A 72,089-nucleotide genomic window follows, 5' to 3' on the forward strand; every position below is an offset into this window, starting at 1 on the left:
TGCTGAAGTTTTGCGTGATTGCCTTTGCTACTTCAGCCCCGTGTGCTGAAGTTATGCGAAAAAGCGGGTACGCTTGCATTTTTTTTGCAAAGCGGACACAAATTAAAATGTGACACAAAAAGCGAGTATAAATGCAAATGCCCCTGGTCCCTCTACGCATATCATTTGTTTTATTCCTCTATTTGGGCCTAGTTTCAAGAAACATGTTATATAAATTGTCAAAGAAGATAATAGTGTAAATGATAATGCTTGGTACAATCAGACCTCTTTATAATAACATCTCTATATAACAGTCATTCACTATAAAACCAATTTTTTTTTTCTAATGTGATGTTATAATATATGCCCTCTATAACAGCACTTCACTATAGCAGTCAAAAAGTATCGGAACAAACGAGGCTGTTATAGAGAAGTTTGACTGCATATTATTGTAATATGAACTGCATTTCTCACAAACATATTATACAATGCTTCTCATATTATGTGTAGATGTATTTCTAGGTAATATGAACTGCATTTCTCTTGATCAAATTATACAATTCTTCTCAACTTTCCTGACTAATTTACAAATGTGGTCGAGTAATTCCAATTATGAGATAAAGAAGATACATTTGAAGAAGTACACTTCATAAAATCAAAGGTTTTGTGATGTTCTGGTAGTTTTTCTCGTCGGCCGCCACACCCCACTAGCAGTTCTGATAGTCTTTGGAGGGTCCTTGAGAGATGTTGTAAGCTGAACTTCCAGTTTTGAAGGGTCCAAAGACAGCATTTCTCGGATAAAATCATCTAAATCAAAGCCGCTTCCTGTATCTATGCTATTGTCCTTGATGTTAGCCGAGGAGGAACTGCCTGATTCTTCTGTGCTGATGTTAGCCGAGGATGAGGAGGAACCGGCTGATTCTTCTGTGCTGATGTTAGCCGAGGAGGAGCCGGTTGATTCTTCCTGGCTGATGTTAGTCGAGGAGGAGCCGGTTGATTCTTCTGAGCTCCCATCAGTGTCGTCTGCAGCAATAGTATTAGAAGACTCCTTTACCTTGTAATAAGAGTTCTGATCCAAATTCAAGAGCCTCTTTATGCTATCAATCGCCGGATCAATGACATCTAAGAAACCCATAATCCATGACTCATCGTCGACAACTTCAGTACGCTGTTACACAGGGAAAAAAAGATCATATCTCAGTCTTCACTGAACTTATCTAGCTTCATTGGTTCTTGTTATGACTCTATTTCTGAAGCTTAAACACCATTTACTACTTCTAAGATAGGTGATCAACGCCACAACCATTGTCAAAGCGTAAACATAGATATCTATTGGTTGGATTAAGCAGAAATAATGAATATTGAGAACACTGCTAAAAATATGCTCGTTGAAGGAAATCGCTTGTATTAATGGGGAATACTCATTTACCTGCTGAAAGTAGAGGTTACGAATTTCCTCTGCACGCACGGAGTTGCCTTGATCTTCCTCCAAATTTGCCCATGTCATCCATGTTATATAGCTCTGAGAGTTTATGTTCAGAGAAGATCTAAACAATCTTCGAGCAGCTGATAGATTTCCGGCTCTTTGCTCCAAAACACCCCAAGCCTACAAAGCATATCAAATTAATAAACAACTCTCAGTACATTTCCTACGGGAAACATAATCTCCACAGTTTAAGATATACGCCAGAACTATGAGTTTTAGGAAAAGCAAACTAGAAACTTACTCTATCAATTTGAGATTAACATTACCTGAAGACAGCGCGCAGCACTTTCGGTTGTTGAATTGATCGACAGAGCTCTCTGGTATAGTTCCCTAGCAGTGGAAATGTTACCTTCTTTCCACTCCATCCAACCCCAAGCCTAAATCAGTACCAAGTTTAGTAAGCATTTGATGAAAACATTCATGTTCAGGACAATGGATAATTGTGGAGGAAGTAAACTTCTCCTGAACGTAGAAAAGGGGGAAAATAAAATATGAATTTGGACTCATTGGAAAGGGGGAAAAGCAAAGAAAAAAAAGGTAGATGTTCCACCTTACTTTGCTTTGAGTACTCACTCCAGGAAACTCCCTTTATTTTCCGATACTACTGTCTGTTAAAAATGCATAGGATAGGTATTGAATTGTTCATTATTCCTTTTTCTTGGTTGTCAAAGTTACAAGTTTACTATCTTAGACTGTTGCCTGAAAACAAATGGAAAAGCTCTGCCGGCTTCATCAATTGTTGTCATCTCTTATAGTCTTTCATCTTCTATTTACCATGTTAAGCGTTTGTTTTCTTTTAGTAAGGCTTTCATTTGCCGAAGGTTGTAAAGGAGGTCAGTCGATTATTCGGTTGAAAATTGAGAACATACAAAAAGAAACAAAACCAGGATACTTCTAACTTCTGTAGAAAAAGTTTAATATTTAAAAGAAAAGTCTTACAATCCAAACTGGTTGATGCCTTGGATCCATTTCAGATGCCCTCCGGAATAAAACTCGTGCGAGGTTGGCACTGGAGTGCTTGTATTCTATCAAAGCAAGTGACTGGAGAAGAACAGGATCTCTAGGATTTACCATATGCCCAATTGTCAGAAGTTTCCTTCCTTGGTCAATGTTTTCAAGATTAGCTTCAAAAACTCCCCACACGTGCCACGCAAACCGATTTTTTGGACTGGCCTGAACTGCTTTCTGCTTTGTCAGGAGTATAAAAAATACAAGAAAAATAAATAAAGTTGAAACTAAAGTAACAATGGCATCAAATAAATAGGAAATGCTCAATGATGATAGCAAAGGATTAACTTCAGAAAATACAAACCTCGAATAGCTGCCTAGCAGCACGATTATTCTCTAACTGAGCCTCTAGTTGAGCCCATGCCTGCACAAGAGAGTACAGAACCACTATAAGGAATCCACCAAAGACATGTGTACAGACCATTGAAAAAGAGCAAAGGCGGATTAAAGTTTTTGGATAACTCTTACCAGCCAACTAGCACAACTTTTTCGGTTACACTTTGTCGCCTGTTTGAACAAGTAGCGGGCTCTTTCATATCGTTTTGCTTTAGCTTCAAGGAGTGCAAGAGTTTGGTATATGTACTCGTTACCTCCACAAAACTTGAGGCCTTTGCCAAGAAGATTTCTTGCCTTTTTTATATTCCCTTGCTTCAGCTCTAAAACTGCCCAACCATGCCAGGCTGCAATATGCTTCTTGTCAGCAACTGTGGCAGCATCGAATAGTTCTCTAGCTCTCCGTATATTACCCATCCTATTTTCCAGAATAGCCCAGCACTAGTCCAAAGGAGTAAGTTTGGTGAACTTCTGATACAAAAGATAAGTTGCAAGAAGACATGTAGTAGGTCATATTGTTTTCAATGAAGGCACATCATTTGCAAACGGATAATCTGACCTTGAATCCTCTTAATAATTAATTCTTTTTTTTCCACCCTAACAGACTCAAGGACCAATTCACTGATCCATGTTAAGACTTAAGAGACAGTCAAGGATTACTGATGAAAATTCTCTTCTTCGATATTTGAAATTTTGAACTTTATTAAGAGAAGCATTATGAAACGACCTTAGACATGATCAGTGGCGGATCCAGAATTTTAACTAAGGGGCATCAAAATATAAATAAGCATGCAAAGAAATCAAGGGGAGTCAACATATAGTATATATATATAAAAAATAAAAAATTTAACCTATCTATGCAGTGTAATTTTTGACGAAGGGGTGTCAATTGACTCCCCTTGCTAATGAGTGGCTCCGCTAGGGGGCATGATTTTGCCTTTTGCAAGGTGAATAATTGCAAGACATTGTAATGTTTGTATATGAATCAGCTGTTCCACATGCCCAAATTTATTTAATGTACAAAGTTAAAGGTCACTAAGAAACTGAACAAAATATACTATAAATGATCTTTACTCCATCAAGGATGATGACATATGTTTAGGTTGCAAATCATTAGTACTAAATCTGCTATCAAACACAAGTGGAAACTATGTGCTTAAACAACATATTCGACGGACTTGAAAATCAAATTATGCATTACAGTATGCTAGTAGAGAAACTTTTAACTTACAACAGATTCCTATTCAAGCTCAAGATTAACGTATAATATGGAAGTATAGGAGAAGACTAAATACAATGATAACACTGTTATAACACTAACCTGCCAAATGTAAGGATTTTCTCCTTGTGTTGCCTGGCATCCTTTTTCGTAAACAGTTCTGGCTTCGTTTAATTTTGATTGCTTACTCAAAATCTTTCCCAAAGCAACATATGGTCTCCCATCTTCTGGCCAGACATCAATACACTCCATGCATAAAAGATCCAGAAATCAGTAACATTATTAACAAATAATGAAGTGTCCTCACGATATCAAGAGAAAAGAACAAGGAATGGTTTTTTTTTTTTTTTGGATCAACGAATGCTACCTGTTGCAAAATTTTCTCTGCATCTGCATACTGATACTTTCGAGCCAAAATCTTTGCCCGATACAGTGCTAAGTCTAAATTGACTTTAAGTGGCTTCTCTCCAGAACCAGATTCCAGCCTATTTGGCTCAAAAATTGGCATCTTCTTTGCAAATTTCCTAAGTCCATCATCAAGTGGAAATGACGAGGAAGATGGTTGCTCTTCCAAGAGATAACTTCTGTCTTGGGAATTCTCAAAGTTACGCATCTCTTCCCCTTTTTCATCACCAACTTCCCCGTTAGGGTCCTTCACTGGCCTACGAACCACAAGTAACTCTTCCAAGGACTTCTTTGTAGTTCTGATCTCATCAGCAACTTCATCAGCGTAACGTCTATCTTGGCGATCAAACTTAGAAGAAGATCTTGATGTTTCTGGATTTTCTTCAAGAAGTGGTGATGAAGAAGATGACTCATGGGAACAAAAGGGATGTAAAAGAGGAGGTGAAGGTGATGGTTGGGATGTTCTGAAGGGGACGGAAAAATGAAATTTTGACGGATTGTGGTTCTGAGTATGATAGAAGAGAGTGAAATTAGAACTCGAAGAAGAAGTAAAAGAAAATTGACTCATTGCTTTTCCTTTACCTACACTTGTACTAGTACAACTGTTGTATACTTGATGGAAGACAATGGTGACTGGTGAGGCTGAAAAGAAAGGGCAAGTTTGTGTCTAAAGAGTCAATTTTATCCTATAATTAGTAAGAATAAATATTACATTGGTTTATATGTTCACCAGAGATGAAAGAATAAGCTGATCAACTTCACGGCTTGTGAGAAAATTGATGTGAAATAGCTCAAACTTATTGATAGTTCGACAGATTCTAAGAAGCAAGGTTTATTTGAAGATGTTCAAAATGCCCTTTCTCATAATAGATTATCCCAGTCAGGCATGCATTTATCTGTATCAATCCAAGAGCATCCTGTTAATTTGAAATGAATACAAGACAAGAGAAGATGGGGAGAAATATTTTTCTTCATCCCTATGACATACTGCCTTTTCAAAACAGCGAAGAATGTTTAACTTACTCCTATACATAGAAAATCAATTCACTAAACGATTTGAGAAACCAAACACATTACATAAGACACATTTAATCTATGATGGGATTTTTTTTTTCACCCATTAAACTTTGTACACAAACTAAATTCACCTTAAAAGTTTACCTTAACAGCACTATGTAACACAGTACCTAACTCAAATTAGCTTCTTAGTCTAGTGCCAACTCAGCCTACTATGCTAAAAGAATGCAAAGCGACTAAAAGGAAAAAAAGATGATCCACACCTTAAACCTTTGAGAAAGTCAGACAAATCTAAGTACTTTGATATATTCAAATGATGCAGAAGATTTATCAAGAGCTTATCATTAAATCTCTCAAACTAGTTAAACTAACCTAGATAACCTTCGGATGAGGGTATTGAAAAGACGGCGGACCATTATTCGCCATGGCTCTGATACCACGTTGTTGGTAATAAAAATAATAATCCCGCCTAGGAATAATATCCACGGTAAATAACAATAACACAAGAGAGTAACAAGGACACCAAATATTTTAACGGGATAAAATATAATACCCCAGCGGAGCAATATTAGCACTATAATATTACAACTTAGTAGTGTCAAGAGACTACTACAACTTTGAAAGAAATAACTCTTTATTTTAAACACTCCACTACAATATTACTCTCACTCACTATTTATCTCACAGACTACAATCTGTGGATTACTCTCTCTAACTCTCTGTTGCTTCTCTCGATTTGGTGTATAGAAATGGAAGGATTGAGCTCCTATTTATAGGAGAACTTGCCAAACTTTCAGCCAATCAAAATGCTTGATTCATTGCAAGTTGCCAACGTCCAAGCTTGGTTTTGGTTTCAGCCTTTGTTGCAACTTGATTCTTGTTTCAGCCGTTATTGATGGCAACTTGTTGTTATCTTCTTCCTTTTTTTAATTGATTTTTGTTTTTTTAGATTGGCCCCACAAATCTCTCCCTTAATTTTGATTTTTCTTCTTCATTCCAAGTCTTGATCTCAAACTTTGAAAATCTTCAAATTTGAGAGGTTTGGTAAAAATATCCGCAACTTGATCATGAGATTTCACATACTTGAGTTCGACTTCCTTTTTGGCAATGCATTCTCTGATGAAGTGATACCTTGTATCAATATGCTTGCTTCGATCATGATATACTGGATTCTTCGCGAGTGTCTGTGCAGATTTGTTGTCAATACAAATCTCTGTAGCTTCAATTTGTGGCAAATTGAGCTCTTTCAATAATCTTCTTAGCCAAATAGCATGACATGTAGAAGATGTTGCTGCTATATATTCAGCTTCACAAGTCGAGAGAGTAACAATTAATTGTTTCTTTGAACTCCAAGAAATAACAGAATTACCCAAGAAAAACACAAAACCAGTTGTGCTTTTTCTATCATCAATATCTCCCGCATAATCACTATCACAATATCCTATAAGGTTGAAATCACTAGAAGAGGAATAAAATAACCCAAAGTCAATCGTACCTTTTAGGTAACGAAGAATTCTTCTAGCGACCTTCAAGTGAATGGAGCTAGGAGCTTCCATGAAGCGGCTTACTACTCCAACTGCAAAGAGTATATCTGGCTTGGTACAAGTCAAGTACCTCAAACTTCCCACAAGACTTTTGAAAATTGTGGGATCCACTTTTTCTCCTTCATCAAACTTGGACAATTTTGTCCCACTCTCCATCGGTGTATTCACGGGGTTGCAATCGAGCATGTTGAACTTCTTCAATATTTCTTTTGTATAGTTTTCTTGAGAGATAAAAATTTCATCCTCCATCTGCTTCACTTCTAGGCCCAGGTAGTATGGCATGAGCCCTACGTGTGTCATCTCAAACTCAATGGACATATCTTTCTTAAAAGCTTCAAACAAACTTGGGTTATTGCCCGTGAAAATAAGACCATCAACATAAAGACAAACAAGCAAGATATCTCCATTAGTATGAACTTTAAGGTAAAAAGCATATTCATGGAGACAACGAGTAAACCCATTGTCTTGAAAATATTTGTCGATGCAACTATTCCATGCTCGTGGGGCTTGCTTTAATCCATATAAAGCTTTCTTCAACCGCAACACTTTATCTTCATGGTTTTTGACCACGAAGCCCAATGGTTGTTCAACATAGACTTCTTCTTCAAGATAGCCATTCAAGAAGGCTGACTTGACGTCTAATTGATGGAACTTCCACTTCATTTGCGCCGCCAAAGAGATTAGCCGGCAACAGGTGCATAGACTTCTTCATAGTCAATGCCTTGCCTTTGCTTGTAGCCTTTAGCCACAAGTCGTGCCTTGTATCTCTCCACATCTCCATCAGCATTCTTCTTTGTCTTGTATACCCATTTCACTCCAATTGCTCGATGACCCTTGGAAAGAGTTGTTAACTCCCAAGTGTTGTTCTTCCTCTTCCATGGCTTGTCTCCACTTTTTGTTTGTAACAGCTTCATCAAAGTTCATTGGTTCACTGTCAGTAAAGAGACAACATAAAAAATCAAAATTAGTAACTTCTTTTGTGTCCTCATAGAGCTCTTGAATACTCCTTGTCCTTTGCGACTGTTCATTTGAACTTTCTTGAGAAGAGGGAGATGCAACATTGGTTGGAGAAGGAGGTGGAGTTGTATCCTGCACAGGTTCCACGGTCTCTGGTTCTTCTTCATTACCAAAGTATGGAAGAAAATCATATGAAGTTTCTTCCTGAGCTTCCGAGTTCCATGCCAATTCTTCATCAAATTCAACATCGCGACTTACCACCACCTTGCTGCTGGTTGGGCAGTATAACTTGTAGCCTTTTGAACTCGTATCATAACCAACAAACACATGCTTGACACTTCGATCGTCAAGCTTCGCTCTCCCTTGATGTGGCACATGAGCATAGGCTATGCTTCCAAAGGTTTTCAAGTGCTTGACACTTGGCTTTCTTCCACTCCATGCTTCTTGAGGGGTTTGATCTTTAACATTCCTTGTTGGAGACCTGTTGTTCAAATAAACTGCACAAGAAACAGCTTCGGCCCAAAATTCCTTGGGCATACTTTTAGCTTTCAACATACATCTAGCCATATTAAGAATCGTTCGATTCTCTCTCAGCAACTCTATTTTATTGGGGTGAATAAGGTACCGTTAGAGGGCGACGAATTCCATGAGACTGACAGAAGTCATTAAAATCTTTTGAAGTGAATTCGCTTCCTCTATCGGACCTTAAAGCATTAATTTCATAGCCACTTTCTTTCTCTACAAGTACTTTGAAATTTTTAAAAGCAGCAAAAGCTTTAGATTTTTGGCTCAAGAAATAAACCCAGGTCTTTCTACTAAAGTCATCAATGAAAAGTAGAAAGTATTTACTTTTACCAAAAGAAGGTGGATTGATTGGTCCACACACATCAGTGTGAACAAGCTGGAGCGGCTTGGTTGATCTTGACATGGCCTCCTTTGGAAAACTCCTCCTTGCATGTTTTCCAAGAAGACAAGCTTCACACAATTGATTGGGATGGTTGATTGATGGTATCTCATGCACCATGTTCTTTTCTCCCATTGATTTGAGTGCTTCAAAATTCAAGTGCCCAAATCGCATGTACCAACACCATGATTCATCTTGCACATTAGCCTTCAAACACTTTGCATCAATTGTTTTAAGATTCATAGAAAATAATCTATTCTTTGTCATATGCACTTTAGCAATTAGAATTCCACTTGAATCTCTAAGCCAAAGATGCATATTTTTCATGTGGATGTCATATTCCTTTTCAAGAAGTTGACCCAAACTCAAAATATTACTTTTTAATTTTGGCACATAATAAACATCTTGAATTAGCTTGTGACTACCATCTTTACACGAGATCAGAATCGTACCTATCCATTCGATTTGAATCTTTGAGGTATCTCCAAAGGACACATTACCTCTTACCGTTTTATTGATCTCCACAAACTTTTCCTTGCATCCACACATATGATTGCTTGCTCCATTGTCCAAATACCATGAGTTGCAATCATCCATGTCTTCTTACTTGAGTGTCATTAACAATGTTGAGTCAACTTCTTCTTTCTTGTCGTCAACAAGGTTAGCTTTTTCTTCAACATTGTTACGACATTCCCAAGAGTAATGGCCAACTTTATGACAATTATAACACTCAATTTTTGATTTGTCATACCTTTGTCCATTATTTTCTTTGTAGTAGCCACGTCCTCTTCCTCCTCTTTGTCTACGACCACGACCTCTGAATGTTTGGTGGATTTTAGCTTCATTATTGAAGTTGTTACCGTTACTTCTTCCTTTTCCATGACCGCCGCAGCCTCGTCCTCGTCTATTTCCTCGGTAGCTCTTTTCACCTCCATAATCCTTGAAGGATGCCTGCGTTTCAAGAAGTTACTCCAATGGCGCTTCTTGTCTCCATTTGATCTTTTCTTCGTGGGCCTAGTCTAAATCTTTAGACTCCTTAATAGCACACACCACAAAATCAAATTTAGGTGTTAAAGTGCGAATGATCTTTTCTACCATACGGACATCTTCTATGTCCTCCCCGTATCTTCTCACTTGATTTACAACAGCCTTCACTTTTGAACAATAATCTGAAATGCATTCGGATTCTTTCATTTTTAAAACTTCAAAATCAGCCCTTAGAGTTTGAAGTTTTACCTCCCTCACCTTGTCAACTCCTTGAAGAGAATTTTGTAAAATCTCTCAAGCTTCCTTTGAGGTGGTAGCATCTGCCACCTTCTCAAACATGGCATCATTCAAACATTGGTGGATGAGCGTGAGGGCTTGTTGATCCTTCTTCCTTGTCTTTGCCAAGACATCTTTTTCATTTTGAGGCAGAGCTTCCTCATTATCGGTTTTGCATACCCTCTATCTACGATTTCTCATACATCTTGAGAGCCAAGAATGGCTTTCATACGTAGACATCATTTCTCATAATTATCTTTTGTGAGACGAGGGTATTGAAAAGACGGCGGACCATTATTCGCCATGGCTCTGATACCACGTTGTTGGTAATAAAAATAATAATCCCGCCTAGGAATAATATCCACGGTAAATAACAATAACACAAGAGAGTAACAAGAATACCAAATATTTTAACAGGATAAAATATAATACCCCAGCGGAGCAATATTAGCACTATAATATTACAACTTAGTAGTGTCAAGAGACTACTACAACTTCGAAAGAAATAACACTCTTTATTTCAAACACCTCACTACAATATTACTCTCACTCACTATTTATCTCACAGACTACAATCTGTGGATTACTCTATCTAACCCTCTGTTGCTTCTCTCGATTTGGTGTACATAAATGGAAGGATTGAGCTCCTATTTATAGGAGAACTTGCCAAACTTTCAGCCAATCAAAATGCTTGATTCATCGCAAGTTGCCAACATCCAAGCTTGGTTTTGGTTTCAGCCTTTGTTGCAACTTGATTCTTGTTTCAGCCGTTACTGCAACAAGTTGCCATTGCAACTTGTTGTTATCTTCTTCCTTTTTTTTAATTGCTTTTTGTTTTTTTTTAGATTGGCCCCACAAAGTGCATCCTTGCAAACTACTACTCCCTCCGTTCCAACATTTTTTTTAGTCCATTCATCAAAGAATGGCAGTTTCTAAATATGAAAATTACTTAACTTAAACTTCATATTTTACCGTTAATAAAAGTTTTTATAGTCACACAAATGTTACGAAATATTTAGCACTACATATTTCAAAAGTCTTACAACCATACAAATATAATGTCATGTTTATGTATAACTACAGATAGGAAGCTGCGGAGGTCGAGTATTAGGGTTGTAGGTTAGGAGATAGTTGAGCCTATTTCTACTTCATACCAATGTGAGGCTAGTGTGATCGGATTTTTGTCTTAGACTGCTAGTGGTTAATGTTGTGTTCTCACTACTCTTCCATTTTTCATAGTGTCGGGTCTATTTAGTGGTTATTGCTTTTGTTTTTCATCTATTTTCTGGTTCTTATGATGTTGTTATTATTCCTGTGATTTCTGTTGATGACACTGATATATTGTCTCCTTTCGTCTTCTTGAGTTTCAGAAACAACCTCTCTATTCCCTCGGGGTAGGGGTAAGTCTACGTACACACTACCCTCCCCATACACCATTAGTGGAATTTTACTGGGCCATTGTTGTTGTTGTTTATATATAATTACAAGTTTCAAAAGGTCTTTTTTTTTTTTCTTAAATGAGGCGCTTATTCAAATTTTGCCACATAAATTGGTACGGAGGAAATAGTAAATTTTTAAGCTCTAAAAAAGAAGCGTACGTAGTCTGCAAGAACATATGATCTACCAGTATTTGGGAAACGGAAATGAAGTAAAATGTGAAACTTACTATTGAAGGTAAAAATGCACTGATTGCCCACCAAATATGAGAATTCTTGTTTCTTGAATGCCACCTGCGTAAACTGAGAGATGGGGTTGGTGTGTTTGGGTGAATATGCAAAGATAGAAGACGAAGAAGAAGTTATGTTAGTAAAAGGGTGAATGGAAGTATAGAAAGTGTTTGCAGTAAGTGCAGGCAAAGTGACAGGAGTGGATGAGATTGTTGATGACTTGGAGATTGCATTTGGCTTTACTCTTTTAACTGAATGGCTGTGGTTTGTGGACGTGTATGCACCTTCTTCAGCCCCTTGTCATTTCTGCTTCTTCTTTTTCTATTTTTATTATTTTCCTTTTATGTTAACAGTAATAGTTATTTGAACACTGTTACTTTTGGATTTTTGCACCACTATCAACGTAGTTTAATTTGTGACTGTAGATAATTATTTTTTTTATCAAATTCATTAATTATCATTTTTACCAAATTAATTTTTACCTATAATTATGTTATAAGTGCTTTATTGTATAAATATTTTTTTCATAATGTATTATTGTCGGTGCATAAAATTAGCAAGAATTAAGCAACTTTCTGGATAAACAACTTTTTTGTTGAAGGTACATGTATGTAGATATATAAGTTGCACATTCTGAATTTGCTATGGAATCCATAGCTCGTCTTTATCATTGGGTTCCCAATTATAAGTTTATACATATTTAATGAATGTCTTAATAAAATATAATATCTAAGCAAAAGTGGCTGGGTTTGGCTGAACCCACACTTAGTAAGCTCGCTCCGCCCCTGAGCTTAAGGGCATAAAAGACGAATTTAAGATTTTAAATCAGTAGTTGCAGAATATCCACTGCACCAACTCTCCTCTGTGATATCGGTAGCACTATCCAGTATAAATATATCCTTTGCATGGCCGGCTCCAACCTTGCATGGAGTGAAATTCAAAATTAGTCAGATTTACAACTGGTCGTTCAAAAATAGCCCAGTTTCAAAAGTAATCAAAATTTAGCCACTTTTCATGTAAAGATAAATCTAAGCGAAAATACTATTCAAAACCCGAAAAATACGCCAGTATATTATGCTTGAGTTCCAGCATAAGTATACTTGAACTCCAACATATTATACTGGAGTTCCAAGATAAGTATGTTGGAACTCCAGCATAATAAGATGGAGTTCCAGCATAAGTACACTAGAACTCGAGCATAATATTACTGGAGTTCCAACAAGTATACCGGTCCAGTATAATATACTGGAGTTTGGAGCACCGGTGCTTCAGTCTCCAGTATATTATACTGGAGCTAGCAAAGTATATCGGTCCAGCATAATATGTTGGAGTTCATATACAGGTGCACCAAACTTCAGTATATTATGCTGGACTGGTCTTTATTGCAGCAAAATAGTTGTTATTTTTTATTGACTTGGTAAACGCTGACTATTTTTGAATGACCAGTCCAAAAACTGGTTATACCCGTGCTATTTTTATGTAAGGCTTGTGCCTTAGGCTCTCAAATTTGGGGGGGGGGGGGCATATTTTAAAAAATAATAGGTTCATAGGTATTTAAAAAATAATATTTAGTATTTTTAATACAAAACTAGAGTTTTTAATATAAAAGAAAGAAAGCCTTTTAGATATATAAATAAAATAATAATTTGACTTACTTAAAAATGTGTAGATAAATAGTTTTCATAACTTTTAGTTTTTCATTTTTTATTCCGACATTAAAAAAATTGCTCTCTTTTCCTTAATTTGTCTAAGTCAATCTTTCTTTTTTTCGAATCTCTTCATATTTCAGAAAATCCTACATATTTTTTGTATTTCTCTTTGATATTCTTACTCATTTCTTTCTCCGAGATTTCATTACTCACCTTCTTTCTCCAAGATTTCACTAGTTCAAGTGTTCAGCAATACTTTTAAGCTTTCAATAGTTCTATACTTTTATTGCTTTGTAAAATCTTATCTAAGAAGATCATATCTCAAGAAAGATTAAATAAATTGGCTATATTATTAATCGAGCAAGAATTATTAGAGAAAATCGATTATAAAAAAAATTATTAACAACTTTATATCTCAAAAAGTTAGAAGAATAGACTTCAAATAAAAACATATTTTATAACTTTCTTTTAAAAATTTAGGCCTCATATTAAACCTTGACTTTAGGCCCCATATGTACTTGAGCCGCCCCTGATCCTTTGGAAAGATATTTTCACTATATATATATAGTCTTCTATGCCTACACGAAGAGATGATCTATTGTGTTTTTATAGCAATGTTACATACCATAAATTACCATTAGACCAAAACATTTGATCTCTGGGGAAAAAAAGAGTTAGCTCACAGTTGGACAATGGATTCTTATGAATTTCCTCTGCAACAAAAAGCAATGGCGAGATTTAAACCAGAAGGACCTGAGGAAAGACTGAAGTAAAAGTAGTAAAATGAATGTTAGACCAAAAGGCTTGCATATGCATATTTCAAAAGCTACAAGAAAACAATTCACAAGTTCTCAAACAAACAAGTGAATGAACATTTTATTCATACAAATGCTTATTAGTACAACATTTTCCTCGCGCAGATCTCAGCGCTGAAGCTAATTCAGTACATTGTACAAAATATACCCTTCTCTACGATAGAATCAAAATATACCCTTCTCTACGATAGAATCAAAATATACTGATCACGCGTTGTTTAAGTGGTGTTGACCTGTAAATTTATGCCTGTTTCTTTTTCTCCTTCACATAAAAGTAGTTCCTCTGAAAGTAAATAATTGCCAATACCAAATGCCAGAAGCTTATCTCAGGCCATAGCGCCCGAGGTGAATATAGAAGACAATGTGCGCTCTGCCACAAAAGAAAGTTGCTCAAGCGAGTTCCTCCAGAAGTACGGATTATAACATCAGGATCAGCAACACCAGCCATGTACATATGCCTGTCAATATCCGCTACTCCAATAAGTTGCTCAAGCGCGTAATTTCCAGTATTACTTGCATCTTGTTCTCTGATCTCGTCCTGTTTTTCTTCACAAGATTCTTGAACAGCACGTGCTATCTCGTCTGTTGAAGTGTAGGCAACACAAACAGATAATACAGCCTTTGAGTTTCCTGCTGTCTTTGCCATTGCCATCTCAACTGATGATCTAACCGGTTCACTCAAAAGCTTTAGGTTTCCTCGAAAATAAATCCTAATACCAAGGCGGTTCACTATACTCTCCTCTGCAATCAATTCGTCGATCTTCTCTTGCATCAACTCCATAAGGGATTGAACTTCTTCAGGGCGTCGTTTAAAGTTATCAATGCTGAAGGCATATACAGTAATCTGTTTCATCCCTAGCTCGTAACAGTATCTTAGCACGTTTATTAGAACGGAAAATCCAGCACGATAGCCATCCTTTTCGAGCAAATTCTTCTTCTTAGCATATCTTCGGTTTCCATCCATAATGAATGCAATATGACTTGGAACAGGACCTATCGAAAGCACAGAAAATATACATTTGCGAATCAAGCTGCTAAAATTGTCAAATAATCCTGCTTTTTTATGGTTCTCTCTTACCATATCCATGCTCGAAACTTGTTCGAGCTGGATCCAGAAGCAAGATCAACCTAATGAAAGCAACAGAGAATTCAGCTCAACTAATAGAAGATGATAAAGTGAAAATTAGAGCAACACTTAAACGACGATCAAGTGTCATGCGCATGCAGAAGCTAGTAAAGCAACACTTAAACGACGATAAATCAGACAGCAGAAGAGAAATATAACAAAAGACACGCAAACATTTAACGTGGTTCGGCCAATTGACCCACGTCCATGACGGAGATGAACAATCCACTATAAAAAGAGAATACAAAATATCGAGAGAACAACTTCACAAAGAGACAAACACAAGTTGCACACTAAAACTTGCCCCGAAAAGTTCTCCACCTAAGCAAGACTGTCAAATCCCTAATGATCCTTAATTTGTAAAAGTCAAAATATTTTCCTCCAAGAAAAAGAACTAGCCAAATATGGAAGAATTATATTTTCCTTTTAGTAAAAGGAAAAAAAAAATTATGGTAAATATGTTGTCCTTCCTTCAACAAATAAGAAAACCAAATATAGTAAGAAAATCAGGACAAACACCTAACACATATATGCACTTCTTGTAAATAACAAATCCAAACTCAACATAAAGAAGTTAATGCTACTATAATTATTCCAAGAAAAGTAGTCCTTGAAATACAAGAATGAGTTATCGTTACCTACCTTTAGTGTGCATTAACAGTACGTTCTTTACTGCACCAATGGCTCAGTACACCAAGAATGTACACATAAACTATATTTATAGATAAACTATATTTATAGACACAGAAAATTAAGAATAGGCCAATGAGATGACATCATGGTTGTTTGTGGCCATTTTCTCCGAAATTTCTATATTGGTTATGAGAAGCATTGGACTATTTTAAAGTTTGGTTTTGGTATGGGCAAAACATATTTTTCCATGTTACTAATCACTCCGTCCTGATTTTATTTACGTAGTTACTCCCTTCTATGTCAACTTACATGATGCAAGAAAGAAATACTTTTGAATATAGACTTAGATATGTTATAATAATTTTGAGCGAAAAATTTATAAATGGCCAGTTTTACGCCTGGTCAATTAAATTTAGCCACAAAATCAAAGGTCAACGAGATTTAGCCGCGAAGTTAGCACGGTAACAATTTGTTGACTAAAATACCCCTACTCTGTTTTTTTAAATTTACGCGACTTGACCTCATATTCTTCTTTAGCACAATCTTGCGGCATCAATCTGCAAATCCAAGTAAGCTCTCTCAATTATTTGTCTGATTGTTTGAATTTAACTAATTTGAATTTCTTCTACAATCACAAATTGAATTGTGATAATCTATGATTCTTCTCTTTGTAATTCAAACCAGAAAATTCAAAGTACCAGTAAAAAATTTTGATTCTTCGAATTTTCTGGTTTATTTTTAATGCTTTAATCTGTGTTAATGTCTAATTTTCTCAATGCGTTAATATGTGTTTATTTGTATTATATACCTTCTTTTCTGTAATTTAGATCGTAACTAATAAAATCTACATTGTTCAAAATCACAAAAAATAATATAAAATCTCGCAAAACATAACGCCAGTATAATTTGCTGGACCTTTCTAAATTAATATCTAAAGTTGAGATACTTCCAGCTTATTATACTGGAAAAATCTCATAAAATGGTTTTATAGTGCTTGATTCCAAATGAACAAAACCAAGTATAATATGCCGGAACTTTTTGTATTAATCTGCAAAATTCAAAAAGCTACAATGTATTACACTGGAAGTATCTTTCATCCAAACTACTATAAAAAATTGTAAATAAAATGGTATAGAACAAAACACCAGTATAGAATATTGGACGTTTGTTAATTTAATATGTAAAACTTAGACATTTCTAGTATATTCTACTGGAAGTATGTGTGACTGCAGTAACCCCATCATAATAAGCTGGAATTTACTTTATTAATATGAATATACCAAATAATTCCAACTTATTATACTGGAGTTATATTTTTAAACAGTATTACTTCTAAATATCTTATTATTTGGGTTCATTAATGAATGGAAGTTACTCTAATAAACTATCCCTCACTTTTAATATTAGTAACTAGTATGAACCTAGCGAAGTGGAGGATACATGGACTAAAAGCTAACATCATTTCAAGGAAAATAATAATTACTAGTAGGGAGTAATATTCAAGAAGCAATAGATTAACATTAAAACGTGTAAATGCAAATGTAAATACAATGCGGATAAGAGGTATTCTACGTGTTAAGACTTCTTGGTAACTGATGTGCCAAAAAACTAAACTATATTATAATATTCATCTAGTATAACATACTGGAAGACAAACATTCACATGACAGACTTCTATTATAATATACTGGATAAAATTTTACTAAATTTAATAAACAAAAAATATAATCAAAACCCACACATTAGACGTCTACTATTCATACACAGCAGACGTCCCGCAAAAATACTGGAATTAAACAACGATTACAACATAAAACTAATAACATAGTTACAAAATTACCAGAAATAAGACAAACTAATGAACAGAGAAAAAACCGTAAAAGTTAAAATACAACAAATATTTAAAACCTAACGGTTCAAAATTAAACCTAAAGAACCATTAATAACAACGAAAATTCAAACACATTATCGTAAAAAACAAAACTCACCCATAATTTTGAAGAAAATTGGACCTAACCCAGACAAGATTCGAAGAAAAGTGCTCTCTCAAGAAGCGAAATCCGTACAACTGCCGTAAAACAAAGAGAAGGCCGATAAAAAGTAACTAAACAGTATGTTAAAAGGGTCAAGAACAATTATGTCATTTACTAATATATTTTAAGTTAAAATGACTAGAAATCAATTACAGATAGCTGGCTATTTAAAAGTGACTACGCCATACAATTTTATCCTAAAATACAGTGATTTCTGAAAATTTATCTTGCAAAATACTTCTCGGGTGGCCCAAGATAGGGACGATAAAGAAAGGCCCAGTGTTTGGAACTCAAAGGTAAATATTCTATTGTGGAGCGGACAGGACGGGGACACAACCTCAATATTCACGTCGCCGCCGTCGCTTCTCCGGTCTAGGTTTCCGATCATGAGCTCGTCCTCCGATCAACTTCCGCCACTTACACTTCGCACTGTTTCTATATCATACTCCGAACTCAGGGACAGAAACGCTGATTTATCGGCAAAAATAGAACAAGGTTTTGGGCCAAATGGTTTTGGAATTCTCTCCATATCAGAGGTTCCAGGTTATTCATTATGGCGTAAGAATCTCCTCCAACTTGGGCCCAGGTTAGCCAACCTTCCCGAAGATGTGAAAATGGAACTTGAAGACCCTAATAGTAGGTATAATTTTGGATGGAGTCATGGAAAAGAAAAACTCGAATCAGGAAAATTAGATCTTTTAAAAGGATCTTTCTATGCAAATCCAATACTAGATGTACCTACAACAGAGCAATCCTTAATTGAACGGTATCCATCATATTGCGGGTCAAATATTTGGCCTCGTAAGGTTTTGCCCGAATTGGAAACAGCATTTAAAACCCTTGGAAAGTTGATACTTGATGTAGGATTGCTCTTAGCTTATCATTGTGATCGCTATGCAATGCTAGAGGGTACTGAAGGCGGACTTGAACGTACACTAGTTCGCTCTAGATGTCATAAAGGTCGTTTTCTTTACTATTTTCCAGCGCAGCATGGGCAACGGACTGCTGATGCCCATGATTCCATGTCATCATGGTGCGGATGGCATACAGATCATGGTTCACTTACAGGTCTTACACGTGGCATGTTTTCGAGAAATGGTGTAGGAGTAGTTTGCCCTGATAGTGCTGCTGGCCTTTACATAAGAACGCGAACAGGTGAAATAGTTAAAGTGGAGTATGGGGAGGATGAAATAGCATACCAAATAGGTGAAACAACTGAGATCCTCTCAAGTGGTCGGCTTTGTGCGACACCACATTGTGTTCGGGCACCAGAGGGTGAGGGTGATGCTGCAGCTGGTGTTGATCGTACAACGTTTGCATTATTTATGCAACCTGATTGGGACCAAAAGCTTAATTTTCCAGAGGAGTTGCATATTCATCAGGAATTGATTCAATCCAATCGATCTCTTACTTTTGGAGAATACACTGAGAAGCTCCTTGACAAGTACTACCACCTCAAGATGTAAAAATAGTTGTTATGAGAGTAGATTTGAAAAGCTCCTTCACTCTGATCTAGTCTAGGATAGATACATCGAGCAATATGCACTATGCAGACACTTGCTTATAATTGCGAAGGTGATCTTCTGAACTGGGGTTTCGACATTCTGATAAAGACAGGAGAAAAAAGGTCAATGTAGTACAAGTTCTTGTCCTCCTTACAATAGCTAGTTGATTAGGTCTTGGTAAATCATTCTTTCAACACCTTCATGTACTCGAAAGAACCATATTTTGATGTATATGTGGAACAGTAGCAATTGGTTTACCAAAACTAAAACTCTGTTCTTGAGCTTCTATCAATTCTAGAAAACCTTTTTTATTCCAAATGTTTTCATAAAGCATTTGAAAGCAGACACCCTCATAAAATGAATTGCAACTGCCTTTCTCGGACAACAACTCTGCTAAAGTTACCATTTACATGCAGAGGGGAAGGCAATTCTTCAGAAGTTCACTGGCAAAAATAGGTCTTTCCGCTCTTGGTACACGATCGACTAAGCAAATTCCATGTGTAGAAAATTGAATACAAAGCAAGCAGTGTTGTAATCTATACAATGCATTTTTACAAAGGCCTTACAGAATGCAGATTAGATTTCTTATAAATTCAAATAATGAAATCAACTGGTAAACATGCTGCTGGTAAAGGTGGTAACAATCTTTTGCAATCTAACCAAAACAGACTAGTTCAAGGGAAAGAAGTCTAATACTAATAAGAAATCATGATACACTGGTATATGAACTTAAAGAGAGCAAATCAACCGTGCACCTTTGGTAGAGGTGGAATCCAGGATTTGAACTTTATTGGTTTGGGTTTCACATTCTACCACATCCCATCTATTCTACTAGACAAATACAAATCTATTATTTGTAACTAATCCAGTTATTTTTTTTTAAAAATACATCTATAGGGCCTAAACCAAAGTTACTAGGATGAGATAAACCCATAGCTTATTCACTAGATCGCCCCTGATCTTTGAAAGTCACTGGCATTACATTAGACTTTACTTCCCTAGGCAAGATTACTGGGAAGAGACAGATGAGATTCGAAGCTTTTCACTCACAAATTAGTTGGGATTGACTATATGGATCTTTTGTATACTCTCTCTACAGAGGTACAGGAAGATAGCATTTTCCGTAAGTCACTTTGAACATCATGCAACGGCAGCAAGTATAGGCTCTTCTAATTCTTCAGATAAGGAAGAATCTGACATGGCCTGCTCCTCATCAGCAGTCAAATGACCAACATTCGGGACATAGCCAGAGAGCTTCATCAGTTTAGTTAGTGTATTCAATATCAGATATATCTCTTTTTTCTGCATATGTCTCCTATCTTTTACCATGAAAATATGAACCTGGCTTTCTATTGCAATCCAACTGCAACCAGGCTGTTTAACAACGCCACGCTCTCTCATAAGTTTTCGGACCATTTTGACATCTTGCCATTTCCCCTGTTCAGCATACATGTTTGATAGAAGAACATAGGGGCCAGAATTTGTAGGATCAATCTCCAGAAGCTTCTCAGCCACATACTTTCCCAACTCAATTTCCCTGTGAATTTTACATGCAGCGAGCAAAGACCCCCATACCACACTATCAGGAGACATTGGCATGGATTCAATCAAATCCTTTGCCTCTGCTAAGCAACCAGCCCTGCCAAGTAAATCGACCATGCATGTGTAGTGGTCCTTCAACGGTGACAACCCATGCTCTGTGCTCATGGAATAGAAATGTTGACGCCCCTCCTCAACCAATCCTGCATGACTACATGCACAAAGAACCCCAATCATAGTCACATGGTCTGGCTTCTCTCCGTATACCAGCATAACCTTGAAAGTTTCAAGAGCTTCAATAGCATGCCCATTTTGTGCATATCCAACTATTACAGCATTCCACGAAACCCAGTCTCTGTCCAGCATTTTTGTGAATACACAGCTACCATCTTCAACTGATCCACATTTCATATACATGTCTATGAGAGCATTTCCCACAAAAACATCAGACTCAGGTCCATTCTGAAAACGAAATCCGTGCTTCAAAATATGTGCATGAGCCTGCCTACCAAGCTTCAGGTCAGCTAAATTTGCACATGCATTGAGGAGATTCCCAAATGTATAATGAGTTGGCCAAACAGACTCTCCTTTTAGCATAAGAAACAGATTTAATGCCTCCTCATTGTCCCCGTTCTGTGTGTATCCAGCAATAAGAGCATTCCAAGACACAACATTCCTTTCAATCATCCCCGAAAACATGGCTCTTGCAGTCTTCACACTTGCAACTCTCGCATAACCACTTACTAAACAGGTGTGTGACACCACGCTTCTGACTGGCATCTTATCGAAAATCCACCTAGCTTCATCAATTCGCCCAAACTTTGAATACATATCAACCAATGCATTGCATATAATAAGATCATCCCTAAGCTTATTCGACTTCACAATCCGGGCATGAATTTCCTTACCTTCTCTTATTGCACCCAAACTCGCACAAGCACTTACTACACTTGCCAAAGTCTTCTCATCCGGTTTATACCCAAAGTCCATCATCCTAGCAAATATCTCAAGTGCATTGCTTGCTGGCCCATTTTGCTCATAACAAGAAATTAAACTATTCCACGACACCACATTACACTCACTCATCTCATTAAACACCTTTGTTGCACAATCCACATTGCCCGTTTTCGCATACATATCAATAAGCGTAGAACCCGTGTAAACATTGTTTGAATACTTGGATTTAGCAACCGAGGCATGAATCTGAGTTCCCATTTTCAAGTCCCTTAAACCTGCACAAGTACTTAAACCACTACCATAAGCATACTCATTCAAAACAAAATCTTCTTTGTGCATTCTCGCAAAATACACTATCGACGAATCAAACAATTCACATTGAGCAAAGCTTGACACCATCAAGTTCCAAGAGCATTGATCAGGCTCAGGCATTAAGTAAAAGAGTTCCTCGGCCTCAACAAGCAATCTTGATGCTGTATAAGCATTTATCATAGAGTTCCAAGTGAAGGTATTCTTTTGGGGCATTTTATCAAACACCTTCTTGGCATACTCGAATTCACCGCATTTCCCATAAGCGTCAATTAGCTTGTTGTTGATGAAAACCTCTGAACTGAAATGGGTCTTGAGAATTTGGCCATGGACAGCGCGTACGACATGTTGGGACTTGGAATTGATGCAAGAGTCTAGAATCTCTGCGAACGGTGTAGAGTTTGGGAGCGAAAAGAGGTTGCAAGTAACGAGATTTTGAAATAAAAATGTCTTCTTTGCCATTTGGCATAGGATTCAAGGAAGATTGAGTGATGGGCATATTGCTCAGAAGAACATCAGATATTCCAACACAATGAACGTTGTTCCGAATAGTTTATGCACAGATTTCAGTGTTGTCTCGGTTAACTGGAAAAAATTTGGTTGGAGCTTTCCCTTTTTAACGAGTTTTAGCCTTTAGGCCATCAAATTCAAATTAATCCATCCAATACTTTTTGCTTAGGCTAAGTAGTAGAGGAAGTTTTTACTAAGGACACCTATTTAAATTTTGTTGGCATTAATAAAATTTTAGTATTTGTAGGCTTTCGTCAGAAGTAGAACTACTGTCTTCTCCTCCTCCTCCTCTTCCTCCTTTTTTCTTTCTTTGTTTATTTCTTTCAATAAATTATGAGCATACAATTAAAATTTAAAAATAATACTCGAATTGAGCGGGTTAATGTTCAATTGAACCTATAATTTCTATCACGAATGATTTGGTTTGTTTTGGTCGGAGAAAGTTATAAAACACCATTGTTTGATTTTTTGAGCTTGGAAAAAACTTGTTAAAGAAGAAAAAATTGGTCTATTGAATTTTGAAAGTTAGGTTAAATATAACTATTGAAAATTGTTAGCATTGGTATTAGAAAAATAGTATATCAAATTTGAAGTCACTGATAGTTGATTTGGATCAATTTTGAAGCAAACATGTGTTGTAAATTTCTATCTTGTTAGCCCCCGAGCCTGACCTCAAACAGGGGACGTTCATGGTTTGAGATTCAAATTCGGGTCGAATCTAAGGATCATGGTCGGGGGTCAGGATCGGGGTTCGACGTCGAGGTTGGGGTTGAGAGTCGGGGAATTGGGCTCCGAGAATGGGATTGGGGTCTAAGGTCTGGGGTCAGGGTTTAGGGTCAAGGCTCGGAGGTCGGGGGTTAGGGAACATGGTCTGAAGTTTGTTACTTCCACTTCGAGGTCATAGTATTTGCCCAGATTATATCTAAATGCTCTTAAGATTTTTTTTTTTTTACTGACCAAACACCAAAAAATAAGTATAAAAAAAAATACTTACTCTTTAGGAAAAATATTTCATAATACACACACCCTAGGCATTTGAAAATTTATTGGTAGAATCATTTGAGATTATAGCTATGGTTTTACTCTTTTATTAGGCAAGTATAGGCTTTACGTTACTTTCTTTGCTAAGTTTGCTCTGATTATTTTGCGATTATTACTTATCAATCGAGTTATTTAACAAACTCAATCATAACTTAGTGAAGTATTTTTTTTATAAAGAGAACTCATGGATAATCTCTATCTATCTATCTATCTATCTATCTATATATATATATATATATATTAAAGCAAGAAAGTTATCATATATAATTGACATTATAGTTAAGCCAAGTGGCAAGCTAGTAAATGTCAATAGTATATGGTAACTTTATTCTATATTTGACTATTTTAGTTAAATACTATATATATACAGAATTTGAATTAAAAGATAATTTTGAATTTATAGATAAAGTTCTAAATTTCGAATTTAAATTAAAAATAAAATTTATCTTTTTTTATCATGTTATCATAGTTAATTCGGTTAATGATCATATGCAATCATGTTAGGAACTTTAGTTATTTTTTCTTATTTTTTAAATACTACTTCGCCTCTAGCAAAAAAAAAAACTACTCCATATAACTATAAAACTCTTTCACATTTATAATCCTATAAGTATAGTTCTTTGAAACACTGTAGCTAGATTTGAATAAAACGAAATTCTTTTAAAATAAATGTAATATATAGGGTACACGTCTATGTTTATCTAAATAACAAAAAAGAGTTTACAAAATCAAATAAAAGTTTACTTACATATATAATAAAGTAAACATACATGCTGGAGAAAGAAACATCACAAAATCAGTCAATATTAAAAAAAATATTTCTTTTTTCTTCGTGAAGAATATTTGTTTGAAGAGTCAATTTGCATAAATGGACATCAAACAAATAACAACACTTTGGCTATACAGTCGCTATCAATAATTTCAATTTAGCACATCCAAAGAATTGGGTCTCAGCTGAAACCCCTTCATTTAGCTGTAGTCAAGCCAATATTGCAAAGGTATAATATTTTTTTCATTGAAAAATATTAGTTTTGAATCATTAGATTATGTGAAAGGTTTTTTTTTTTCAAACTCAACAAGAGAGAAATTGGTTTCTAATTGATAGTTTCTATAGCGACTTTTAAGTGTAACAAAGAGTATATATAAAGAAAAAATTAGTATGACATGAAATATTTTTTTTAAAATGTAAACAAATTATTTCGAAAAAACTCTTTACTTTTTTTTAATTCAAAGATAATAAAAAGATAACATATTTTTTAACATTAATAGAGAGTTTTAAAATTATATTAGAAGTTATATCATGGATAAACTAAAAAAATCGAAATTTTATAGAATATTTACATAATATTCGGCCATATTTATTGTTTACTTTTTATAGCTAATATAAATAGATGATATATCGACAACACACGATTATACACATATTATATATAGATTATATATAAATTACACATCATTTAATTTTTTAATTTAAGTGATCGGGTGAGCACCTATTTAGGCTGATTAGATAAAGCCAAAAGCAAAATATGAAATAATTTCAACCAAAGACTAAAAATATAATTAAAGTTCATATGTGGACAATTTTTATTAAAACTCATCCTTTTATAGTGAAATAAATTATTTTTTTGTAACAAAATAAATAATGACATAAAAAATAAGATAAAAGAAAATAAATATTTAAAAAAATGTTAGAAAGATCTAAAAACGAGAAATGAAAGATGACAACAAATTTCTTCTTATGTTTCATCTTTGTTGAGTATAAAAAATTTGAAAGTTAATCTCATCGATTTCAAATAATTTTTTTCACCTCAAATACATATATTATAAGATAATATCTTAGAATATTTTTTTAATTTACATTATGTGTCGTTTTTAAAAAATCACTATTACTAACAAACTGATATGATATTCGAATTTGAATTGGAATGCAATTTGAGTAGTTTGCGTTGAGGTTAAGCCAAGTATGGTCTCGAAAAATAAACTACTTGACAATTTTAAGACAATATATGCAATGTTTTCTAATAATAATCAACTAAGTTTGATATTTAATGACACAAAGAATAAAACTTTTTGTATATATAGGGTATTAAAAAATCAAATTCTGGGGCTAGAGATATCGATAAACTTAAAGTGGAGTCATACTGAAATAAATCCGGCCAAAGAATCATTTAAATTTTTAGATAGCCGATTAAAGTGAATTTTAAATTAAGGATAATATCTTCACTTGCATCATTATAAAGATAATCATTATTATAATATATATAAAGTTTTAGAAATTAAAATTTTAAAATAGTTTTAGAAATTAAAATTTCAAAATAGAAATATTTTTTGAAAGATAAACTCAGACCAAATAAGAGTTCAAGTCGTAGTATAAGAGTCACATCGTAATCAAAGAATCGTTCATATCGTGTCAACCTTTGTGCTTTGCCATAAATATGAGCTATTATTTCACTTTGTGGCTATTTTTAGGTTCCAATGACACCTATGAGAATAGTGTAAAAATAAAGTTATCACTCGAGAAATGAGAAAATGTTAATTTTTTTCATGTAGTGTTTCTTAATTAATATCTGACGATTAACTATACTTATTTAGAAGGTTTAAATGTTAAGGTTATTTACATATAATTCAAATAACTCAGATATTTAACATGGTTAATGTCAAATATTAAAATGGAGTAAAAATATTCACTAGCTAAAGAATTGTTTTTATTTTTAGATAGCCAACTAAAATGAGTTTTGAATTAAGAACAATATTTTCAATTACATTATTATAAAAATAATTATTATTGAAAAATAATATTTTAGAAACTGAAATTTTAAGAAAGAAATATCTTTTAAGAGATATCAACACACCAAATAAGAGTTCAAGTAGTAGTAAAAGAGTTAAGTCTTATCCAAGGAGTCATTCATTGTCTCAATATTTGATTATTTTGCCATAGATATGAGTTATTATTTTGCTTCCTGGCTATTTTTAGGATTCAATGACACCGACAAGAATGGTATCAAAAAAGAAAAATAGAAGAAATGGTTACTTTTTGTCATGTAGTTAATATCCAATGATTATCTATATTTACTAAAAAAGTGTAAATTTTAAGATTATTTACTTACAATCCAAATAACTTAAATATTTGATATGATTAATGTTCGCGCATTCGCGCGGGTACTAATACTAGTATATATTAAAGCAAGAAAGTTACCATATATAATTGCATTGTGGTTAAGCTAAGTGACAAGCTAATAAATGCAAATAGTATATGGTAACTTTATTCTCTCTCTCTCTCTCTCTCTCTCTCTCTCTCTCTCTATATATATATATATATATATATATATATATATATATATATAACTGAATTTGAATTAAAAAATAATTTTGAATTTATAGATAAAGTTTTTAAATTTGAATTAAAATAAAAAAGAATTTTTTTTGGTTAAGTTATCATACTTAATTTGGTTAATGATCATATTCAATCATGCTAGGAACTTTTATTATCTTTTCTGATTATTTAAATACTATTGCGCCTGTGGTAAAAAAAAAAACTATTCCATATAACTATAAAGCTCTTTCACATTTAAAACCCTATAATTAAGTTCTTTAATACAATATATCTAGATTTGAATAAATCGAATTTCTTTTAAAATAAATGTAACATATAGGGTACACGTCTATGGTTATCTAGATAACAAAAAAGAGCTTAAAAATCAAATAAAAGTTTACTTACATATATAATGAAGTAAACCTACATGCTCGAGAAAGAAACATCACAAAAATCAGTCAATATTCAAAAAATTTATTTTTTTCCTTTTTGAAAAAATATTTGTTTGAAGAGTCAATTGGTATAAATGGACATCAAATAAATAACAAAATTTTGCCTATATATTTGCTATCATTAATTTTAATTTAGCACCTACTAGGAATTGATGGGTATAAGCTGAAACCTCTTTATTTAGCTGCAGTCAAGCCAGCATTGCAAGGGTTTAATATTTTTTTGTTGAAGAATATCAGTTTCGAATCACTAGATTATGTGAAAAATTATTTTTCTCGAATTCAACAAGAGGGACATTGGTTTCTAATTGATAGTTTCTATAGCAATTTTCAAGTGTAACAAAAAATATATTTAAAAAAAACTGGTATGACATGAATTTTTTTTAAAAAAAATGTAAACAAATTATTTCAAAATGGGATTATTTTTTAATATAATGTAATTTTAAAAATAAATGGATAAGATATTTTTGAATTTTGTAGAGTTTTTAAATTATTATAATAGAAGTCATATCATGGATAAAATCAAGAAATCGAAATCTTATAGAATATTTACATAAATATCTGGCCAGATTTATTGTTTACTTTTTATAGTTAATATCCATAGATGATATATTGGCAACACACGATTATACATATATTATATATGAATTATATATAAATTACAAAATTTTCAATTTTTTAATTTAAGTGGTAAGGCGAGCACTTATTTAGGTTGATTAGATAAAGTTCTAAAATTTAAATTTAAATTAAATCTATATATATATATATATATTAAAGCAAGAAAGTTACCATATATAATTGACATTATGGTTAAGCCAAGTGGCAAGCTAATAAATGTCAATAGTATATGGTGACTTTATTCTATATTTGACTATTTTAGTTAAATACAAATATATATATTTGAATTATTTGAATTAAAAGATAATTTTGAATTTATATATAAAGTTCTAAAATTCGAATTTAAATTAAAAATAAAATTTATCTTTTTTTATCATGTTATCATATGCAATCATGTTAGGAAATTTTTGTTATTTTTTCTAATTATTTAAATATTACTTCGCCTCTAGCAAAAAAAAACTACTCCATATAACTATAAAACTCTTTCACATTTAAAATCCTATAAGTAGAGTTCATCTCGGTGTTTTAAGACCTTGAAAAAAAAGCGCTATCAATAATTCCTCGACTTGCGCGCGCAGTCCGTAGAATTTTCCGGAAGGTTTTTGTATGAAAAATAGATTAAATTATGAATTAGAGCTTTAAAACTCAACTGAGTTGACTTCGGTCAACATTTTAAGCAAACAAACCCGGATCCAAGTTTTGAACATTCCGGTAGTTTCCTATCGTGATTTGGGACTTGGTCATATGCCCGAAATCGAATTCGGAGGTCCCTAGATCAAATTATCGCCATTTAACGGAATCTAGAAATCTAAGGCTAAAGATTTCTTAAGTTTAACCGGAGATTTGACTTTTGAGCAAACGACCCTAGAATGGAATTTTGATGATTCAAATAGTTTCGTAAGGTGATTTTGGACTTAGGAGCATGTTCGGATTTGGATTTGGAAGTCCGTAGGACAATTCAGCGCATTTTGGCGAAAGTTGGAAAATAGAAGATTTTTGAAAAAGTTTGACCGAGAGTTGACTTTTTGATATCGGGGTCGGAATCTAGTTATGAAATTTTTTATAGCTTCGTTATGTAATTTATGACTTGTTTGCAAAATTTGAAGTCAACCGGACTTGATTTGATAGGTTTTTGCATCGAATATAGAAGTTAGATGAATTGAAAACTCATAATTCGATTCATGGCGCGATTCGAAATTTTAGTGTTGTTTAGCGTGGTTTAAATCCTCGACTAAGTTCGTATTATATTCTGGGATATGTTGCCATATTTGGTTAGAGTCCCGAGGGGCTCGGGTGAGTTTCGGAGTGGTTTCAGACCATTTTTAGGCCAATTTAACTTGCTGGATTTTGATAGCAAGGTTCGAAAATTCTGATGCGAGGAGCATAATTTGGAAGCTTATATCTAGAAATCTATAAGGAATCTGAAAATGTACAAAACATAAAAGTTGTAGCCCTTACATTCTAGTTTCCTGAAACTTTAACCATTAAGCATTTGCATATTTATACAGAAAGTTATGATCGATTAAATAAGGGCTGGTAAAGCTGTTTTGAAATTTCCCAGAAATTTCTGATGCGAGGAGGCTACTGTGGAAGCTTATAACTCGAAATATATAGGGAATCCAAAAATATGCAAAACATACAGGTTGTAGCCCTTGGATTATAGTTTCCATAAAGTTAAACCATTCATCATTCGGACATTTGTACAGAAAGTTATGATCGATTAAATATGGCTGGTAAAGCTATTTCTAGTGGACCTTTAGTGACGAAAATGGACTTTTAGTGACGGATGGGCAGAAACTTAAGGACCAAAAATGCTCATTTTTTTCATTTTTGTTTTGGAATTTTTGGAGCTCGGTTCTTGGGCTATTTTGAGGTGTTCTTCACGATTTCAACTCAAGTAAGTGTCCTATACTCGAAAGTGTTTATATTACATAAATCCATGGTTATTTTTATCGTTTAATTCGGATTTAAATGGAAGAAAATCTAGATTTGGAGGTCGAGTTGTTATCGGAATTTGATAAAATTTATATGGGTGAACTCGTGGTTGAATGGGTTATCGGATTTTGTGAGTTTTGTCGGGTTCCGAGACGTGGGCCCCACGAGCGAATTTTTAGTACAATTTCGGATTTTTAATGGAAAATGTAGAATTTCATATGGAATTAATTCCTATAATTTTTATTGACTGAATCGAATTATTTATGACTAGATTTGAGAATTTCGGGCACGAATTCGCAAGGCAAAGGCTTGTTGGAATTTTGAATTGGTTGCAAAGCGAGGTAAGTGTTTGGTCTAACCTTAGCTTGAGGGATTAGGAGTTGTGTCCTATTTGTTATGTGTTATTTTTTGAGTACGACGTATAGGCATGGTGACGAGTATTTATACGTTGGTGTCAAACATGCCCGTGAGTCTTATACTTTGATTAATGTGACTCCGTTTAGTATTGTATATGCTCTATATGATAATTTCTATTGAGGAATATGACTTGTGGAAGTATTATTGTTAATTGAACATGGTAGAGTGTTGGCTCAAGTTGAGAATTTAATTGTTGAACATTGTAGAGCATTGGCTCAAGTTGAGAATTGAATTGTTGAACATTGTAGAGCATTGGCTCAAGTTGAGAATTGAATTTTTGAACATTGTAGAGCATTGACTCAAGTTGTGAATAGAATTGGGAAGTAAACGTGAAAGAAGAAAGGAGAGAGAGAATCATGATATTGTCTCCCTTGCTGGGATATTATTGCTTTGATGTTGTTTCCTTGCTGGGATTTGATTGTTGCACTATTGTTCCCTTACCGTGATTTTATTGTGATTTCATTTATTTCTTTGCCCTTACTTCTTGTGATTGTTGTTTGGGTGAGGAAGAGTGTTAAAGCACGAAGGGTGATGCCGTGTATAATTTTGTGAGGAAGAGTGTAAAGCACGAAGGGTGATGCCGTGTATGATTTTGTGAGGAAGAGTGTAAAGCACGAAGGGTGATGCCGTGCCGCACGATGTACAATTCCATGCTGATTATATTGATTTTATGGTGAGGAAGAGTGTAAAGCACGAAGGGTGATGCCATGCAGTTTATATTGATTCTTATGGCGAGGACGAGAGTAAAAGCACGAAGGGTGATGTCGTGCACTTGTCCTTGATTTTTCCTGATTCTAATTGAGTTATGTTGTCCTGTACGTTTATTTACTGATTTTTCGTTATTACTTGATTTTATTTCAATGTTATAGATTCCCTTACCCTATTTGCCTTGTGTTTGTTGCTTAGGTGAGGAAGAGTGTAAAGCACGAAGGGTGATACCGTGTATTGTTTTGGTGAGAGAGTGTTAAAGCACGAAGGGTGATGCCGTGTATTGTTTTGGTGAGAGAGTGTTAAAGCACGAAGGGTGATGCCGTGCACTTTCTGTTTGCTGTGTTTACTTGTTATTAACAATTCAAGTGTATTAACTGTTTAGATCTCTTTACTGTTGTGCTCCTTTGTGTTGGGATCCATAGTGTTTATAATACCTCGCCTTATTTTTTTTTTAATATGTTCAATACTTCAAATTTCAAGAATTGTTACATTTTTAACTCAATTGATTTCTCAACTAAAGTTTCCTTAAACCGTTTGAGGTTGTACTTTACTTAAAAAGGAATTTCTACTATGTTTTAATTTATTAGTTTCTTGTATTAAAGGTAATGATTCCTTCGATATTGTACTTTAATTGAAAATGGTATTTTCTTTATCAAATGATTTCTAAAAATAACTTCATCTTTTCTTGTTGATTTCCTAATTGGGTTGGAAGTTGTACTCTACTTTATGTTAAGTAAATGAGGCTACTTGAACATTCTTAATTGTATTGGGTTATGGAACCTATGAGCTGAGTAACATGAGAATATCGTTGTGCAATGTGAGACAGAAATATGTGGGCACAAGGTGCCGGGGAAAATATTATGGTTTTATTTAATGACACGTGAGTTGTCCGTGCGGTTGTGACATAAATAGGCCGACAAGGCCATACAAGTATGTGTATATATTACTGTCACGACCCAAAATCCCAACCCGGTCGTGATGGCGCCTCTCGTGAGGACAAGGCCAGCCAATCAACAAAACAGTACATCTCTTTATAATTACTTAGCAGGAATAAGTCTAAATCATGAGCAATATAATCTTAAATGCGAAATAAACGTGATAGAACAAGGAAAACCATCCCAACTCAGCCCGAAATCGGGGTGTCATGAGTCATGAGCTATTACAGAGTTTACTAATATTTTACAAAGTCTGGAATTATCATAAATAACAAAGATAAGGGAGAAAACGGGGCTGCGGACGTCAACAACTACCTCGTTACTCCTAGTCACCGCCTGGTCTGGAAAGAATCAGCGCTCAGGAGCAAACTCAGCTCTGCCTGTATCTGCACACATGGTGCAGAGAGTAATGTGATTACTCTGATAATAAAAATAAATAACGACTGAAAACATGAAATCTCATAACGACACAATATAGCGCTATCTCAAGCAGTAAAATCAGTTATACAGTAAAACAGTGAGTATCAGATAATTCTTCTTTTAAAACAGTGAAGCCAATTAATTTCCACAGTAAGGATAAATAAAAGGCTTGCCCCTTGGGCTCAATATATAAATCTCAGTATAGTATCAGCCCCTCGGGCTCACTCCCAACTCACTAGCACACAACATCAGCCCTTCGGGCTCACTCCCAACTCATCACACACAAGCAACGGCCTCTCGGGCCCACTCCCAACTCACCTGGGTACCCTGCGCTCACTATGGGTTTGTACAGACTCCGCAGGGGCTCCTACAGCCCAAGCGCAATATCAATAGGCCTGAAAGCCTTCACACATCACACACGAGGCCTGAAAGCCTTCACACATCACACACGAGGCCTGAAAGCCTCCTCATATAACACTCGAGGCCTGAAAGCCTCCTCATATAACACTCAAGGCCTGAAAGCCTCCTCATATAACACTCGAGGCCTGAAAGCCTCCTCATATAACACTCGAGGCCTGAAAGCCTCCTCACATCACTCAACATATCCTCACGTATGGACCTCGGCCTCAATCAGTCCAGAAAATAATCATAAGCCTCTTGGGCACCAGTAAAACACTTGTGCTCAGCTCAACAGCATTATAAATATCATTAAATCTCGAGTTGAGTATAAATGTAGTTGAGTTCACAAAATAATATAATTCAATTGGACCGAGTTCAAATAATATTTTAATTCGTGAGGAAAATAGTGATGTAAATTCACAAAAGATTACGCGGTAAAATCTTTATCAATTACGCGGTAAAAATATCAACTGGGATGGACCAAGTCACAATCCCCAATAGTAAATGACCTCGCGCTCGTCATACAACGCGTGTCTCATCTCAACATAGCAGTATGTTGTGCAATCCGGGGTTTCAAACCCTCAGTGCATCATTTAAAATCATTACTCACCTCTAGCTCGCTATGCCCTTGCCTCTCTAATTGGCCTCCTCGTGTGACGAATCTGCCAAAAATCACACAAACATCGATGAAGTTCGATTTCTAAAAGACGGGGTTTTAACCATACATATCTGAAATTCGCCCCTTAATGATACTATAATGATCTCATACAGTTATGTAACTTCAATCTACAATACAACACTCAATAGGGCCAATATTAGTACTAGATCCCATAAATTATGTCATTTAGGCATATTATCAAACATCTTGTAGGCATAAATATTTACACCTCTTTAACTATAGCATTGGTTCCTCCAACTATCACCATTAACCAACAATTCATCACACTATTATTCTTTAACAATTTATACTCCTAACATCACATGTGTGATCAACCATTCACATCCAAACCAACAAAAATTCCATCAAATAAACACCTTTAAATCCCTACCATGTTCATGTATTTAAATTGGGAATTTATGGCTTCCAACCACCATACAATAAGTTGTAATACTTGATTCATACTCATATTTCCATAATATATCCATATATGTGAGTCTAAGATGTAAGATTTACCTTTTGGAAGAAATCTTGCAAAACCCTTCTTTGAGTTCTTGAAGGAATTTCAAGATCAATCCATGTTAATATAAGTGTTTAGGAGTAGTAATCAACTCAAAGTACTCCAAAAATCTTACCTTGGATCATAGAAATGAAGAGTGGGACGAAATCCCCTTGAGAGAGCAAGCCCTTGCTCCACAAATGGCTTGGGAACTCTCTATTCCCAGTCTTGGGGTATTTAGGGGCCTGCTACTAGCGCGGCCGCGCATCTGGGCGCGCTAGTTTGCCCAGTGTTCTGTCTTGGGCGCGCATATTTTAGCGCGGGCGCGCTAGTGACACATGCCCAGTAAAATGGTCATAACTTTCTGTATACACCTCCAAATGACAAACGGTGTGTTGCGTTGGAAACTAGACTCAAAGGGATTTAATTTGATAGGTTGTGGGTCACACAAATCCTTATATAACGGAAGATATGAGCATCCAAAGTGAGGTCTTACGTGCACTCATTTACAACTTTCGTCTGTTATGAAAATTTTCCAACTTCGAAAGTTTCCGATGCCGAAACCTATCAAATCACGTCCAATTGACTTCAAATTTTGCACACAAGCCCAAAATGACATAACGAAGCTACAGAAATTCTCGGAATTCCATTCCGACCGTCGGATCAAAATTTCACCTATCAACCGGAAATCGCCAAAATACTAACTTCGCCAAAATGAGCTAATTTCTTCACCGGACCTCCAAAATTAATTCCGATTGCACTCCTAGGCCTTAAATCATCCCCCAAAACTAGCCGAATCATCGGAATTAAATTCCGATCCCTCTTACTCACAAGTCAACGTCCGGTTGAATTTTCCAAACTAATTCTTCCTTAAAGAGACTAATTGTCCCATTTCATACCAAACTCGATTCGAATTGACTCAAATTCACCAAGTACGTATATTGAAACATGAATAAGCATTTAACGGGGAATACAGGACGAAAATACAGGAAACGACGATTCGGGTTGTTACATTCTCCCCAACTAAAACAAACACTCGTCCTCGAGCGAGTTAAGAAACATACCTGGAGTTTCAAATAGGTGAGGGTACCTGCTCCGCATCTCCTGCTCGGTCTCCCAAGTATCCTCCTCCACAGGCCGACCTCTCCACTGTACTTTCACTGATGCTATATCTTTTGATCTCAATTTTCGAACCTGTCGACTCAAAATAGCCACTTGCTCCATATTATAAGTCAAATTTTCATCTAACTGTACTGTACTGAAATCTAAAATATGAGACGGGTCCCCAATGTACTTCCAGAGCATGGACATATGGAAATACCGGATGAATACTCGATAATCTTGGCGGCAAAGCAAGCTCGTAAGCCACCTCTCCAATACTCCTAAGTACCTCAAATGGTCTAATAAACTGCGGACTCAACTTCCCTTTCTTTCCGAACCTCATAACACCCTTCATCAGCAAAACCTTCAGCAAAACCTTCTCGCCCTCCATAAATGACACATCTCGGACCTTCCGGTCCGCATAACTCTTCTGACGCGACTGAGCTGTGCGATGTCTTTCCTGAATCACCTTTACCTTTTCTAAGGCATCCTGGACCAAATCTATCCCCAACAACCTAGCCTCACCAGGCTCAAACCAACCCACACTGGAGTTCTACACCGCCTCCTATATAAGGCCTCATACAGTGCCATCTGAATACTGGACTGATAGCTGTTGTTGTAGGCAAACTCTGCAAGTGGTAAAAATTCAACCCAAGAACCTCCAAAATCAATCACGCAGGCAACATATCCTTCAATATCTGAATAGTATGCTCGGACTGTCCGTCCGTCTGAGGATGAAATGCTGAACTCAACTCCACCTGAGTGCCCAACTCGTGCTGAAAAGTCCTCCAAAACTGAGAAGTGAACTGAGTACCTCTATCCGAAATAATAGTAACTGGAACACCATGCAACCGCACAATCTCCTGAATAAAGATCCTAGCCAGCCGCTCCGCAGAATATGTGGTACACACCGGAATGAAATGCGCTGACTTGGTCCGCCTATCCACAACGACCCAAATCGAATCAAAATTCTTCAAAGTCTAAGGAAGGCCACTCACAAAATCCATAGTAACTCTCTCCCATTTCCACTCAGGAATAATCATCTGCTGAAGCAAACCGCCCTGTCTCTGATGCTCATATTTCACTTGCTGACAGTTGAAACACCGAGCCACATATCCCACAATGTCTTTCCTCATTCTCCTCCACCAGTAATGCTGTCTTAAGTCCTGATACATCTTCGCAGCACTCAGATGGATGGAATACCGCGAACTGTGGGCCTCCTCAAGAATCAAATCTCTATGCCCATCAACATCGGGCACACAAATACGGCCCTGCATCCTCAATACACCATCATCACCTATAGTCACATCTTTGGCATTATCATGCTAAACTCTGTCCTTAAGGACAAGCAAATTAGGATCATCATACTGGTGCTCTCTGATGCGATCATATAAGGAAGATCGAGAAACCACACTAGCCAATACCCGGCTAGGCTCAAAAATATCTAACCGCACCAACTGATTGGCCAAGGTCTGAACATCAACTGCAAGAGGCCTCTCCCCAACTAGGATGTAAGCCAAACTCCCCATACTGACTGCCTTTCGGCTCAACCCATCGGCCACTACATTAGCCTTTTCCGGATGATATAGAATGGTAATATCATAGTCTTTAAGTAACTCAAGCCATCTCCACTGCCTCAAATTAAGATCTTTTTGTTTAAATAAATGCTGAAGACTGCGATGATCAGTGAATACCTCACAAGATATGCCATATAAATAGTGCCTCCAAATTTTTAAGGCATGAACTATAGCAGCCAACTCCAAATCATGAACAGGGTAGTTCTTCTCATGGGGCTTCAACTGACGAGAAGCATAAGCAATAACTCTACCCTCCTGCATTAGCACACAACCAATTCCAACTCTGGAAGCATCACAATATACCGTGTATGAACCCATAACTGATGGTAACACCAACACTGGAGCTGTGGTCAGAAGTGTCTTGAGCTTCTGAAAGCTCTCCTCACACTCGCCGGACCATACAAATGGGGCACCTTTCTGAGTCAACTTGGTCAAAGGCGATGCAATAGAAGAAAACCCCTGAACAAATCGGCGATAATAGCCTGCTAGCCCAAGAAAACTCCGAATCTCTGTGACTGAAGATGGTCTAGACCAACTCTGCACTGCTTCTATCTTCCTTGGATCAACCTGTATACCCTCGCTGGACACTATGTGTCCCAAAAATGTCACAGAACTTAGCCAAAATTCACATTTGGAGAATTTTGCATAAAGCTTCTCCTCTCTCAATCTCTGCAACACTACACGCAAATGCTGGGCATGTTCCTCCTGGCTATGCGAGTACACCAGGATATCATCAATGAATACAATAACAAATGCATCCAAATAAGGCTGAAATACACTGTTCATCAAATGCATGAACGCTGCTGGGGCATTGGTCAGCCCGAAAGACATAACCAAAAATTCATAGTGACCATATCTAGTACTGAAAGCAGTCTTGGGAATATCCGACTCCCTGATTTTCAACTGGTGATAGCCCGAACGGAGATCAATCTTAGAAAATACCCTCGCTCCCTGAAGCTAATCAAATAAGTCATCAATGCGAGGCAAATGATACTTGTTCTTCACTGTTACCTTATTCAACTGCCTATAATCAATGCACATTCTCATTGTGCCATCTTTCTTCTTCACAAATAAAACAGGTGCACCCCACGGGGACACGCTAGGCCGAATGAACCCCTTATGTAAGAGTTCCTGAAGCTGCTCCATCAATTCTTTCAGCTCTGCTGGTGCCATACGATATGGCAAAATAGAAATGGGCTGAGTGCCCGACACTAAGTCAATGCCAAAATCAATATCCCTGTCCGGCGGCATGCCCGACAGGTTTGCAGGAAATACATCAGGAAAGTCCCTCACAACTGGGACAGAATCAATACTAGGAGTCTCAGCTCCAAAATCCCGCACAAAAGCCAGATATGATAGATAACCCTTCCCAACCATACGCTGGGCTTTCAAGAAAGAAATTACTCTACTAGAGACATAATCAGTCATGCCACGCCACTCGATCCTCGGAACACGCGGAATAGCCAAAGTAATTGTCTTAGCATGACAGTCTAGAATAGCATGATATGGAGATAACCAATCCATGCCCAGAATAATATCAAAATCTACCATGCTCAACAACAGTAGATCAACTCGGGTCTCCAGACCCCCAATAATCACAGCACATGACCGATACACACGGTCCACAATAATAGTATCGCCCACCGGGGTAGACACATGAACAAGTAAAGTAAGAGACTCCCGAGGCATACTCAAATGACGGGCAAAATATGAATACACATAAGAATAGGTGGATCCCAGATCAAATAAGACAGAGACATCTATGTGGCAGACTGAGATAATACCATAGTGAGATTAAACTCACTCCTTCATAAGCTTGTGGAAACACAATTCATCTGAAATTTTAACTCTTCCGCATTTTCTTGCATTCACTCACATAATAGTTAAGCCTACTCTCTAGGGGACCAAATTTTTACTAAGTCCCAAATTTTTCAAAAATTTCGGCAGAGTCTCCTTTGTAATTGGGCCTATCCACCTGCTAGAGAATCACCAAAACCATCCTAACAACACATCCACAACTTGACAAAGCATCACAACGTATATCAATTACATTAATATCAATATTACATGTATTATACTATTAAAATTTATACATGGACATGTGTTGCACCTATTTGAATCATAACACATAGAAAATACCTTTCAATCCTCCATTATTGGGCTATTCAACCGAGTAAGAACATATTCTTTCTTTAATGTTTTAGACCTTCAAGGTGGTCTCCTTGACTTAATGATTTCGTCATAATACATTTACAGAAGCGATCTCAGCTCCCAGACTTATCTAACTAGTATGACAAATAGCTTCCCCTCATAAGCCAATTACCCACTAGCTTTACCTTTAGTTAATATTTTTTGTATACCTTCCACTGCCATACACATTACACCATCACTTAATCTTCCTGAGTCTAAACTCATACCATAACATGAAATTTACTTCACTTCAAATAGGAGACATAAAAAGATCCTTCACGCACCCATAACTTGGGACTACACATCCTATCACAATGGAAATCATACACTCAATAGATCATCTATCATCCAGTAGACCTTCCTCGTCACTTCCAAGTCATATACATACATATCGCAGTACTATCATACTCCTCACGTAGCTATCCATCCATGATTCCCACTAATAGAGGCAATACCGAACATATAAGTTCAAAATACTTGCTCACACAATAAGCACCTCGGTGCTAAAGCCATTGGCACAGATCTGGCCTCAAGTCCTCCAGACTGGCCTAACATCAAACTCAAAACGACCACGTCTCGCCCTTCGATCGGGGAATTACAAGCCATCAAGGCACATCTAATACTGAGCATTCGTTCGCGCATACGAATACGTGGAAGGAATTGTAAAAGTTACTTTTTCAAGCTGAATCAAGGACGCACGATAAGAATTCAAGAATATGAAGTTTTTCCTAAAGGTTCTGCAGCCTCTCGAGAATAAATACAGACGTCTCCGTACCGATCTGCGAGACTCTACTAAACCAGCTCATGAATCGCGAGACCTAGTAACCTAGGCTCTGATACCAACTTGTCACGACCCAAAATCCCAACCCGGTCGTGATGGCGCCTCTCGTGAGGACAAGGCCAGCCAATCAACAAAACAATACATCTTTTTATAATTACTTAGCAGGAATAAGTCTAAATCATGGGCAATATAATCTTAAATGCGAAATAAACGTGATAGAATAAGGAAAACCATCCCAACTCAGCCCGAAATTGGGGTGTCACGAGTCATGAGCTACTATAGAGTCTACTAAAATTTACAAAGTCTGGATTTATCATAAATAACAAAGATAAGGGAGAAAACGGGGCTGCGGACGTCAACAACTACCTCGTTACTCCTAGTCACCGCCTGGTCTGGAAAGAATCAGCGCTCAGGAGCGAACTCAGCTCTGCCTGTATCTGCACACATGGTGTAGGGAGTAATGTGAGTACTCCGACCCAGTGAGTAATAAAAATAAATAATGACTGAAAACATGAAATCTTATAACGGCACAATATAGCGCTATCCCAAGCAGTAAAATCAGTTATACAGTAAAACAGTGAGTATCAGATAATTCTTCTTTTAAAACAGTGAAGCCAATTAATTTCCACAGTAAGGATAAATCAAAGGCTTGCCCCTCGGGTTCAATATATAAATCTCAGTATAGTATCAGCCCCTCGGGCTCACTCCCAACTCACCAGCACACAACATCAGCCCTTCGGGCTCACTCCCAACTCACCACACACAAGAAACGGCCTCTCGGGCCCACTCCCAACTCACCTGGGTACCCTGCGCTCAATGGGGGTGTGTACAGACTCCGGAGGGGCTCCTACAGCCCAAGCGCAATATCAATAGGCCTGAAAGCCTTCACACATCACACACGAGGCCTGAAAGCCTTCACACATCACACACGAGGCCTGAAAGCCTCCTCATATAACACTCGAGGCCTGAAAGCCTCCTCACATCACTCAACATATCCTCACGTATGGCCCTCGGGCCTGAAAGCTCCTCATATAACACTCGAGGCCTGAAAGCCTCCTTATATAACACTCGAGGCCTGAAAGCCTCCTCACATCACTCAACATATCCTCACGTATGGCCCTCGGCCTCAATCAGTCCAGAAAATAATCATAAGCCTCTTGGGCACCAGTAAAACACTAGTGCTCAGCTCAACAACATTATAAATATCATTAAATCTCGAGTTGAGTATAAATGTAGCTGAGTTCACAAAATAATATAATTCAATTGGACCGAGTTCAAATAATATTTTAATTCGTGAGGAAAATAGTGATGTAAATTCACAAAAGATTTCAGATAATTGGCACAAAGCCCAAATATGGAAATAAGCACCAATCATAGTGAAAAACAATAAATCTTTATCAATTACGCGGTAAAAATATCAACTGGGATGGACCAAGTCACAATCCCCAATAGTAAATGACTTTGCACTCGTCATACAATGCGTGTCTTATCTCAACATAGCAGTATGTTGTGCAATCCGAGGTTTCAAACCCTCAGTGCATCATTTAAAATCATTACTCACATCTAGCTCGCTATGCCCTTGCCTCTCTAATTGGCCTCCTCGTGTGACGAATCTGCCAAAAATCACACAAACATCGATGAAGTTCGATTTCTAAAAGATGGGGTTTTAACCATACATATCTGAAATTCGCCCCTTAATGATACTATAATGATCCCATACAGTTATGTAACTTCAATCTACAATACAACACTCAATATGGCCAATATTAGTACTAGATCCCATAAATTATGCCATTTAGGCATATTATCAAACATCTTGTAGGCATAAATATTTACACCTCTTAACTATAGCATTGGTTCCTCCAACTATCACCATTAACCAACAATTCATCACACTATTATTCTTTAACAATTTATACTCCTAACATCACATGTGTGATCAACCATTCACACCCAAACCAACAAAAATTCCATCAAATAAACACCTTTAAATCCCTACCATGTTCATGTATTTAAATTGGGAATTTATGGCTTCCAACCACCATACAATAAGTTGTAATACTTGATTCATACTCATATTTCCATAATATATCCATATATGTGAGTCTAAGGTGTAAGATTTACCTTTTGGAAGAAATCTTGCAAAACCCTTCTTTGAGTTCTTGAAGGAATTTCTTGAAAATCTAAGGATTTTCAAGATCAATCCATGTTAATATAAGTGTTTAGGAGTAGTAATCAACTCAAAGTACTCCAAAAATCTTACCTTGGATCATAGAAATGAAGAGTGGGACGAAATCCCCTTGAGAGAGCAAGCCCTTGCTCCAAAAATGGCTTGGGAACTCTCTATTCCCGGTCTTGGGGTATTTAGGGGCCTGCTACTAGCGCGGCCGCGCATCTGGGCGCGCTAGTTTGCCCAGTGTTCTGTCTTGGGCGCGCATATTTTAGCGCGGGCGCACTAGTGACACATGCCCAGTAAAATGGTCATAACATTCTGTATACACCTCCAAATGACAAACGGTCTGTTGCGTTGGAAACTAGACGCAAAGGGATTTACTTTGATAGGTTGTGGGTCACACAACTCCTTATATAACGGAAGATATGAGCGTCCAAAGTGAGGTCTTACGTGCACTCATTTACAACTTTCGTCTATTATGAAATATTTTCAACTTCGAAAGTTTCCGATGCCGAAACCTATCAAATCACGTTCAATTGACTTCAAATTTTGCACACAAGTCCAAAATGACATAACGAAGCTACAGAAATTCTCGGAATTCCATTCCGACCGTCGGATCAAAATTTCACCTATCAACCGGAAATCGCCAAAATACTAACTTCGCCAAAATGAGCTAATTTCTTCACCGGAACTCCAAAATTAATTCCGATTGCGCTCCTAGGCCTTAAATCATCCCCCGAAACTAACCAAATCATCGAAATTAAATTCCGAGCCCTCTAACTCACAAGTCAACGTCCGGTTGACTTTTCCAAACTAATTCTTCCTTAAAAAGACTAATTGTCCCATTTCATACCAAACTCGATCCGAATTGACTCAAATTCACCAAGTACACATATTGAAACATGAATAAGCATTTAACGGGGAATACGGGACGAAAATACAGGAAATGACGATTCGGGTCGTTACATTCTCCCCAAATTATTTATGATTTTGAAATGAGGTGTCACAAGGTGACCTTTACTCGAAAGAATTATATTCGAAAGATGCTTATCTGAAAGATATTTATTTGAAGAAAATATATTCGAAATATATTTATTGAAAAGCATATTATCTTAGAGATTATTACTTGAATGATTTATAGGCGAAAGATTTATATTTGAAGGACTTGATTAATTGATTGCACTTGTATTTATTATTTGTTGAGAAACATTTATGGTGTTCTGGTTGTCTGCTATTTATATCACTGGTTGATCATTGTTGCTATCATTGTTATCTGCTTCCTATTATTTTTGTACGCTATATTCCATAGGTTTATTTGGTAGTCTGGTCCTAGCCTCGTCACTACTTCGCCGAGGTTAGGCTAGGCACTAACCAGCACATGGGGTCGGTTGTGCTGTACTACACTCTGCACTCTTTTGTGCAGATCCTAGTGCTGTAGATTTTGAACCGCAGTGAGATTGATGTTTCTTGTTCATCAGGAGACCCGAGGTAGTCCTGCAAGTGTCCGCAAGGCTTGGTGTCTCCTTCTATCTACTATTCTTGTTTCTTTCATGTATTTCCGGAGATAGTGTTGTATTTATTTCTTTCAGACCTTTATTTGTAGTACTTCTAGATAGTCTGTGAAGTTGTGACACCAGTCTTGGGTAGTTTTGTTATGGATTGGTATTAGCAGTATTATTAAAACTTTACAATGCAACCTTACGCTTATTCAATTCTGTTGTTATATAACTGTTGACTCTTAACTGTTATCGGATTAAAAATGGAAACAAGGTAAATATTTCAATTGGTTGGCTCGCCTATCTTTCACTAGTAGGCGCCATCACGACTCCCGAGGGCGGAAAATCCGGGTCGTGACAATAAAACGCTTTCACATTTAAAATCCTATAAGTATAGTTCTTTGAAACACTGTAGCTAGATTTGAATAAAACGAAATTCTTTTAAAATAAATTTAATATATAGGGTACACGTCTATATTTATCTAAATAACAAAAATGAGTTTACAAAATCAAATAAAAGTTTACTTACATATATAATAAAGTAAACATACATGCTGGAGAAAGAAACATCACAAAATCAGTCAACATTAAAAAAAAAGTTCTTTCCTTTTTCTTCTTGAAGAATATTTGTTTGAAGAGTCAATTTGCATAAATGGACATCAAACAAATAACAAAACTTTGGCTATACAATTGCTATCATTAATTTCAATTTAGCACATTCAAGGAATTGAAGGGTAGAAGCTGAAACCCCTTCATTTAGCTGTAGTCAGGCCAATATTGCAAGGATATAATATTTTTTTTGTTGAAGAATATTAGTTTTGAATCATTAGATTATGTGAAAGGTTTTTTTTTTCAAACTCAACAAGAGAGAAATTGGTTTCTAATTGATAGTTTCTATAGTGACTTTTAAGTGTAACAAAGAGTATATATAAAGAAAAAATTGGTATGATGTGAATATTTTTTTTAAATGTATACAAATTATTTCGAAAAAACTCTTTACTTTTTTAATTCAAAGATAATAAAAAAATATGATATTTTTGAACATTAGTAGAGGGTTTTATAATTATTTATCATGGATAAACTCAAAAAACCGAAATCTTATGGAATATTTACATAATATCCGGCCATATTTATTGTTTACTTTTTATAGCTAATATAAATAGATATATACCGATAACACACGATTATACACATATTATATATGGATTATATATAAATTACACATAATTCAATTTATGGATTTTGAAGAACAGTTCTCAGCTTAAAGCTTTAAATTTGAAAGGTTTGACTGTCATGACCCAGATTTCCAACCCTCGGGAGTCGTGATGGCGCCTACTCATAGAAGCTAGGCAAGCCATGAACTTAGAAATCATTAACTCTTTTATTTTAAAACTTCTTACCAATTATATTAACAAGGGAATAAACAGTTAAATAACAGCGGAATATAAAATTTAGCGGAAGTCTTAAATAAATAGAAAACGAAAATGTCTCAAAGACCATTACGTGCCTCTAACCAGAACCTGGTGTCACAACATCCACGAAATACTAAGAGTACTAAATACAACCATTTGAAAGAAATATAACACTGTTTGTCTCGAATACATGAGATAACAGAATATAAAATAAGGTAGAGGAGACGCCGGGCCTGCGGACGCCTGCAAGGCTACCTCGGTGTCTCGGTGAACTGAAGGCTGGCTCCCGAGCTACTGCTGCAGACCAAAGGCTACTCTGGTATCCGCACAGAGTGCAGAGTGTAGTATCAGCACAACCGACCCCATGTGCTGGTAAGTGCCTGGCCTAACCCAGGCGAGGTAGTGACGAGGCTAGGACCAGAATCCAGATAAACCTGTGTAGTTATATAATATATAACGAAAATATAAACAGGTAATAACAGTTTAAAAGGGAGGGGGAAACATGATTCGGGGAAACATATCAATTCTATCAGAAACTTAATAAAGTATGAAAGAACACTCGATGTCTACAATCAATACAACGACAATACTGTTGCGGCATGCAACCCGATCCAATATAATATCTGTTGCGGCGTGCAACCCGATCCAATATAATATTTGTTGCGGCGTGCAACCCGATCCAATATAATATTTGTTGCGGTGTGCAATCCGATCCAATATAACATTATTGCGGCGTGCAACCCGATCCAATATAATATCTGTTGCGGCGTGCAACCCGATCCAATATAATATCTGTTGTGGTGTGTAACTCGATCCAGTATAATATCTGTTGCGGCGTGCAACCCGATCCAATATTATATCTATTGCGGCGTGCAACCCGATCCAATATAATATCTGTTGCAGCGTGCAACCCGATCCAATATAGTATCTGTTGCGGCGTGCAACCCGATCCAGTATAATATCTGTTGCGGCATGCAACCCGATCCAATATATACAGTCAACAATAATCATAATTAACCGTCTCGGCAAGGGATCAACAATAGACTACACTATCCTGGCAAGGGAACTCAGTAGTACAAGTATATACGTCTCGGCAAGGGAGAAACAACCATAACCAAACTTGTTCCAACATCTAACTATCTCAACTATAACTCAACTAGTTTCAACATCTAACTACCTCAGCTATAACTAAACTTGTTACAACACTTAACTACCCATCTATAACCAAACTTGTTACAACACCTAACACGAAGAATCATCAACCTAAGCGTCTGTAATATCAATTAAGAACACAATGCAAGGGAACCTCAACTCAACAATAGCCCGGCAAGGGGGCAACCTAATGATCTCTTCTCTTTCTCACTTTTACTTCACAATTCACTTCACAACTCGAGCCAATGCCTTAGAGTTTCGATTATCACTTATACTTTCACAATTCGTTATACAACTAGAGCCAACGCTCCTCAATGTTCATAGGTAAAATTCTTTCCACAACTTTACACAATAAATAGAAATCTTTACCAATGCATGAATAATACAACGAGATCATGAAAATCACAAAATAAGACTCACGATCATGTTTGACACCAACGTATAGATACTCGTCACCATGCCTAAACATCGTACTCGACAAGAAGCAAATAGCAAATAGGACATAACTCCTAATCTCTCAAGCTAAGGTTAGACCAAACACTTACCTCGATGCCACGAACACAACTCAAGCTTCAATTATAGCTTTACTCCTCGATTTCTCCGCCAATTCGCTCGTATCTAACCACAAGTTACTTAATTACATCAATGAACGCTAAAAGAATCAATTTGAATGCATGAAAATGAGTTTTCCAAAGTTTTACCCAAAAAGTCAAAAATTGCCCCCGGGCCCACATGGTCAAAACCAGAGGTTCGAACCAAAACCCGATTATCCATTTCCCCACGAACCCAAATATATAATTTGTTTTAAAATCGGACCTCAAATCGAGGGCCAAATCCCCAATTTTTGAAAAAAACTAGATTCTACCCAAAACACCCAATTTCTCCCATGAAAATCATTGATTTGAAGTTAAAATCATGTTAAAAGATGTTAATGATTGAAGAAAACTAGTTAAAAATGACTTACAATTGATTTGGAGAAGAAAGGTTGTTTGAAAAATCGCCTCTTATGTTTTTGGGGTTTTGAAAAACGAAAAATGACTGAAAATCTCGTCTATTTATACCCCTCTCAGACCCCCCTATGCGGACCGCACAAAATGGACCGCGGCCGCACAGGCCTTCCTGAAGTGCTACGGTCCAGTACCCTATGCGGACCGCACGAAATGGACCGCACGAAATGGACCGCGGCCGCACAGGTCTCCACTGCGCTCTGCACACAACCAACCGCGGACCACACTGCAGCAACCTGTGCGGACCGCACAAAGCCAACCGCGGTCGTACAACCTTCACCGCGCACCGCACAAGGTTGATCGCGGACCGCACTGGTGGGGTTCAGAGACCTGTAATTTTTTTCTGGTTTTAAGCCTAAAACATCCCGAAGCCTACCCGAAACTCACCCGAGCCCTCGGAACCCCAAACCAAGCACACGTACTAACTCAACAACATTATACGAACTTATCCGTGTGATCAAATCACCGAAATAACCTCAATAACAATGGATCAAACCTCAAAATCAAGAACTTTTTCTCAAATTTCATCAAGTATCAAATTTAGCAATTTAGGTCTGAATCACGTCAAGCGACGTCCGTCTTCAACCAAACTTTACAGAAATGGCTTAAACCATGTATAAGACCTGTACCAAGCGCCGGAACCAAAATACGGGCACAATACTATCATTTCTAATCAAATTTCATTTCAAATTTCTTTAAACAATTTCAGAAAATAATTTTCTTTGAAAATTCATTTCTCGGGTTCGGGACCTCGGAATTCAATTCCGGACATATGCCCAAGTCCCATATTTTACTACGAACCCTCAGGACCGTCAGATCACGGGTCCGGGTCCGTTTACCCAAAACGTTAACCGAAGTCAAATTAGCTCATTCTATAATCAAAACTTATTGTTTTTCACAGATTATCATATTTAAGCTTTCCGACTACATGCTCGGACTGCGTATGCAACTCGAGGTGACTCTAAATGAGGTTTTCAAGGCCTCAGAACACGGAGGTTTCGTTTTAAAACAAGTAATGACCTTTTGGGTCATCACAAACAATTTCAACCAAAGAGTAAAAATATAATTAAAGTTCATATGTAGACAATATTTTATTAAAACTCATCCTTTTATAGTGAAATAAATTAATTTTTTGTAACAAAAAGTATAATGACATAAAAAATAAGATAAAAAAATAAATATTGAAAACAAATGTTAGAAAGATCTAAAAACGATAAATAAAAGATAACAACAAATTTCTTCTTATGTTTCATCTTTGTTGAATATAAAAAATTTGAAAGTTAATCTCATCGATTTCTAATATTTTTTTTCCAACTCAAATACATAGATTATAAGATAAGGATATCTTAGAAATTTTTTTAATTTACATTATATATAATTTTTAAAAATTATTATTACTAACAAACTGATATGATATTCAAATTTGAATTGGAATGCCATTTTAGTAGTTTGCATTGAGGTTAAGCCAAGTATGGTATCGAAAAATAAACTACTTGACAATTTTAAGACAATATATGCAATATTTTATAATAATAATAATCAACTAATTTAACATTTAATGATTCAAAGAACAAAATTTTTGTATATATAGGGTATTAAAAATTTAAATTCTGGGGCTAGCGATATCGATAAACTTAAAGTGGAGTCATACTGAAATAAATTCCGCCAAAGAATCATTTAAATTTTAGATAGCTGATTAAAGTAAATTTTAAACTAATGATAATATCTTCACTTGCATCATTATATATAATATATGAAGTTTTAGAAATTGAAAATTCAAAATAAAAATATTTTTTGAAAGATAAAATCATACCAAATAAGAGTTCAAATCGTAGTATAAGAGTCACGTCGTAATCAAGGAATCGTTTATATCGTGTCAACCTTTGTGCTTTGCCATAAATATGAATTATTATTTCACTTTGTGGTTATTTTTAGGTTCCAATGACACCTATGAGAATAGTGCAAAAATAAAAGTATCACTACGAGAATTGAGAAAATATTAGTCTTTCTTCATGTATTGTTTCTTAATTAATATCTGATGATTATCTATAATTATTTAGAAGGTTTAAATGTTAAGGTTATTTACATATAATTCAAATAACTCAGATATTTAACATGGTTAATATCAGACCAGTCGTCTCATGAGTTACCGCTCCGTTTCCCCCATTTCAGCTTCTTTACGCTTCGTTATCCGTATTTTATATGATCAGTTTGATTAGTTCGAGTTCGGAGAGTATTTGGTAAGAAATGAGACACTTAGTCTGTTTTAAGAAGGCTTAAGTTGGAAAGGTCAACCAGACGTTGACTTATATGTTAGAAGGCTCGGAAGTGAGTTCCGATGGTTCGGTTAGCTTTGGGAGGTGATTTGTGACTTAGGAGCGCGATCGGAATGAGTTTTGGAGTTGTAGAGAAGATTTAGGCTTGAATTGGCGAAGTTAGTATTTTGGCGATTTCCGGTTGATAGGTGAGATTTTGATTCGGGAGTCGGAATGGAATTTCGAGAGTTTTTGTAGCTCCGTTAAGTGATTTGGGATGCGTGTGCAAAATTTCAAGTCATTCGGACGTGGTTTGGTTGAGTTTTCGATCGAATGCGTGTTTTAGAAGTTTTAAAAGAACTTAGGCTTGAATTCGATGTAATTCGATGATTTTAGTGTTAATTGAGGTGTTTTGATGATTGGAGCACGTTTGGATGATATTTTAAGATATGTTGGTGTGTTTGGTTGAGGTCCCGGGGGCTTCGGGGTGATTTCGGATGGCTAACGGGAATTTTTGAAGTTGGAAAATGCTGCAGAAATGCAGCAGTCAGTGCAGAGCAATTTTGCTCTATGTGATCGCATAGAAGGTGTTGTGATCGCATAGGGTTAGCTACAGTGCCTTGGAATTTTGTTCTATGCGATCGCATAGGGTTAGCTACATTGCCATGGAATTTTGTTCTATGCGATCGCAGAAGCTCTAATGCCATCGCATAGGGTTAGGTACAGTACCCGGACAGAATGTTAAAAACATTTCATCCGCGAACCAAACCCATTTTCCCACCATTTTTGAGCAATCTTGAGAGCTTTTGGACGGGATTGAAGGAGTTTTGATGGGAAGTGATTGGGTTAAGTCCTATGAACTAAATACATGATTATATTGTGAAATCATACTTGAAATTCATGATAATATAGCCAAATTGTAAGAAATTAGGGCTTGAAATTGAAATTCTAAATTTGGGACTTGAGGGGCCATTTGTGGTCTGATTTGAGAGATTTTTGTATGTATAGACTCGTGGAGAGATAAGGAACCCGATGACGTAAAAATTTCTGAGTTTCGAGACGTGGGCCCGGGGCTCGGGTTTTGCTAATTTCAGGATTTTTGATATTTTTCGAATGTTTTCGCTTGGGCTTTGTTCCCTTAGCATATTGTGACGTATTCATTCTGATTTTGGATTGATTCGACGCACGTGGAGGCCAATTCGAGGGGCAAAGGCGTCGCGAGCTAGAGAATTAGCCAGTTCGAGGTGAGTAATGATTGTAAATGATGTCCTGAGGGTTTGAAACCCCGGATTTGCACATCGTAGTGCTATATTGAGGCAAGATACGCGCTGGATGATGAGCGTGGGGTCTTTCACTACTGGGGATTGTGACTTGGTCCATCCCGATTGATGATTTTACCGAATATTTGACTGAAATTCATTTGTTATCATCATGATTTGGGCTTCATGCCAACTATTTGAACCCTTCGGGGATTTTTATCACTATTTCTTCTCTGCTTGACCTATTATTTGAACCCAGTCCTGTTGATATCTACTGTTTTACAAACTCAACCACTTTTACTTAGATTTGAAACTTAAATGATATTTCTACATCATGTTTTGGGCTGAGAACTACTGCTTTATTAATGCCCAAGGGGCTTGTGATGATTTTTGGACTGAGTGAGGTCGAAGGCCATATGTGAGGATATGCTGAGTGATATGAGGCCGAGGGCCTGAGATACTTTATATGCCACGAGGTGGCTTGAGTGATGTGAGGCCAAGTGCCGAGTGATGATGCCACGATGTGGCTTGATATAGCGCTTGGGCCGTAAGGGGCCCCTCCGGAGTCTGCACACCCACAGTGAGCACCGGTACCCATTATGCTGAGTGATTGATACTGAGCCCGAGGGGCTGATATGAGTGATTGTGAGGTAGGCCGAGGGGCTGATACTGTACTGAGAGTGAGCCCGAGGGGCTGATACTATGTTGAGCGATTGATACTGTGCCCGAGGGGCGGATTTGTACTTGTTATTTACCTGTTTATTTACCGGTTTTACTTGTTTCAAAAGGAATATCATTTGATTACTTCACTGATTTACTGCTTTAAGTGATTTTTACTGCTTGATATGGAATTGCTTTGTGCCTTTACGTGTTTTCATACTTTTAGCCATTATTTATAATTATTACTCACTGAGTCAGAGTACTCACATTACTCCCTGCACCGTATGTGCAGATTCTGGTATAGCAGAGTCCGTACCTGAGCGCTGATTCCGTCCAGGCTAGACAGTGATTTGGAGTTACGAGGTAGCTGTTGACGCCCGCAACCCCTTGTCTCTCTTATCCTCTATCATTTATGTTTTCTTCAGACTGTTGTATCTGATTCCGTACTTTGTATACATATAGCAGATTCTGTAGTAGCTCATGACTTGTGACACCCCGGTTTGGGCTGTATCAGGATGGTTCTTGCGGTTATTATCGTTAAATCCCGTAATTTATGAGTATTACATTATATGTTATTACTGTTTATGATGATTAATTGTTGAAAAGAGGTATTCCGTTTTGGTCTGGCTGGCCTTGTCTTCACGAGAGGCGCCATCACGACCGGGTTTGGGGGTTGGGTCGTGGCAATTTAACATGGTTAATGTCAACTATCAAAATGGAATAAAAAAAATTCATTAGCTAAAGAATTTTTTATATTTTTAGATAACCAACTAAAATGAGTTTTGAATCAAGAATAATATTATCAATTATATTATTATAAAAATAATTATTATTGAAAAATAATATTTTAGTAACTAAAATTTTAAGAAAGAAATATTTTTTAAGAGATATCAACACACCAAATAAGAGTTTAAGTAGTAGTAAAAGAGTTAAGTCTTATCCAAAGAGTCATTTATTGTCTCAACATTTGATTGTTTTGCCATAAATATGAGTTATTATTTTGCTTCCTGACTATTTTTAGGATCCAATGACACCGACAAGAATGGTATAAAAAAAATAGAAGAAATGGTTAATTTTTTATGTAGTTAATATCCAATGATTATCTATATTTACTGAGAAAGTGTAAATTTTAAGATTACTAAAATACAATCCAAATAACTTAAATATTTGACATGATTAATGGTTGCGCATCCGCACGGGTACTAATACTGGTTTTATAGATATAAAAGAAAGGATACAAAAGAAGAGGGGGCCTTGTGCAGTTGGCCTTACCTCTCAACTCATCCTATTTGAGGAATGCGAAATTGCATATCATTTTAGACAAAAGTTTGCTAATTAAAAAAAAAGGTATTTTTTTTTGAAATGCAAAGTCTGAGTAGGCTAATAAGAACGAAATGATTTTAAGTTAAGGGGTATTATCACTTTTAGTTACGCTAGAAATTATTTATATTTGGTAGCCGAAAAAGTGTATAAAACTTGTATAATTTTTGTATATAACATGCAGAATGTATATATATATATATATAAATTTTAACATTTTTTTGGCTATTTTTTTTACAGCGGCTATATAATGTCATTTTGTTTTGGACAACTTTACATATATAACTCCATCCTTTTTCTTTCTTTTTTTTTTAAAAATTTTATGTTTCTTGAATTGTAAAGGTTTAATGTTTTCGACCACTATATATGCATATCTTTTTCTTCTTCAAGTTATAATTCGTATCCAGAGTTATCTGCTTTTCATTTGACCAACAACAGATAAAGTAATCTTTTTAAAGGTCTCTTTTAAACTAAACAAGAGTGACCTATTGTCATGACCCGAATTTCTACCCTCGGAAGTCGTGATGGCTCCTACTAGTGGAAACTAGGCAAGCCAAACCTTAACTACTTGCTACACTTTCATTTTTGCTTCCTTTTAACAAACACAAGTCTATAATATGATAAAAGCGGAATTTTAAATAAATAAGCGGAAGTCAACAATTATATATCTTAAGGCTACGTCTATTACAACTTTTAAAACCTCAAATACCCCAAAACCTGGTGTCATAGTGTCACAAACTGTCTAAAAATTACTACATACAAGGTCTGAAGAAATACAATACACTGTTTTTGAATAAAAGGAAATGAAACAGGAAATAGAGATAGAGAGAGACGCCAGGGCCTGCGGACACCTGCAGGTCTACCTTGGGTCTCCGGGTAGACTGAAGGAAGCACTCCAACTACTGTCCGAAAGCTGCTCCTGGATCAGCACAGAGTGCAGAGTGTAATATCAGCACAACCGACCCCATGTGCTGGTAAGTGTCTAGCCTAACCTCGGCAAAGTAGTAACGAGGCTAGGACCAGACTACCAAATAAACTGTGCAGTTCAATATATATATATATACAGCGGAAAAGAAATACAGAAATAACCAGTTAATGTGGGAGGGGGAAACATGCTGTGGGGGAGATATTAGTTCCGAATAGAAAGACATTAAGTAAGGAAAGAAACAACATAACTAGAATATCAACAAGGAAGCAGAGATCAACAATTGCACGACATCATCCTTTGTGCTTTTACTCTCAGCCTCACCAAAGCAGTTATATAATAAAAATGTGCACGGCATCACCCTTCGTGCTTTTACTCTCGTCCTCACCAAAACAATCATATAATCAAAATGTGCACGGCATCACCCTTCGTGTTTTTACTCTCTTTCCTCACCATATAATCAATAGAATCGGCACGGAAAGGCACATCGTGCGGCATCACCCTTCGTGATTTACACTCTTTCCTCATAATAACAAACAATGCACGACATCACCCTTCGTGCTTTAACTCTCTTCCTCACCCAAACAATAATAAAAAACAATAAGGTAAGAAAATAAAGGAAATTTGCAATGAGAACCCCGGCAAGGGAACAACAATTAAACAATTAAATTCCGGCAAGGGAACAACAGTTAAATAATTAAATCCCGGCAAGGGAACAACAAATAAATCAACAATAGCTCGGCAAGGGTGGCAACATAATGACCTCTTCTCTTTCTCAATTTTACTTCACAATTTACTTCACAACTCGAGCCAATGCTCTAGAGGTTCGATTATCACTTATACTTTCACAACTCATTTCACAACTCGAGCCATTACTCTAAAATTTCAATTGTCACTTATACTTTCACAATTTCACTATACAACTTGAGCCAACGCTCCTCAATGTTCATAGGCCACAGTTCTTTCCACAAACTTTATACAACAATTAAGAATCTTCACCAAGGCATGAATAATATAACGAAATCATGAAAACCACAATATAAGACCCACGGTCATGCTTGACACCAACGTATAGATACTCGTCACCATGCCTATACGTCGTACTCGATAAGAAGCAAATAGCAAATAGGACACAACTCCTAATCCCTCAAGCTAAGGTTAGGCCAAACACTTACCTCGATACCTCGAACACAACTCAAGTTTCAATTATAGCTTCCTCGATTCCACCGCCAATTCGCTCGTATCTAGTCACAAGTTACTTAATAACATCAATAAATGCTAAATGAATCAATTTGAATGCATGAAAATGAGTTTTCTAAAGTTTTACCCAAAAGTCAAAAATCGCCCCCGAGCCTACGTGGTCAAAACCCAAGATTCGAACCAAAACCCGATTACTCATTCCCCCACGAGCTCAAATATGTAATTTATTTTGAAATCGGACCTCAAATCGAGGTCCAAATCCCCAATTTTTGAAAAAACCTAGGTTCTACCCAAAACACCCAATTTCCCCCATGAAAATAATTGATTTGAAGTTGAAATCATGTTAAAAGATGTTAATGATTGAAGAAAACTAGTTAAAAACGACTTACAATTGATTTGTAGAAGAAAGGTTGTTTGAAAAATCGCCTCTTATGTTTTTGGAGTTTTTGAAAAGTACAAAATAACTGAAAATCTCGTCTATTTATACCCCTCTCAGACCCTCTCCGCGGACCGCATAAAAAGGACTGCGACTGCGGAGCTCCACCGCGGACCACAAGAAATTGAGCGCGGCCACGAAGGCTTGGCCTTGCTCATCGCGGACCGCACAAATCCCACCTCGGTCGCGGAGTCCCCACCGCGGCAGCGAAGCTTCCACCGCGGACCGCGAGACCTGGCTTCAGAGACCTGCAACTTCTCTGAATCTGCAACTTTTTCCTAAGTGTAAAAACATCTCGAAACTCTCCCGAGCCCTCGGGGCTCCAAACCAAATGTCATACTAACTCAAAAACATCATATGGACCTACTCATGTAATCAAATCATCAAAATAACATCATGAACATCAAATTAAGTCTCGAGATCAATGAAAGTTTCTCCAAAACTTCTTTAAACATAAATTTTGCAATTAAAGTCCGAATCACATCATGTGACATCCGTTTTTCACCAAATTCCACAGAAATATCTTAAATCATATATAAGACCTGTACTGGCGCGGAACCATAATACGGGCCCAATACCATTATGTTCTAATCAAATTTCATTTCAAATATCTTTAAACAATTCCAGAAAACAAATTCCTTTAAAAATTCATTTCTCGGGCTTGAGACCTCGGAATTCAATTCCGGGCATACACTCAAGTCCCATATTTTCCTACGGACTCTCCGGGACCGTTAAATCATGGGTCCGAGTCCGTTTACCCAAAATGTTGACCGAAGTCAAATTAGCTCATTTTATAATCAAAACTTATCATTTTTCACAGATTATCATATTTAAGCTTTCAGGATACGCGCCCGGACTGCGCACACAAATCGAGGTAATTCTAAATGAGGTTTCAAGGCCTTAGAACACAAAAGTTTCATTTTAAAACAAGTGATGACCTTTTGGTCATCACACCTATCATGTGAGTTACCAATCCAACCAGATCTAGTATTGCACACATGGTAGTCAATTTTGCTTTAACCTCTCGGATAACAAAGGGGACCAAAGTAACTAACAACTATACTTTTTTTTTTGTGTGTGTGTGAAAAAGATGGGATGTTTCTAATTTGAACAACAAAGTCAAGATTTAAATTAATGAGATTGCTCAAGTGAAGCCTTAAGCTGCAGTATTTTCTATAATGTTTACATAATCACAATAAACAAGAGTCGTCTTTTAATTTAAATAAGAGTATGTCGTATCATGTGAGTTACTTGTCCAATCCAATTCAATTGAAGTACAATATATTTGTTAAGAGAATTTATGTGTATATTATAGTGTTTAAAGTTAATTAATGAGTTTTTTTAATAGAATTAAATAATTATGAGATTGAGTCCTTAAAGGGATTAATAAATGAGTCATGTGCATTAGTTCAACCAAAAACATTGGGAGGGTGAGGTGAGGTACTTACATTATTTTAGTTATGATCATACGTGCTTAATGATAAAACTAAATTCAGTTTAATACATTTTAACAAATAAATAAGAAAGAAAAAATCCACTTGATGGAAATACTTCATTTACTAGAGAGTTAGTGAGAGGGAAAAAACGGATAATAGCTAGTCTAAAGGTACGTGTACAACATGTGCATCTTAATCATTATCGACTATGTAAAAAGTAATATTGTTTATTGGCACACGTATATTAGAAATTAGATGTGCAATACGCGTGCATCCCACGTCAACTATTAAACATTGTTGGCAAAGCATAATGAATTTCTAAATGTTTATAAATATTTAAAAAAAATTAATGTGTATAATAAAAGTAAAGCGAAAAGAGTGAAAATTTCTTAAGAACTAACATTTACCTTGCCATTTACCTAGGGACATGGCATGTAATTGTCATTGCCGAAAACATGGGTGTCCTGGTCTAATCCCAGTTTCTAGAACCTTAATAATCATATCATTCCCATAACTAAATTCTTGCTAAAATCCTATGTTCTGAACAACCCACAAAATTAAGGGTATGTGTTGTTTGCAAGGCCAAGATTATTTGTAGCCTTACTGAGATAAAACCATCATTCTTCTCCATTTCTTTCACTTACTCATATGACAATCTGACCACAAAGCCTGTAGCCATGTGGTGGTAGGAGTGAATAATGGGTCATGGCTCTGCAGATTCAAGAACAAATTTAGGTGGATAACTTGGATAGTAGCTTACTGGATCAGATGAATCAACAAAAGTTCGACAACATGCAAACTTACATGGAAAATATAGGTCTATAAATAATTTGGGACAACAACAAATGCGGTTGAAACTCAACCAGAAAAGCAATTGAACATATAATAGCTAGTCTAAAAGTACGTGTACAACATTTGCATCTTAATCATTGCCGACTTAATAAAAAATAATATTATTTATCAGCACACGTATTTTAGAAATTAGATGTGCAATATGCGTGCATCCCGCGTCAATTATTAAACATTGTTGCCAAAGAATAATGAATTTCTAAATGCTTATAAATATTTTAAAAAAAAATTAAAGTGTCAAATAAAATTAAAGCAAAAGGAGTGAAAATTTCTTATAAACTAACATTTACCTTGCCATTTGCATAGGGAGGTGTCATGTAATTGTCATTGCCGAAAAGATAGGTGTCCTGGTCTAATTCTAGTGTCTAGAACTTTAATAATCATATCATTCCCATAACTAAATTTTTGCCAAAATTCTATATTCTGAACAACCCACAAAATTAAGGGTATGTATTGTATGTAAAACCAAGATTTTTTGTAGCCTTACTGAGATAAAACCATCATTCTTCTCTATTTCTTTCACTTACTCATATGACAATCTGGCTACAAACATGTAGCCATGTGGTGATAAGAGTGAATAATGCGTTATGGTCCTGCAGATTCAAGAACAAATTTAGGTGAATAACTTGGATAGTAGCTTACTGGATAAGATGAATCAACAAAAGTTCGACAACATGCAAACTTACATGGAAAATATAGGTCTATAAATAATTTCGTGCAACAACAACGAGGTTGAAACTCAACCAGAAAGTAATTGAACATACAATAGCTAGTCTAAAGGTACGTGTACAACATGTGCATCTTAATTATTACCGACTTTATAAAAAATAATATTTTTTATCAGCACACGTATTTTAGAAATTAGATGTGCAATATGCGTGCATCCCGTGTCAATTATTAAACATTATTGGCAAAGAATAATGAATTTCTAAATGCTTATAAATATTTTTAAAAAACATTTAAAGTGTCAAATAAAATTAAAGCAAAAAGAGAAAAAATTTCTTATAACTGACATTTACCTTGCCATATGCCTACGAAGGTGGCATGTAATTGTCATTGCCGAAAAGATGGGTGTCCTGGTCTAATCTAGTATCTAGAACCTTAATAATCATATCATTCCCATAACTAAATTCTTGCCAAAATCCTATGTTTTGAACAACCTACAAATCTAAGAGTATGTGTTGTATCCAAGGACAAGATTTTTTATAGCCTTACTGAGATAAAACCATCATTCTTCTCCATTTCTTTCACTTATTCATATGACAATCTGGCTACAAAGCATGTAGCCATGTGGTGGTAGGAGTGAATAATGCGTCATGACTCGGCAGATTCAAGAACAAATTTTGGTTGGTAACATGGATAGTAGCTTACTGGATCAGAAGAATCAACAACAAGTTCGACAACATGCAAACTTATATGAAAAATATATGTCTATAAATAATTTGGTGTAACAACAATGAGGTTGAAACTTAACCAGAAAGCAATTGAACATATAATAGTTAGTCTAAAGGTACGTGTAGTCTAAAGGTACGTGTATAGCATGTGCAGCTTAATCATTACCGACCTTATAAAAAAATATTATTTATCAACACACATATTTAGAAATTAGATGTGCAATATACGTGCATCCCACTTCAATTGTTAAACATTGTTGCAAAGAATAATGAATTTCTAAATGCTTATAAATATTTTTGAAAAACTTTAAAGTGTAAAATAAAATTAAAGCAAAAAGGGTGAAAATTTCTTATGAAATGACATTTACCTTGCCATTTGCCTAGGGAGGTGGCATGTAATTTTCATTGCCGAAAAGATGGGTATCCTGGTCTAATCCTAGTGTCTAGAACCTTAATAATCATATCATTCCCATAACTAAATTCTTGCCAAAATTTTATGTTCTAACAACCCTACAAAATTAGGGGCATGTGTTATATGCAAGGCCAAGATTTTTTATAGCCATACTGAGAAAAAACCATCATTTTTTTCCATTTCTTTCACTTACTCATATGATAATCTGGCTACAAAGCATGTAGCCATGTGGTGGTAGGAGTGAATAATGCGTCATGACTTTGCAGAATCAAGGACAAATTTTGGTGGATAACATGGATAGTAGCTTATTGGATTAGAGAATCAACAAGAAGTTCGACAACATGCAAACTTACATGGAAAATTGTCACAACCCGAATTTTTCATCCCCGGGAGTCGTGATAGCGCCTACTAATGAAAGCTAGGCAAGCCAATTGTTCCAATTACTTAACCTTTTTTTTCTATATATTTTAATCCTTTAACAATGGTTAACAAACATCATATAAACAGCGGAATTAAATAAGCGGAAGAGACGAAATGTACCAATGTAATATTAATACCGATACAATTCCATAAACTAAAAAACTACCCATATCTGGTGTCATAATTTCATAGACTGTCTAAGAGTACTACAAATAAGGGTCTGAAAGATAAATACAAGCTGTTTCAGAAATACATAGAGGAAACAGTATAGAAGGATAGGAGGAGACGCCAGGGCCTGTGGACGTCTGCAGGACTACCTCGGGTCGCCTGAATGGATTGAAGACAACACCCTCACTGCGATCCAAAAGCTATAGCACCGGGATCTGCACATAGTGCAGAGTGTAGTATCAGCACAACCGACCCCATGTGCTGGTAAATGCCTAGCCTAACCTCGGCGAAGTAGTGACGAGGCTAGGACCGGACTACCGAATAAACTTGTGTAGTTAAGTCATATACAGCGGAAAAATCAAAGCAGATATGTACAATTAAAAATGGGAGGGGAAAAATATGCTGCGGGGAGTATCACATAACAACAGAATACCAAAGAGAAATGTAAAGAAACCAAAATTCAATTGCTAACAAGAATAAGAAAAAGAAACACATTATTCACTTTCATTTCTTTCTTGTTGCAGACGTGCAACCCGTCTCAAATCATATAATACCGTGGCGGCGTGCCACCGGATCCTATTTCATATATTACCGTGGCGGCGTGCCACCCACTCTCATTTCACATATTACCGTGGCAGCGTGCCACCCGATCCCATTTTACATGTTACCGTGGCGGCGTGCCATTCGCTCCCATTTTATATATTACTGTGGCGGCGTGCCTTCCGCTCCCATTTCATATACAACATCAATCATAAAAGAATCTTGGCAAGGGAACAAGAGTATAATAACAACATCCCGTCAAGAGAGACAATAGCATAAACAATAACATCACGGCAAGGGAGATAATATCATAAATAAAATATCCCAGCAAGGGAACCAACAATGAAAATCATCATATTAAACATGAATAAATCTCAACGGAGTCACAACAATTACAACACTAGACCCACGGGCATGCTTGACACCGACGTATATATACTCGTCACCATGACTATACATCATACTCCACAATTAACACATAGTAAATAAGACACAACTCATAATCCCTCAAGCTAAGGTTAGACCAAACACTTACCTCGAAGTCACGAACACAATTCAAGCCTCAACTACCGCTTTACCTCTTGTTTCCACCATCAATCCGCTTGTATCTGTTAAGCCTCGCAAATGTGAGGGTTCCTGCCCCAGTCTATCATTGCAATTGCGATGGGTCTTTCGCAAATGCGAGCTCGCAATTGCGAAGCCTGCGAGCTCGCAGACTTACAACACATAGTAGTTGAACATCTGAAACTTCCTAAGTTCAAAACATTCAGTGGCCTATCCAAAACTCACCCAAGCCCTCGGGGCTCCAAACCAAATATGCACGCAAGTTCGAAAACATCATACGGACTTGCTCGTGCGATCAAATCATCAAAATAGCATCAATAACTATGAATTTAGCATCAAAATCAAAGAAAAATCTCATGAACTCTTAAGTTCCATTTTTTAACAACCGAGGGTCCGATTCATGTCATTTTAAGTCCGTTTCTTACCAAATTTTACAGGCTCAACTTAAATCACATATAAGACCTGTACTGGGCTTTGGAACCAAAATACGGGGCCGATACCACCTAATTCAAACATATTTAAATTTCTAAAAATTCTTAAAATTTCAGTTAAATAATTTTCTTTAAAAATTCATTTCTCGGGCTTGGGACCTCAGAATTCGATTTCGGGCATACGCCCAAGTCCCATATTTTCCTACGGACCCTCCGGGACCATCAAATCACGGGTCTAAGTTCGTTTACCCAAAATGTTGACCGAAGTCAACTTAAATTTATTTTAAGAGCAAATTTTATCATTTTTCACAAATTTTCACATAATGACTTCCCGGATACATGCCCGGACTATGCACGCGAATCGAGGTAAGACAAAAGGGAGGTTTAAAGCCTCAGAACATAGAATTTATTTCCATAACAAGTGATGACTTTTTGGGTCATCACATTCTCCACCTCTAAAATAACCATTCGTCCTCGAACGGAAATAAGAAGGAAGTACCTGAGTCAGAGAAAAGATGGGGATATCGGTTCCGCATATCGGACTCGGACTCTCAGGTCGCTGACTCAACAGGCTGACCTATCCACAGAACACGAATAGAAGGGAAACCCTTCTATCTCAACTGACGAACCTACCTGTCTAGAATAGCTATCGGTTCCTCCTCATAGGACAAGTCCTTGTCCAACTGGACAGTGCTGAAATTTAACACGTGAGATGGATCACCGTGATACTTCTGAAGCATGGACACATGAAACACTAGATGCACGGCTGAGAAGCTCTGCGACAACGCAAGTCTGTAAGACACCTCTCCCACTCGATCAAGAATCTCAAACAGGCCAGTGAACCTAGGGCTAAGCTTGCCCCTCTTCCCAAATCTCATCACGCCCTTCATAGGCGACACCCGAAGCAATACCCGCTCACCGACCATGAATGCCACATCATGAACCTTACGGTCGGCATAACTCTTTTGCCTGGATTGAGCTATACGAAGCCTATCATGAATGATCCTGACCTTGTCCAAGGCATCCTATACTAGATCCGTATCCAACAACTGAGCCTCTCCCAGTTCAAACCATCCAACCGACAACCGACACCACCTACCATATAAGCCTCATAAGGAGCCATCTGGATGCTCGACTGGGAGCTGTTGTTGTAGGCAAACTCCGCTAAAGACAAAAACTGATCCCACGAGCCTCCAAAGTCAATAATACAAACTCAGAGTATATCCTCAAAAATCTGAATAGTACGCTCGGACTGCCCGTCTGTCTGAGGATGAAATGTTGTGCTCAACTCAACCCGTGTGCCCAACTCACGCTGAACTACTCTCCAAAAATGTAAGGTAAACTGTGTACCTCGGTCTGAAATGATAGACACGGGCACACCATGAAGACGAACAATCTCCCGGATATAGATCTCAACTAAACTCTCGGAAGAATATGAGACTGCCACAGGAATGAGATGTGCTGACTTGGTCAGCATATCAACAATAACCCACACTATATCGAACATCCTCCGAGTCCGGGGGAGTCCAACAATGAAGTCCACAGTGATACGCTCTCACTTCCACTCAGGAATCTCAATCTTCTAGAACAAACCACTAGGTCTCTGATGCTCGTACTTTACCTGCTGACAATTTAAACACCGAGCCACATATTCAACAACATCCTTCTTCATCCTCCTCCACCAATAATGCTACCGCAAATCCTGATACATCTTAGCGGCGCCTAGATGAATAGAGTACCGGGAACTGTGGGCCTCCTCTAAAATTAACTCTCGAAGTCCATCCACATTAGGCACACAAACTCGACCCTGCAACCTCAAAACTCCATCATCTCCTAATGTAACCTGCTTGGCACCTCCGTGCTGCACCGTGTCCTTAAGGACACACAAATGAGGATCATCATACTGCCGATCTTGGATACGCTCCAATAAAGAAGAACGAGCTATTGTGCAAGCTAACACAAGGATGGGCTAAAAAACATCCAACCTCATGAACTGATTGGCCAAAGCCTGAACATCCAAAGCAAGCAGTCTCTCATCGATCGGAATATACGCAAAACTGCCCATATTGGCTGACTTCCTACTCAAAGCATCGACCACCACATTGGCCTTTCCCAGATGATATAAGATGGTGATATCATAGTACTTTAATAGCTCCAACCACCTTCTCTACCTCAAATTTGGCTTCTTCTACTTGAACAAGCATTGCAAACTCTTCTGATTCGTGAACACCTCACATGACACGCCGTACAAATAATGCATCCAAATCTTCAATGCGTGAACAATGGCTGCTAACTCCAAATCATGAACTCGATAATTCTTTTCATGAATCTTTAATTAACGCGAAACATAAGCAATGACCTTGCCATCCTGCATCAACACCGCACCAAGTCCAATACGAGATGCATCACAATAAACTATATATGGCCCTGTGGGCAAAACCAACACTGCTGCCATAGTCAAAAATGTCTTGAGCTTTTGAAAGCTCGCCTCACACTCATCTGACCATCTGAACTGGGCACCCTTCTGGGTCAACCTAGTCATCGGGGCTACAATAAATGAAAACCCCTCTACAAACCGACGGTAATAGCCTGCCAAACCCAAGAAACTCCAGATCTCTGTAGCTGATGCAGGTCTAGTCCAGTTCTTGACTGCCTCTATCTTCTTCGGATCTACCTAAATACCCTCTACTGATACAACATGACCCAAGAATGCAACTGAACTTAACCAGAACTCACACTTCGAAAACTTAGCATACAACTGATTATCTTTTAATGTCTGGAGAACTACTCTCAGATGCTGCTCATGCTCCTCCCAACTGCGGGAATAGATTAAAATATCATCAATGAAGACTATCACGAGCGAATCCAAGTAAGGCTTGAATACTTGGTTCATCAAATCCATAAAAGTTGCTGGGGCATTTGTCAACCCAAATGACATCACCAAGAACTCATAATGCCCGTACCGAGTGCGGAAAGTTGTCTTAGGGACATCGGATGCCCTAATCCTGAACTGATAGTAGCCAGATCTCAAGTCAATCTTCAAAACTACCTTGGCACCCTGAAGCTGATCAAACAAATCATCAATCCTCGGCAATGGATACTTATTCTTGATTGTAACCTTGTTCAACTGCCGGTAATCTATACACATTCTCATCGATCCATCCTTCTTCTTAACAAAAAATACCGACGCACCCTAAGGCGAGACACTAGGTCTAATGAAGCCTTTATCAATCAAGTCTTGCAATTGCTCCTTTAATTCCTTCAACTCAGGCGGGGCCATACGATACGACAGAATAGAAATGGGTTGAGTGCCCGGAGCCAAATCAATGCAGAAGTCAATGTCCCTATCGGGTGGTATACCCAGTAGGTTTGAAGGAAATACCTCAGGAAACTCACGTACCACAGGCACATAATCCATAGAAGGAACCTCAGCACTAGAATCATGAACATATGCCAAATAGGCCAAACACAACTTCTCGACCATACATAGAGCCTTCATATATGAGATAACACTACAGGTAGAATGACTAGGAGTCCCTCTCTACTCTAAATGAGGCAACCCCAGCAAGGCTAAGGTCACAGTCTTGGCATGACAGTCCAAGATAGTGTGGTAAGGTGATAACCAGTCCATCCCCAATATGACATCAAAATCAACCATATCCAAAAGTAATAAGTCTACTCGGGTCTCAAGACCCCCAATCACTACTATACAAGAATGATGGACACGATTTACCATAATAGAATCACCCACCGGTGTAGATACATATACAGGAGTACTCAAAGAATCACTAAGCATGACCAGATACGGTGCAAAATACGATGACATATAGGAGTATGTAGACCCTAGATCAAATAGAACTGAAACATCTCTACTACAAACCAAAACAATACCCGTGATAACTGCATCGGAGGCCTCAACCTCAGGCCTGGCTGGAAGAGCATAACATCAGGGCTAGGCCCCACCATTCTGAACTACATCTCTGGGATGACCTCCTGCTAGCTGGCCTCCATCTCTAGCTGGCTGAGTGGGCGGTGGAACACTTGGTGCCTGAACCATTGCACGGAAACTCTGGTGCTGAGAACTGCTCGGTGCTCGAGGGCAAAATCTAGCAATATGCCTCGTGTCACCACAAGTAAAACAAGCCCTCAGCTGCTGGGGATGACAACCCTGAAAACTCTGAAGCGGAGGTGCACTGATAGGAGATGGAGATACACTATAGGACTGCTGATCAGAATACTGCATCTGAGAACCACAACCACCTTGGGCACCGTGAGAAGCCTAAAGTGCTAAATGAAACGACTTGGGAGGATGGCCCCTACCAAAGGAATCCCTGCCTCCAAACGAGGTACCACTGAACCTACCAGAATGACGAGGTCTCTTGTTTGACCCCTGACCACCCCCTATGATAGAACCATCTCCACTCTCATGGCCACATTGGCCGCCTCTTGAAAAGAAATCTCGCTCCCCGTCTCCTTATCCATATGAAGTCGAATAGGCTGAACGAGTCCCTTAATGAACCTTCCCACTCTCGCTCTGTCAGTGGGAAGTATAAGAAGAGCATAACGGGCCAAGTCAATAAATCTGGTCTCGTACTAAGTAACAGTTATAGAACCCTGCTGGAGACGCTTAAACTGCCTCCGATAGTTCTCCCTCTGAGTGATAGGAAGAAACTTCTCTAGAAATGGCTGAGAAAACTGATCCCAAGTCAAAGCTGGTCACCCAACTGGTCTAGCCAAAAAATAATCTCTCCACCAAGTCTTGGTGAATCTAGCTAAGTGAAAAGCAGCAAAGTCGACCCCATTGGTCTCTACTATCCCCATGTTCCTGAGAACCTCATGGCAGCTGTCCAAATAATTCTGGGGATCCTTAGAAGATGCGCCGTTGAAAGTGGTAGTGAAGAGCTTGGTAAACCTGTCCAATATCCATAAGACATCAACATACATAGCTGCTCCATCACCGGTCTGAGCTACCACACCCGGCTGAACTGCTCCAAGTGGCTGAGCTACTGGAGTCTGAAATTGGGGAGCCATCTGCTCTGGAGTGCGGGTAGCAAGAGTCTGGAGTCCTCCTCTAGCCTGAGAGATGGCTGGTTCTACATGAAGCAAGCCTACCCGGGTGATACTCTCCATAAGGCCCACTAGACGAACCAGAGCATCTTGGAGTACTGGGGTAGCGATGAACCCCTCTAGGACCTGAGCTGGGCCTACCGGAACTGCCTGAGCAGGAACCTGATCATCAAACTCAACCTGAGGTTCCGCTGCTGGTGCTGCTGCTCTGGGCTGAGCTCTGCCCTGACTCGGCCTTGCCCTCTGCCCTTCGTAGGAGCTGCTACTGGGGGCTCGGGCTACTGATCAGTGGATGAGGAAGTGCGTATTCTCGCCATCTACGAAAGAATAGAGTAGAAATTCAATTAGCATTGAGAAACCAAACAGTATGACAGGAAAGAATAGATGTGAAGTTTTTCCTAACTCTGTAGCATCTGGGGGATAAATACAGACGTCTCTGTACCAATCCCCCAGACTCTACTAAGCTTGTTCATGAATTGTGAGACCTAAGTAACCTAGAGCTCTGATACCAACTTGTCACGACCCGGATTTCCCACCCTCAGGGGTCGTGATGTTGCCTACTAATGAAAGCTAGACAAGCCAATTGTTCCAATTACTTAACCTTTTTTCATATATTTTAATCCTTTAACAAAGGTCAACAAGCATCATATAAATAGCGGAATTAAATAAGTTGAAGAGACGAAATGTAAAAGTTTAATATTAATACCGATACAATTCCACAAACTAAAAAGCTACCCAGATCCAGTGTCACAATTTCACAGACTGTCTAAGAGTACTACAAATAAGGGTCCGAAAGATAAATACAAGCTATTTCAGAAATACATAGAAGAAACAATATAGAAGGATAAGAGGAGACACCAGGGCCTGCGGATGTCTGCATGACTACCTCGGGTCGCCTAAATGGACTGAAGACAACACCCTCACTACGGTCCAAAAGCTGTAGCACTAAGATCTGCACACAGTACAGAGTGTAATATCAACATAATCGACCTCATATGCTGGTAAGTGCCTAGCCTAACCTCAGCGAAGTAGTGACGAAGCTAGGACCGGACTGCCAAATAAACCTGTGCAGTTAAGTCATTTAAAACGGAAAAATACAAGCAGATATGTACAGTTAAAGATGGGAGGGAAAAAACATGCTGCGGGGAGTACCATATAACAACAGAATACCAAAGAACAATGTAAAGAAACCAAAATTCAATTGCTAACAAGAATAAGAAAAGCAAACACAATATTCATTGTCATTTCTTTCTTGTTGCAGGCATGCAATCCGATCCCAAATCATATAATACCATGACGGCGTGCCACCCGATCCCATTTCATATATTACCGTGGCGGCGTGCCACCCGCTCCCATTTCACATATTACCGTGGTGGCGTGCCACCCGATCCCATTTCATATATTACTGTAGCGGCATGCCACCCGCTCCCATTTCACATATTACCGTGGTGGCTACCCACTCCCATTTTATATATTACCGTGGCGGCATGTGACCCGCTCCCATTTCATATATTATCATGGCGGCGTGCGACCCGCTCCCATTTCACATATTACCATGGCGGCATGCCACCCGCTCCCATTTCATATACAATATCAATCATAAAAGAATCCCGTCAAGGGAACAAGAGTATAATAACAATATCTCGGCAAGGGAGACAATAGCATAAACAATCACATCCCGACAAGGGAGACAATATCATAAGCAAAATATCCCAGCAAGGGAACCAACAATGAAAATCATCATAATAAACATGAAAAAATCTCAACGGAGTCACAACAATTACAATACTAGACCCACGAGCATTCTTGACACCGACGTATAGATACTCGTCACCATGCCTATACATCGTACTCCACAATTAACAAATAGAAAATAAGATACAACTCCTAATCCCTCAAGCTAAGGTTAGACCAAACACTTACCTCGATGCGACAAACACAATTCAAGCCTCAACTATCGCTTTACCTCTTGTTTCCACCACCAATTCGCTCGTATCTAGCCGCAATTTACTTAACGATATCAATAAATGTTAAATGAATCAATTCTAATACATGAAAATAGGTTTTATAAGGATTTCCTCCAAAAAGTCAAAAATCGACCCCGGGCCCACATGGTCAAAACCCAAGGTTCGAACCAAAACCCGATTACTCATTCACCACGAACCCAAATATATAATTTATTTTAAAATCGGACCTTAAATCGAGGTCCAAATCCCCAAATTTGAAAAACCTAAGTTCTACCCAAAACACCAAATTTCCCCTATGAAAACCCTTGATTTTGAGTTGAAATCATGTGAAAAGATTTTAAAGATTAATGAAAATGAGTTAAAAATAACTTACAATCGATTTGGAAGAGTAGTTGTCTTTGAAAAATCGCCCAAAGGTGTTTAGGTTTTGAGAAAGTTTGAAAAATGAAGAATTTTTGGCTAAGTTATAATTTGCACAGGTGCAGATATTGCATTTGCGAAGTCAGGTTCGCAAATGCGAACTTGCAAATGCGGACTAGGCTTTGCAAATGCGAAGGTAGGCCAAATCCTACTTTCTTTGCAATTGCGAACAGTTGTTCGCATATGCGGTCCCTGTTGAAGTCGCATTTGTGACATAAGTCTCGCAAATGCGAGGGTTCCTGCCCCAGCCCATCATCGCAATTGCGATGGGTCTTTCGCAAATGCGAGCTCGCAATTGCGAGCTAGGCTTTGCAATTGCAAAGCCTACAGACCTGCAACACACATCAATTAAAAATCTGAAACTTCCTAAGTTCAAAACACTCAGTGGCCTATCCAAAACTCACCCGAGCCCTCGGGGCTCCAAACCAAATATGCACACAAGTCTAAAAATATCACATGGACTTGCTCGTGCGATCAAATCATCAAAATAACATCAATAACTATGAATTTAACATCAAAATCAAAGAAAAATCTCATGAACTCTTAAGTTCCAATTTTTAATAACCGGGGGTCCGATTCACGTCATTTCAAGTCCGTTTCTTACCAAATTTTACAGGCTCAACTTAAATCATATATAAGACCTATACCGGGCTCCGAAATTAAAATATGGGCCCGATGCTATCTAATTCAAACATATTTATATTTATGAAAACTCTTAAAATTTCAGTTAAACAATTTTCTTCAAAAATTCGTTTCTTAGGCTTGGGACCTCGAAATTTGATTCCAGGCATGCGACAAGTCCCATATTTTTCTACGGACCCTTCGGGACCGTCAAATCACGGGTCCAGGTCCGTTTACCCAAAATATTGACTGAAATCAATTTAAATTCATTTTAAGAGCAAAATGTATCATTTTTCACAGATTTCACATAATGACTTTCCGGATACACATCCGGATTGTGCACGCGAATCAAGATAAGATAAAAGGGAGATTTTAAGTCCTCGAAACACAAAATTTATTTCCAAAACAAAGGTCATCACAAAAATACAAGTCTATAAAAATTTGGTGTAGCAGTAACGAGGTTGAAACTCAAACAGAAAGCAATTGAACATATAATAGTTAGTCTAAAGGTACATGTATAGCATGTGCATCTTAATCATTACCGGCCTTATAATTTTTTTTTTATTTATCAGCACACATATTGTAGAAATTAGATGTGCAATATGTGTGCATACTGCGTCAATTATTAAATATTGTTGGCAAAGAATAATGAATTTCTAAATGCTTATAACAAAAATTTGAAAACAAAAATTAAAGTGTAAAATAAAATTAAAGCGAAAAGAATGAATTTCTTATGAACTGACATTTACCTTGCCATTTGCCTAGGGAGGTGGCATGTAATTTTCATCTGGTCTAATCCTAGTGTCTAAAACCTTAATAATCATATCATTCCCATAACAATTTTTTTCCAAAATCCTATGTTCTGAACAACCCTACAAAGTTAGGGGCATGTGTTATATGCAAGGCCAAGATTTTTTTATAGCCTTACAGAGATAAAACCATCATTCTTCTCCATTTCTTTCACTTACTCATATAACAATCTGGCTACAAAGCATGTAACCATGTGGTGATAGGAGTGAATAACGTCATGGCTTTGCAGAATCAAGAACATATTTTGGTGGATAACATGAATAGTAGCTTATTGGATCTGAGAATCAACAACAAGTTCGATAACATGTGAACATACATGGAAAATATAGGTCTGTAAATAATTTGGTCTAGGAACAAAGAGATTGAAACTCAACCAGAAAGCAGATGAACATATAATAGCTAGTCTAAAGGTACGTGTATAACATGTGCATCTTAATCATTACCAACTTTATAAAAAATAATATTTTTTATCAACACACATATTTTAAGAATTAGATGTGCAATATGCGTGCATCCCGCGTCAATTATTGAACATTGTTGGCAAAGAATAATGAATTTCTAAATTATTAAAAAACGTTTAAACAAAAAATTTCAAGTGTAAAATAAATCTAAAGCGAAAAGAAAGAAAATTTCTTATGAACGGACATTTACCTTGACATTTGCCTATGGAGGTGGCATGTTATTATCATCATCGAAAAGATGGGTGTCATTGTCTAATTCGAGTGTCTAGAACCTTAATAACCATATACTTCCCATAACTAAATTCTTGCTAAAATCATATGTTCTGAACAACCCTACAAAATTAGGGGTATGTGTTGTATGCAAGGCCAAGAGCCTTATTGAGATAAAACCATCATTCTTCTCCATTTCCTTAACTTATTCTTATGGCAATCTAGCTACAAAGCCTATAGCCATGTGGTGGTAGGAGTTAATAATGCGTCATGGCTCTGCTGAATCAAGAACAAATTTTGATGGATAACATGAATAGTAGCTTATTGGATCAGAGAATCAACAACAAATCAACAATATGCAAACTTACATGAAAAATATAGGTCTAAAAATAATTTGGTGTAGCAACAATGAGATTGAAACTCAACCAGAAATCAATTGAACATATAATAGCTAGTCTAAAGGTACGTGTATAGCATGTGCATTTTAATCATTACCGGCTTTGTAAAAAATAATAGTAACGACCCGACCGGTCGTTTTGAGCTTTTGCACTTTGATCGCCAGTTCTCGGGCATGACTTACCATGTGTAATGTATTATTACTGATGTAGATCGTTAGTTTTGGTTTTCAGGAAAATCAGAATGAATTTGAAAGAACAATCTTAGATGAAAGCTTTGAATTTGAAAGGTTTGACCAAGAGTTGACTTATTTGTATATGAGCTCGGAACGGAATTTTTAAGATTTAGTTAGCTTCGTTTGGTGATTTATAATTAGGAGCGTGATCGGAATTTGGTTTTGGAGGTCCGGAGTAGAACTAAGCTTGAATTGGCGAAGTTGAGATTTTGGCGATTTTCGGTTGGTAGGTGAGATTTTGATCCGGGAGTTGGAATGGAATTCCGAGAGTAGAACTAGCTTCGTTATGTCATTTGGGATGGGTGTACAAAATTTCAGGTCATTCGGATGTGGTTTGGTTGGGTTTTTGATCGAAAACCTATTTCGGAAGTTTTAGAAAACTTAGCCTTGGATTCGATGAGTTTCGGGTAATTTGATGTTGTTTGAGGTGTTTTGATGATTGGAACAAGTTCAAATGATGTTATGGGTTATGTTGAGGTCCCGAGGGTCTT

At 37.0% G+C, this 72,089-nt stretch overlaps 4 protein-coding genes across 6 annotated transcripts; 1 reads left to right on the forward strand and 3 right to left on the reverse strand.

Annotated features, from left to right (window-relative positions):
• Positions 1-405: 405 nt before the first annotated feature.
• Positions 406-12,004, reverse strand: LOC107800885 (protein high chlorophyll fluorescent 107). Its single transcript, XM_075232451.1, has 9 exons — positions 11,782-12,004; positions 4,393-5,326; positions 4,128-4,271; positions 2,942-3,247; positions 2,778-2,837; positions 2,405-2,650; positions 1,732-1,842; positions 1,409-1,585; positions 406-1,147 (listed from the first exon to the last, which is right to left on the reverse strand). The coding sequence occupies exons 2-9, from the start codon at positions 4,996-4,998 to the stop codon at positions 635-637; spliced, it is 2,163 nt and encodes a 720-aa protein (XP_075088552.1). The 5' UTR covers positions 4,999-5,326; positions 11,782-12,004; the 3' UTR covers positions 406-634.
• Positions 12,005-14,319: 2,315 nt separating this feature from the next.
• Positions 14,320-16,071, reverse strand: LOC107780143 (dehydrodolichyl diphosphate synthase CPT3-like). 3 transcript variants are annotated; one of them, XM_075232490.1, is made up of 3 exons: positions 16,015-16,064; positions 15,325-15,374; positions 14,320-15,239 (listed from the first exon to the last, which is right to left on the reverse strand). In XM_075232490.1, the coding sequence occupies exon 3, from the start codon at positions 15,208-15,210 to the stop codon at positions 14,488-14,490; it is 723 nt and encodes a 240-aa protein (XP_075088591.1). In that variant the 5' UTR covers positions 15,211-15,239; positions 15,325-15,374; positions 16,015-16,064; the 3' UTR covers positions 14,320-14,487. The 3 variants fall into 3 exon arrangements, with proteins under 3 accessions (XP_075088591.1, XP_016456147.1, XP_075088590.1); XM_016600661.2 differs by having other exon boundaries at positions 14,320-15,374; positions 16,015-16,071; XM_075232489.1 differs by lacking the exon at positions 15,325-15,374.
• Positions 16,072-18,234: 2,163 nt separating this feature from the next.
• On the forward strand, positions 18,235-19,827 carry LOC107780145 (uncharacterized). The gene has a single exon (XM_016600664.2). It carries the CDS (start codon positions 18,425-18,427, stop codon positions 19,502-19,504), a length of 1,080 nt encoding a protein of 359 aa, XP_016456150.2. The 5' UTR covers positions 18,235-18,424; the 3' UTR covers positions 19,505-19,827.
• Positions 19,828-20,110: 283 nt separating this feature from the next.
• On the reverse strand, positions 20,111-23,181 carry LOC107780144 (pentatricopeptide repeat-containing protein At2g13600-like). Its single transcript, XM_016600662.2, has one exon. The coding sequence runs from the start codon at positions 22,808-22,810 to the stop codon at positions 20,684-20,686; it is 2,127 nt and encodes a 708-aa protein (XP_016456148.2). The 5' UTR covers positions 22,811-23,181; the 3' UTR covers positions 20,111-20,683.
• Positions 23,182-72,089: the final 48,908 nt, after the last annotated feature.

Source organism: Nicotiana tabacum, chromosome 16 (genome assembly GCF_000715075.1).
Source record: "Nicotiana tabacum cultivar K326 chromosome 16, ASM71507v2, whole genome shotgun sequence".
Classification (NCBI taxonomy): domain Eukaryota; kingdom Viridiplantae; phylum Streptophyta; class Magnoliopsida; order Solanales; family Solanaceae; genus Nicotiana; species Nicotiana tabacum.

Bases quoted from the DNA above. Each gene is read 5' to 3' on its own strand.
- LOC107780145 (XM_016600664.2), top strand. From the start codon at position 18,425: ATGAGCTCGTCCTCCGATCAACTTCCGCCACTTACACTTCGCACTGTT.
- LOC107780143 (XM_016600661.2), bottom strand. From the start codon at position 15,333: ATGGATATGGTAAGAGAGAACCATAAAAAAGCAGGATTATTTGACAAT.
- LOC107780144 (XM_016600662.2), bottom strand. From the start codon at position 22,810: ATGGCAAAGAAGACATTTTTATTTCAAAATCTCGTTACTTGCAACCTC.
- LOC107800885 (XM_075232451.1), bottom strand. From the start codon at position 4,998: ATGAGTCAATTTTCTTTTACTTCTTCTTCGAGTTCTAATTTCACTCTC. The intron at 3,248-4,127 runs GTTAGTGTTATA...CCTTTGGACTAG, and splicing joins AAAATCCTTACATTTGGCAG to TGCTGGGCTATTCTGGAAAA. The intron at 1,148-1,408 runs GTAAATGAGTAT...CCTGTGTAACAG, and splicing joins GTAACCTCTACTTTCAGCAG to CGTACTGAAGTTGTCGACGA.